The sequence below is a fragment of the Artemia sp. Qi Xiang Cuo genome, chromosome 6 (assembly GCF_049724085.1).
Source record: "Artemia sp. Qi Xiang Cuo chromosome 6, ASM4972408v1, whole genome shotgun sequence".
In the NCBI taxonomy this organism is placed as follows: domain Eukaryota; kingdom Metazoa; phylum Arthropoda; class Branchiopoda; order Anostraca; family Artemiidae; genus Artemia; species Artemia sp. Qi Xiang Cuo.
Window position 1 is genome coordinate 60011903 of NC_142799.1, and position 72089 is coordinate 60083991.

The 72089-nt window shown below is 35.9% G+C and overlaps 1 long non-coding RNA gene across 1 annotated transcript; it reads left to right on the forward strand.

The window, feature by feature from the left end:
• Positions 1–13443: 13443 nt before the first annotated feature.
• On the forward strand, positions 13444–42057 carry LOC148951470 (uncharacterized). The gene is made up of 3 exons (XR_016141913.1): positions 13444–13536; positions 39996–40135; positions 41865–42057. It is a non-coding gene; the product is annotated as an uncharacterized LOC148951470 (long non-coding RNA).
• Positions 42058–72089: the final 30032 nt, after the last annotated feature.

The window sequence follows — 72089 nt, forward strand, 5'->3', positions numbered from 1 at the left end:
AATTATAAAAGGATAAAAAGGAAAAGTAAAATAAATTACAAAATCAGGAAATGAAAAAAAGAAAATTAGACACAAAACAACAATTAAATAAAATGACAAGCCAACGGCAGACATTTCGAAGAGTATCGAACTTTTTCTTTTAAAACCCAATTAAACGTTTTGTAATAAGTCCCATTGTTTCACCAAGCTCTTTGACTTATCTGATTATTTCATTTTCTGAGAGCAGCAGAAAAAAAGATTGTAAGGTCTCATTATCATAGATAGACTTATAGACTACTTTTTAGCCAGCTAACAACAATGCGGAGTTCATTTATTCACAAGCTCAAAAATAAATTGAATATGTTCGAATGATTGATTAGGCTTCCAAATTATTGGTTCAAAAAGAACACTTGATTCTTCTCTAGTCTCCTGCCATTGTCTTCTGTATGCGGCAATCAAGCATCTATCCAGGATTTTTGTTCAGGGGAAATTTTTGTCTTGTATATATATAAAAAAAAAAAAAAAGTTGTTCTTGGCACAAAAGATGGTGGATGGTGGGATAGAAGCTGAAAGACATTTGAGTACCAAAGGAGTCAAATTTAAAATCCAGGTGAAGACGAAAAATAACAAAGAGCAAAAAAAATTGTAGAAGGTGCATCATACTCCTTTGGCCCAGATGTTAAGTTTTCCAGGTACATAATGCATAGAAATTGTGTAAAATCTAAGTCATTCCCTAATGCGCCCCTAATGCGGTTATAGCAAAAGTCCGCAAATTGAACTGTACTCGAACAATATTCCTCCTTATCCAAAACGACATCACGTATTTTATAATTGATACAAAAAAAAACCAATGGCCCATGGCTACAAAAAAAAAAAAAGGAAAAAAAGTAAACAATATAAAAAATAACTAAAAAACAATTAAAAGAATCAATTAAACAAGTCAATAAAAAGACACACGCAAACACAATCAAGAACCCCTAAGAAAATATGTACTTTCAAATCAGCAGCACATATGCTTTTTCTATGCAGTCAACGCATGCTCCTGCACTAATGGTTCAGCATCCTCAGATCTGTCGGTTATATAATTAAAGAAGTAAAGAGAACTAAAACGAATAAATGACAAAGACAGAAAATCTTACTCTTCGATGCTCAGTTGCTCTGGGATTTCCGACCATAGTCTGGCATTTCTAACTTGGGTTACTGGCTCTTAAGGATCTCTATCGACATGCATGTGCAACATTAATCGACAGAATGATGCGCGTAGCCCACAAGGAAGTTTCTTGTCAGACATACATATACAAAATGAATATTTGTTTAGTAGCAGTAAAATAGGTTCTAAAAAGAAATAAATATACAGGCGTCATCTTTTCATGAACAATGCTCTGAGCCCACTTAGATGGTGGCCAAAGCAGAAGCATCAGACTTCTGCTTGGATGGGGTGAGGGAGGAGCGTTCCCCAGTGTGTCAGTCATAGATAGGCCCGCCACAATTCAAAGGGCAGAAAATAGAGACTTAGGGACCTTTCATTCAGAGACTTAAGGATTTTCATTCGAAAAAGAGACGACCTCGGAGCCATAACTCGCTTTCAGAAAGTCTTAGGAAAGAAAAAAGTAGCGCAATTAGATACTCAGATTTCCTGGAAAAGCCTTTCCAAACATGATCATACACTACATAGATTTTGCAGATACAAATACCGTGGAGACGTTTGTATTTTAAATTTACGTTGTTCACTCTCAATCAGCCGAGAACCAGAAGTCATTATTTTCGTTGTAGCTTAGAGTACATTTTTTGCCCCTATATTCATACATATAAAGTCGAATATATGTCTGTCTGTGTGTCCTGTATACATTACTATACTCTTTACATGATCGCCAAGAAACTTTAGGAAATTATTGAGTACACTCTTGTGAAGGTTTTAGGCATAAATTCCTCCCTCCAAGGCCCTCTTAATCTTTCGATTTCTTTTCGCATAGACTGAAATTAGAGATGCCTGAACGCAAATGCTTGTGTTTAATGTACTTGATTGAGTTATTTCTGCTCTAACGAGAGCTTTAACGTAAACAGTCTTTAAAAATGCAAAGATTTATTAACAATAAACACATTTACAAGTGAGGAAGTTCTCTCGGAGGGAATATATTGTCCAAAGAAAATGGTAAACTTATAAGAGTAGGATCCTCGACGATTAAACATGGAAATATAGGAGTTATAATTTACTAGCACCTGTAACAGTTTTGCGTCTGGGGACTACATTAAAAAGTAGGAAATTTCAAAGAAACTTGAATAATTTACATAATTATCTTTTTATTTTTTATGATCAGATGATTTTTTTTAAAGAAACCTTTCAAGTCCAAATCCAGTCTACACGAAGTACGCTTATGTTAGCCTGAGGAAATCTTGACAGGTTAAATAGGCTAGCTGACTTAAAAGCAGTTAGGTCTAGCAATGACGAAATTCCACTTTTATTTACCGCCCCCTAAATTTCTAAAGTACCTAAAAAGAAAATCATGCAATACATTAGTGTAGGTGAAAAAAGTAGCAAAACTTCAGAAGCGAGATGGCGCTGGTGATTTCCCTTATTGACATAAGGGGCACTTTTCAATCTAGGTTTTCAACATTCTTTGATTTTATTACAATTGTTGATAGCATATATTCAGCTCTTCTAGCACTTTCTAGGTCATCCACTATAATTTTGGCATGACATTCTAGATTTATTAATAAGCATTCCCTTTAATATGTGCTACAGTGACTTCATAGCATTTTTTTCCATTTCTATGCTGAGATAAATCAAAAATATTTTTTTAGGAGGGGGGATACCGGAGCCAAGGATCAATCTTTTCTTTGAAGTATCAAAGACATCAAAATAAAATATACTGTAACCCTAGGTCCGTCTTATGTCTATTTATCCCTGAGAACTGCGATTCTAACATTTTCTTTAGGCCGTTTCAAAATTATGAAGTTTTTAAGACAGTATCACGTTTTCGTCAGTGTTTCCACATTGAACCGTGAAAATAAGCATTAAAAATCAGTAGATTTCAAAATTCAAGGGAACGCCACACTGCTGTTGAGCTGCTTCACTTCACATTTTCTAGTTATTAATTATCCAACAATGCTCAACAGTTAAGTTAATAATCCTAAACTTTTTTTTTTCAAATCAAATCTTTAATTTGAAAAATACGATTGTTATTTTACATGCGAGGGAAATTTTCCACATGGGAGGGGGATTTCCCAGAAATAATTTTCCCCAGCGGGAATTTTCCATTGAGGGGTAGTTTTTCCAGCAGGGCGGGGTGGATTTCCAGGAGCAAGAAATTTTTCATGAGTTTTTTTTCTTTTGAGATCACAACAAGGCACAATGGGTGAGATGGTATACAATAAAAGAACACCCAAGAGTTCTCCGAGTGGCAAACTGACAGAACCCTACCATGTGCTCGCCAAATGGATGCAGGGGAAAAATGTATTATGAGGATAATAGATTAGTCTATTTACCAATTTTGTTATATGATCAAGTGAGATGAAACCGCGTAGACAGAAAATGGACAATAGCCGAGAATTAAAATTTGATTTTGGTGTGATAATAGAAAACGGGTTTTCGGAATGTATCTAAAGATGTTTTTACTGGTCACACCACAGAAAAACACTTAAAATCAGATATTACCACAGAACAGTCGATGAAAGAAAGTTGTCTGTCTCTGAACTACGTATCAGGGGCCAGAAAGACCCTAATTCCCAATGCAGTATAAGATACGTGGTTTTTACAAGTAAGAAATGCCAAATTCATATCTTTTGCGTTTCAGAGCTAAAAGCTCCCTCAGCTTCCTGTCGGAAAACCAAAATGGCGATATATTTTCCTGGTTGTGAATTTATATTTTATTCAGTTATCCCTTTTGATTTGTTTTAGTTATAATATATGTATAACTGATTTCCAAAACATGACAATATATCCGACTATTTCCAAAGTAAGTCAGTAACTTTAAGCTGCGATTTCTCAAAGTTAATTTTTAAGAGATTTTACAAAGATTTCTGGCAGCCACTGCCAATCACAATGGAGAAAACTTGTGTCTTCTAAAACTGGATGAATTCTTTAAGACAATCACTCCAGAATTTAAGTAGCTTAGATTCCTCTTCCTTACTGAGATTTCTTGATTTAGAAAGTGATCTCAGAATAGAAGACAAGTTACAAAGGACGTTCTGTTTAACTTTTTCTGTTTGTTGTTTATGAGTTAATCAATTTGACAAGTGAAAAACTCCTCAAGTGAAACTCCATACTTAGTGAGCCCTTAATTTGACAAACAAAAAGTCAAATAAAGCTATAAGGCCTAACTGAAAAAATATATTTTGTGAAATGACTGAAGATTAGGAAAAAACTTTCTTTTCTTACAATCTTGATACTGAAAAACAACGAGGATATCCATCTACCGTAGAATCGCATCTATTATATAGTAGCATATTTGCAGAGTCAGTCCTAAAGTAAAAATTTGACAGCTATGCACAATAAAGGGCTGCTTTGTGCTGCAAATAGAAGGTCACTGCATAGAGGGACTTGGCATACTCTATGAAACCACACTTTAATTCACAGATTGCACGCTATGGTTCAAGGCCAAACAAAAAACATTTCTTTTGATTTCAGATGGGAGTTATATGCTGCTTTCAAAATTCTCTTTTTAATTTTTTTTTCCATGACAGAAATTTTTCAAAGAAAAGTAAATAGCTGCATTAAAGCAAAGACGAGCAGAAACAAAGTCAAATAACAATGCAAGCTTGAAATGGGCAGAAATCACCATCAATAAACAAACAAGGTGCAATGCAAACAGATATTAAAATCAATAGCCTAACTCAACCTTAGAACAAACAGAAATTACCACAAACAGAAGAAGGGAAAACATCCGCTAATACTTTTTGACAAAATGCAAATTTTAGGATATCCATTTTGTTCAACGTAGTTAAAAGTTCCGGAAATTAGGTCTTTTAGGATGATAACCCCCTCAGAGCCCTTAGTGCAAGGGTTGTAAGTTATGCCCTGGAGGCACATAAAGTTTTTCTTGAAAGCATTGTCATAGAAACTACAAAAGGGCTCATTCAATTGGAAATTGAAAGGGCTAGTGCCTTTTTTAATAGTTGAAAGTGATTGAATAGTGACTCTCATACCCACCTTTTCCCAAACACATCCAATCAAAATTTTGAAATATCTTTTTTGTTCAATGTAGTTGAAAGTTCTGGAAATTAGGTCTTTTAGGATGATAATCCCCTCAGAGCCCTCAGTGCAAGGGTTGTAAGTTATACCCCTGGGGGAATATAAGGTTTCTATAGAAAGCTGTTGTATATAATTTATAGAATAGATTTTAGTCTTCCTCAAATCAAATTTTTGTTTACAAGATATTCTACCTATTCATGAGGTAGAAACTTTGTAAGTTGCTGGCTGGATGCTGGTCTTCTTCATTATTCATCAAGAGAAGTAGAAACCTGGTAAAAACAAAATGGCTGTGGTATTTCAGAATCCTTGCCAAATAGTTGAAATATCTAAGAGATATGTTTCTCTAACAGAATTAATAATCGAAATTAGTATTATTTTTATTCTTAAAAAATTACTGCATACAAAACTTCAAATACTGCATCACAAAGTTCATCATTTATCTTTGAATATTTGTGCATCAAAAAAGAACTCCTTCAGGCAAACACCAGAAGTATATTAGAACTGTGGGATGTGGCTATAGTTATTGTGAATGAAAATCAACTTGTCCACTCTGTGTGGACTGAGGCCGTTTCTTTTCTAAGTCAGTATCAGGCCTACCACCAAAAATAGTCTTTCTGCGGTCACACTAGTCACAGGAATAGACAATAGCTTGCTGGAAAATGCGGCAACATAGGATATTTCATTGCAATTGTGTCTTTGGAACAGCCGTCACCGTCGTCTTCAGTTTCTTCCTATCATAGACAGTGCAATAGGACTGCCTAAGTAAAGAATGATGTGGGCACAATGTTTTTTTTTCTCCATACCCAGGCACTTTGTATTAAAGGAGTTGTCGTAGAAACTTCGAAAAGGCCTTATTTGATTGGAATTTGGAGTGGCTTGTGCCCTTTTTAATAGTCGAAAGTGATTGGAGGGTAACTAGCCCCCCCCCCCCACGCCCATTATTCCCCCCAACACATCCAATCAAAGTTTTGAGATAGCCATTTTGTTCAGCGTAGTTGATTTCCAAATATAAAATATGTTTTTGAGGAGGACACTCCCCCACAACCCTTGGGGCAAGGGTTTTAAGTTATGCCAAGGGCATACAAGAATGTTGGCACAATGTATCATTTATTATTTTTTTTCCTTTAGAGAAGGGTACTTCATATGGAAGGGGTCGTTGTAGAAACTTCAAAAGGGGCTCATTCAATTGGAAATCAAGAGTTCTAGTGCCCTTTTTGATAGTCAAAAGTAATTGGAGGGCAAATAGCATCCCCTCCTACACCCATCATTCTCCCAAACACATCCAATCAAAATTTTGAGATGGCCATTTTGTTCAGCATAGTTGATTTCCAGATAGAAAATATATTTTTGAGGAGGAAACTCCCCCACAACTTAATACAGTTATATAAATGTGTTAATACATAACACAACTTATTACAGAATAATACAGTTCATTTAAGCCTTTCCTTACATCAACAATCAAGGCAAAGGATGACCATCAAAGAAACATTGTGTTTAAGTATCTGACTAATTATACATTTTAGTCATATACTTCAAAATGTATGCACAAAGATGAAAAGGATCGATTTGAGGTGAGTATATTTGATATTACAGTTCATTTGAACCTATATTTTCAAGAATTTGTTTTTATTTTTTTCAACATTTGCCATATATACCAACAATCAAGACAAAGGATGAACATCAAAGAAACTTTGTGTTGAAGTATCTGACTAATAGCACATATAAGCCATATACTTCAAAATTTATCCACAAAGATGAATAAGGATCAATGTCAGGTAAGTATATTTGATAATACAGTTCATTTGAGTCCTTATTTACATGAAAAATGCTTTATTTTTTCTATGTTTTTCATATACAATAACAATGAAGACCAAGGAAGAGCATAAGAGGAACTTCTTGACAAGGAGTGGGAGAAGAAGCAGTGGAGGTTCAATTGGGAGTTGTTGACTCAAGAGCACTAAAGGTCCAGAGGACCTTAAAGCTCTCAAATGGATTAAGGTGAAACATAGAGCATCAAAGGAACTTTGTGTTACAATATCTGACTAATAATAGATATTAGTCATATACTTCAAAATTATACCACAAAGATGCAAAAGAAAACTTGAAAATATAGTTCATTTGAGCCTTTATTTGCAAGAAAAATATTTTTTAGATTCAAGATATATGCCAACAAAGAAGACAAAAGATGATCATCAAAGGAACATTATGTTAAAGCATCAGACCAATAATATGGATTAGTCATATATGTCAAATTTATCCATAAGGGTCTGTGTTCTTTGTACCAGCATGAAATTCAAAATTGCAGCAATTTGTGTGTTATAAAAGTGGAATGTTGCAAAATAGATCTTCTGCTTAAATGAAGTAAAACAAAATGTTTTCCAGCTTCACAACTTTGCTTCATCTAATTTGTAATGTTTTAAAGATGTGCAAATACATTTCCTAAATCATGAAAAAAAAACATTGATATGGCTTAAAATTCTAGGCTACTCAAATACCAGGAATTTCATTTTCAGAAATAAAGCCAAAGAAAAAGGGGTAAAATTCTACTTAAGCAACTTTTGACTATCTTGGAAAGAGGTTAGGTTAGGAAAATGAAACTTTCAGGGATGGGTTAACAGTCTAAAGTATGTCCTGGGGAAGGTATTTTGAAGTACCTACCTCTGCTTATTCTCCCTGTAGAGGAAACTTCAAAATATCTTCTGAGTAGAGATAAGTACTTCAAAATACCTTCCCAGGACATATTTTGGTAAAGTTCTACCAAATCATATTATTGAGTTAGAAATAAAGTGAATACACCATTTGATGCCTTTTTTTATGCTGATAACGAATATAATATTCATTTCTATCAGAAATGAATTTGTAAGGAAAATGAAACTTTCAGGGATGGGTCTACAGGCTAGAGTATGTCCTGGGAAGGTATTTTGAAGTACCTATCTCCACTCTTTCTCCCTCTAGAGGGTCCTGAGAATTCCCGACATGAAAGGTCCATACTTATTGAAGTTTTGAGAAAACAACATTTTTCCTTAATTTTCAGTTATCAGTTTCTTATTCTCTAGCTTTACTTCTGAAAATGCAATTACTGTTATTTAAGTAGAATTTTAAGCCATATCAATGCTTTTTTTTCAAAGTTTAATAAAAGTATTTACATATATTTAAAACCTTATAAATTGGAATTGAGCAAAGTTGTGAATCTGAAAACAATTTTGTTGTGCTTCATTTAAGCAGAAGATCAATTTTGCAAGGTTTCACTTTTATAACACACAGATTTTAAAAGTCATCAAAGGTCAGGACCCTCTAGAGGGAGAAGGGATGGAGGTAGATACTTCAAAATACCTTCCCAGGACATACTCTAACCTGTAGACTCATCCCTGAAAGTTTCATTTTCCTAACCTGACCCCTTTCCAAGATAAACAAAAGCAGCCAAAGTAGAATTTTACCTTTCATTTTCCTAACCTTACCCCTTTCAGACAGGTAAAAGTAACTAAAGTGGAATTTTAGACCATATTTTCAATTTATGCTGACAAATCATTGGTGAAAATTTGACCAAGAAGGCAGGGTTCTTGTTACTGCCCTCACATTGCTTCATGTTGTAGTAAAAAGGGGTGGTCCAAAAACCCAGTACTATTTTTCTGGAATGCCAAAGAAAAGGGGTCTTTCCCAAAGAGAGGTCTTTTACCCTAGGCAAATTTCAGGATCCTCTAGAGGGAGAAGGAGAGGAAATAAATACTTCAAAATATCTTCCCAGGACATATTTTAGCCTGTAGACCCATCCCTGGAAGTTTCACTTTCCAAACCTCACCCCTTTCCAAGATAGGTAAAAGTAGCCTAACTAATGTAGAATTTGGACAATATAGGCTATACCAAATCATATTATTGAGTTTCAAATAAAGTGAATACACCATTTGGTGCCTTTTTTTATGCTGATTATGAATATAATAAGCATTTCTATTGTAAATGAATTTCAGCCCCCCCCCCACTATATAGGCTATACCTAACTTAATCTAACCCTGAATTGGCATATATAGGGGGGCTGAAATTCATTTCCGATAGAAATGCTTATTATATTGGTAAAATTCTACTTTAGCTACTTTTGGCTATCTTGGGAAGGGGTTAGGTTAGGAAAATGAAACTTTCAGGGATGGGTCCACAGGCTAAAGTATGTCCTGGGAAGGTAGGCTATTTTGAAACACGTACCTCCACACCTTCTCCCTCTAGAGGGTCCTGTCCTTTGATGACCTTTAAAAATATATGTTTTATGAAAGTGCAACCTTGCAAAGTAGATCTTTTGCTTCATTGAAGTAGATCAGAATTATTTTCAGTTTCATAACTTCTCTCAATCCCAATTTATAAGGTTTCAACAATATGTAAATACATTTCCTAAATTTTGAAAAAAACCATTGATATTACTTAAAATTCTACTCAAATACCAGGAATTGCATTTCAGAACTAAAACCAGAGAAAAAGAAACTGATAAGTGAAAATTAAGGTAAAATGTTGTTTTGTCAAAATTTTAATAGGTATAGACCTGTCATAGGCAAATTTCAGGACCCCCTAAAGGGAGAAGGAGAGGAGGTAGGTACTTCAAAATACTTTTCCAGGACATACTTTAGCCTGTAGATCCATCCCTGAAAGTTTCATTTTCCTAACCTAACCCCTTTCCAAGATAGCCAAAAGTAGTTAAAGTAGAATTTAACCATTATATTTGTAATCAGCATAAAAAAAAGGCATCAAATGGTGCGTTCACTTTAGTCCTAGCCTAACTCAAGAATATGATTTGGTATATATTGACCTAGAATTTTACCGAAACGGCCCCAAATTTACCATTATTTGCACAATGGCGGAGTTACAAACAGGCCTAGCCTAAAGTAGGCTATAGCCTAGTGGAGTTCCAGGCAAACTTCATTAATAAAGCAACAATTATTCTGCATATTGTGAAGTAAGAGTTGTTTTCTAAAAATGTTTCCTTTTCAATAGCCCAAATACTAGAATTGTAATTTTTTAATTTATTGGACCCAATGTTCATGACCAATGATGGTTTGTCACCCTTGTATCATAGCCCAATCTATGCTTAAAGTGGATCTACTCACTTTTTTAGCGGTTCGTTAAATACACAGATGCACAAAAAGGTCTCTCTCAATTTCTATCTATTCTTAGAGGAAAAAATTCTTTGGCCTAGTCTTTTTAATTCAAATAATATTTTTCAATTCCATAGAAGGCCTTTAATTTTGTATAAAATAAGTAAGCAGATTCATTGACAAAAAAAATATGTGAAAATTGATTTTAATAAAAAAATAGATAATTTGTGGAGAAATTTTAATTTTTTAGGACAAAATAGTAACAAATCTAATTTATTTTCTCTGTATTTACGTATTCATTTTACTTGGGTTCAACCAACGCTTTACCAGCGGGAGCGCTGACGATGAATACACAGGCAAAACAACAGACAAAAGTATGACAATACTTCTTCTCTGTGGTTAAAAGTAAAACAAGAGAACTCAACCTGAAATACTATATATTTAAGCGATCAAGTTGAAAAAAAAAACAAGCAAAAAAAGAGTGAGTATAAACTTTAGGTTTCGGTTTAACCAATGTCAGAATTTAGAATGAGCATTGTTACTTCAATGATACAAATTAGAATGAACAGCTTTGGAACTTTGGGATCATCGAAAAAAAAACTTTTTCTGAAAAAATTCACTTCAAATACGCCTGATTAGCTTTTTAGAATCTTAAAAAGTACCAATGGAGACTGGGTTTCCTAAAAAAGTAAAAACTATGGGCAACTTGGCTTGAAAATGCCATAGTGAAGACATGGCGTCACTTCAGCAGGGAGCTGTTTACAAAAGGCCTCAAGCGCACACTAGATGGAATTGTTTTCACTATGTTGCGTTGTGTACAAAATTTTAAAGAGTCATAAACAATTTCGCTTTCGCTTCTTGGTAAAGTGAAACTGATACTCAGTGATAGCAAGTGAGGTGGAATTTCAAACGTGATCGCGGTGCTTGCACCCTTTGAAGAGGCAACTATTGAGCTTTCTTCTGAAAGATTTCCCCCATCTCGAAAGTCTTGCCTTTGTCTAAGACTTTGAGACACCACCTTGTTCAGGTAGATTTTGGTGGATTCACAGATGTGACTGATGAGCTTCGAAAGGCTTTGCTGAATAAAATGCACAGTACGTTTATAAGACTTGGTCAAGTCACACCGATCGCAATTGCCACAGATCTTGACCCGCGTTTCAAGAAAATGTATAATTCAGCTGACGATCTTCTACAAGTTGAGAGCAAAATTGCAAACGAGATAGATTTGGCCTTGCTGGCTGTTGAAACTCGATCAGAAGATACAAGTCCAACGCAGTTCTTGTGATGCAGTCATATCAGAATCAAGCCAGTTTGTGGGGTTCACATGATGAAGCTCTTATAGTCAATGCAGGACATGCTTCGATAGCAGCCGAATTGTTCTACAAACTTTCAATAGGGAGCCAATAGTTTCAAGAGAAACTTGTCCAATCAAGTGGTGGAAGTCTCGTGTTATAGGGTCCCCAAAACATCTGTATGAAGTTGGAATGAAATTCATGTCTGTGCTTGCTACCAGGGCCCCTTCTGAAAGAGTGTTTTCCAAGACCTGTCAGATAATCACTGAACGGCGGAACTGACTCTCAGGGAAAAACATTGACGTGGTGCTGTTTTCGAATAGCCAGTAGTTTATTTTTTTCTTTTCCTGAGCCCGAATAATTCCAAATCTGGGTTTTTATTATATTCGTTTATTTAATCGAGGTTTATTTTTATTGTTTGATTTTATATCATTTTAATATTGAAAAAAAAGTTATACGAAGTACTCTTTATTTACCATTTGCGTAACTGAACTTCGGCAAACCCTTGAGATAGCAAAAAACCTGATCCGAAACATCGATATCAATATATCGAAAGTAAAAACATCAATATATCAATTAATCAAAATATCGCCCAACACTAGTTACACTTACATGACGAAACACATGAGCTGAGCTCACTGTATTGCTCTTCTGATATACTAGCTTATCCGCATTCTTAGTATGATAAGAATGATAATCGGAATTAGTAGAAAAAATATCCACAAAACAAGCTGGCGAAAGACTATTCAAACATTGGTATACCAGTGTTAATAACTGGTGATCCCGTATCTGACCAACATTCAGAGTTTTAAAATGGGAATAACAAACATGTGTATCACTAAAATTAGCACATTCCCCCAAAAGATGAACTACTTTATAACACCACTTCTGGGGAAATCTATCCTCCCACTCCTCGTCCTCTGAGTCTTGTCATGTTTGATATTCCAGGTGGTTACACAACACTTTCTTCTTGTTCAAACAACTTGTCAAACAGCTATGCGCTCTGAAACAGCTAAATTACGCATTGAAAATTCTGACGGGAATTCAACTCCTCATTCCTGTTTATCCTTCACATACACTAAAAATAGCACGCTCCTTATTCCATTGTAATTTCTAAAATATACAAATTTTTTTAGCTGTTCAGAGTCATTTGTTATCTTTTGTAATTGTGCATGCGTCATAGATACTAAAACGATACAACCACTTCTGGGGTGGGGGGGGATTATGTAATTCATGCTCTTAAATGTGTTCAAAAATACAAGTGGCAATACAAGCCAAGGTCACTGGGTTTCATGCTTTTTTTTTTATTTTTTTTTGTGAATAAATTGTGTCTCCATTTAAAAAAAATATGATGTTGTTAATATATTTTTTTTTAAAAAATGGCTATAAGCGACTTTTCTAAGAATCATGACCTACCTAGATCATTTTGTTCAGTCCAAAACTTGCTCACTACACACTATTGCTCGTTTAAAGAGAGTAGATATTTTGGATGATATATACATTGCCAAATAGTTACTCTATATTGGAATCTGGATCAATATATTAAATAAGTGACTCAGGGGCGGATCCAGGATTTTTTTTAGGGGGGAGGGCGCAAAATTGGTTGATCCAATAAACTTGCGTTAGGAGGAAGTTTAATTACCGCAAACTTGCGTTAATTAAGTAAATTACACTACTTTCGACTAAGTTCGGGGGCGCGCGCCCCCCTTGCCCCCCTCGGGTTCCGCCACAGAAGTGACTACCACAAGCTAGTTACGCGTTACGTGTGTAATAAACAGTGAATTTTCCGACATCAAAACACCGTGCCGCAGCTTCTGTAGCTCAGTCTATTTTGATTATGCTAATGAAAAATGGTATAGAATTCTGAAATTATGAAAGCTGACCTTTTTTAAGATGCGACATTTTTAACGTCATGAGTTTCATTCAGCGGCATATAATTCAAACAGACCAACATGCTGCTTCTTGTTGTACTGAATTGGTGTTAGTAAGCTATATCCAGGTTTGTTTTATATGGCTCTTATTTTGGCTACTTTTCAGGTTCAGCAGATTTATTTTGGCTACTTCTCATAAGTGATTCAGTATTTGATAAAGTTTTATTTTCTTTGTGTTCAAATAAAACTTGAGTTATCTTTTGGAACTGACAGGTATATTCAAAGCCACAATAAACTTCATGAAATAACATAAGTTTTTCACATATGTCTTTGCTTTCCATGGGCGCCCATAAGCTGAATTCCAGGGGGGGGGGGCAAACTTCGTCTAATTGCTAATTTTAATGCTATATAATAGAAATCTCAGAACAAAAATATAAAAATAAGGCAGCATCATTCAGCCAGGGGGGGGGGCAAGAGCCCCCTGCCCCCCCATATGGGCGCCCATGTTGCTTTCACAAATTTTGCTGTTGTTAACATGAGCATCATTTAGCGTTTCGGAAAATCTTAGTTGATGCTACGTGATACCAGCGGAATTAGCGTGAGCTGCTGACGGTTAGTGGCGACCTTGTTTAGAAAACAGGCGCACCTGAAAGAGTGCAATCATTTTTGAAGTAACGTGAGGAAGTATACGTTTCAAATTGCTATTGATTTCTCTGCAGCACAATCTACACTTTAGTCTAAAGAGTAAAGGGTGAAAAAGGATGAGTAGCCCCTCCTACCTTAGAAATGCTTTCTGTTTATTTTAAGTTTTACCGTTGTAGTTTTTTGACGTTAAAGTTTTTTCTGTTTAAAAACATTAATGTATAGTAACAAAAGGGTACAAGAGACACTTCTAGGGCCAACTGAAGAACAGGAATAATCTTCGAAATAATTTTACACTATTTTCCTAAAAAAAAATTCCAGCTGGTCGATCCATGCTTCAGACTTCGTGCGCTGCGTGGTAGAATCACTCGAGCGGGAAATCACTTGATGAAACACGATCAAAGGATTTTCGGGAAAACTCAGTGAAAGGAAAATATGTTGACTAATATGTTGAAAATATGTTGAAAATATGAAGATTCCTAACAGAATTCTGTCAAGGTGTACACCTTTTGTGTCAGACGAGAACAATGGGTTCTAATGAACCCTCTCCCATTTGATCTTTGTAAGACAGGGGATCGGTTTCATCACAAGAGTAATATCCTGGGTCTTATTTTCAAAAAATGAAAAATGGCAAAAATATCTTAAGCTTTGAAACAAAAGTTTCAATGTTAGTTTTTCACAGTATTTTTAATCAGTACAATCATTCAAACTTACTCATCCAAAATTAAAAAAAAGATAAAAATATTTCTAGAAAGTCCAAGAGGAAAAAATGTAGAGTATATGATAGCCCTTCGAAATTAACAGCCGGTAGCCCAATTATTAGGGGTCTTACCTAAAAAAACATTCTGGATTATTTTTTCATACCAAAACTACACATAAGTTTGAAGCTAAAGTTCAAATAAAAGATCTTCGCGATGTTTAGTATCAAAAGTAGCTGCACAAGGCCGTTGTTTGCAACAGTAGAAAAATAAAGTAAAACACTTTTTTGGAAAGTACTCTATCCAAGAGGAAAATGGACGGAGTGAATGATACCCTTTCAAAACTGAAAGTTCGGTGGCACAAGCAATTTATCTCATGGGAAATATCCTGGATTTATGTTAGAAGCTTTAAATACGTTAAGGTTTGAAACAAAAGTTCAAATACAAGCTCTGCATGGTATTTTGCACCACTATAAATCTTTAAAAAAAAAAATATTATAAAACATAAAAAAAATCTGACAAATAAGGTAAAATAATGTTTTGGAAAGCACTCTATTCAAGAGGAAAGTACACACAGTACATGATAGCCTTTCAAAATTGAAGGGTCGGTAGCACAATTAATAGCCATGTCTGTAAGTGGGATGGCGGAACACAGAAGATTAAAGGCTGTCATCTATGACTTGAGGTGCAGTTGCATAAAGCCTTTAATTTACTTACCGGCACCTATCTGCTAAGCCTCACCAAATTACATAATTGTGAGGGTTGGTTACAATGAAGCTGAACGACTGAACGACATGCGAAAGAATTGTCTTCCCAGATTTTGTGCGTTTGGATACAGACCTGTCACGGTATCTTGCTGAAATCTCATTAACCTTGTGATTATCTTGATATAGTATTTTCTAATGAATGGCAGCTACCAAAAACAAACTAACATTAACAAGGGTGTTTAATTGACTGTATTTTCATGGTTGATGCCTATTTTGTAGTAAATAAAAAAAGTTTTTTTTTAACTGAAAGTAAGGAGCGACATTAAAATTTAAAACGAACAAAAATTATTCCATATATGAAAGGGGCTGTCCCCTCCTCAACGCCTCGCTCTTTACGCTAATGTTCTATATTGTTTAAAAAATATATTTGTGAGACAGAGTCAAACTTTAGCGTAAAGAGCGAGGTGTTGAGGAAGGGACAACCCCTTTCATATACAGAATAATTTCTGTTCGTTTTAAGTTTTAATGTCGCTCATTACTTTCAGTTAAAAAACTTTTTTTTTTAATAAATTTCTGAACATTTTTGAATTAATGCAGCTTTGATTTGGGCCCACCATACATGAATAATTAATTGAAATTTGCATTAATTTTACCTTTTTTATGATTCTTCGTAAGACACAACAGATGCAACACATTCGATACGATCGAATTTTGTTCAAATCTCAAGCCCCAGGATCACAAAGACCGTTCAATTAGAATAGATTGCTCTTTTGAAAGCACTAAAAAAATTTTAGCGTAAAGAGCGAGGTATTGACTAGGGGTGAACCTACTCATATACGGAATAATTTCTGTTCGTTTTAAGTTTTAATGTTGTTCCTTACTTTCAGTTGAAAAAAAACTTGTTTTTTTATATTTAATTTCTGAACATTTTTTAAAGTAATGCTGGGAAATCCGGCACCCCTTTATAGAAATGTCCCTTCCCCCATGAAAACATCCTCCCCGGAAACATCCTCCCACTTAACCCCCTCCTCCGACCCCCCCCCCTACCAGAAAAAATCCCTCCTGAAAACGTCTGTATACTTCCGTATAAGCAATACTATACGTAAAAATAGGCAAAGTTCATAACTTGCAATCCTTCCCCCGGGAACTGTGGGGGATGAAGTCATCCTCAAAGATATATTTATTAAATTTTCAACTATGCTGAACAAAATGGCTATCTCAAAATTTTTATCAGGTGACTTCGGGAAAAAAATGAGCATGGGAGAGGGCCTAGTTGCTCTCAAATATTTTTGGTCACTTTAAAAGGGCACTAGAACTTTTAATTTCCGTTTGAATGAATCTTCTCACGATATTCTAGGACCACTGGACCGGTACGATCACCTCTGCAAAAAAAAAAAAAAAACACAAATAAACAAACAACCGTGATATTTATTCTGGCAAAAAATACAAAATTCCACATTTTTGTAGATAGGAGCTTGAAACCTCTACAGTAGGGTTTTCTGATACACTTAATCCGATGGTATTATTTTCATTAAGATTTATGTCGTATATTAAAGTTAAAGTTATTCCTCTTTGTTTTTTATGTCGTATAGTTTCTCTAAATTTCCCTTAGTGTTTTTACTATTAATTTGTGTAGTTAAAATATTTCACTTAAATATTAGACTGGGAGTGTCAAGGCCGTATCCAGGGGAGGGGGTGGGTGGGTTTATCCGGTTTGACCCCCCCCCCCCCGAAATTTTTTTTTTTGACCGAGTCGAAAATAAGTCGAAAATTAGTGAAACCTAGGTAAAAATCAGTATAATTATTCGAAAACTGAGCCAAAAATTAGTAGAATCCCCCCCCGAAAAAGTCAAAAATTAGTAAACCCCCCCCCCGAAAAAAATCCGGGATCCACCCCTGGGGAGTGTACATCATGACACTAGTTTATGTAGCTATTGACATTGCTATGTTTAGCCTTCATATTTATTTGACGAGAGCGTACTCTCGGCCATTTGAGCTTGTGAGTAGTTGTTTAAACTACAACATTTATTCATTTCCCCAAATTAGTAGCGAATAGAAGATGTATATATGATCCGTGTTCTTCGTTAATTTTAAAATTTTGCTTATGCCGCAGAAGGAGGAGATAGAGATGACGAAAACTTGGTTTTGAAAACCTAGTTTAGAGCTATAGTGACACAGTAGATTCATCTGTGCCTGGAGGTGCATTGCCCAGGGTTCGATCCCAGTTGTGGTAGGGCTAATTTTTTTTTGTATTTTTTTTTGTAAAAAAAAAATTGTAGTAAATCTTGTCTTCGTCAATTATGTTTGCCTACCCAAATCTAAAAATCAAAGTAATATCCTGGGTCTTATTTTCAAAAAATGGCAAAAATATCTTAAGCTTTGAAACAAAAACATATACATAAATTTTATACATCAGTACAATCATTCAAACTCATCAAACTCATCAAACTCATCAAAAATTAAATAAAAGACAATAATAAAAGACAAAATTAGACAATAGACAACGATTGATTGGTTCAGTAATCCCGTTATTTCCAGTAATACCTGAAACAGAAGAAAAAATTCAGTTAAATCCGTAAAAAGCTTACACTGACTCGTGATTTTGATTAATTGAAATTTAGCAGAATAAATTTGAGTGTCTTCAAAAGAAAGCCCAAAATGTGGATGTTTGCCACATGCCCACCTTCTCACTGAAAGGTTGGGAATGGGTAAGGGGGTTGAGTTTTAAAAGTGCCTTGCGCCCGATCTAGTCCTCCTTCATTATCATTATATCCTTATTCAAACAAGATACATTATGTGTAATCAAATTCAGATACATGTGTACCATGAGTAAGATGTGATGTAATTGAAATACCAAAATAAAGTTCCTTTCTAAAGATAATTCCGATTCCTTATAATTAAGCTAAATCTAGTCGCAAAAATGAAAAGTCCTTAATCAGCAAAAAGATAAATTGCATTTCTAGCTTCAGTCAGACAACGGCACTAGTCGTTCGAATTTCGCTAAGATAATTGTAGCAAAAAAAATGCAATGCATAAAATTTCCAAGGAAGTTTAAAAGGCAAAAAACTGTGTGAACTCCTGAATCATCTGAAAAATCTTTAAGAGATTATTGGACAAGGATTCCTGTCCTGGGGGCACGTGAGCCAATGGCAGGCAGTCCCTAGAGCGCAGGACGAAAGAACTGAGTTTGGTAGTGGGGTAATTGTGTTTTTTTAATTTTAATATGTATTCAGACTTAAGACGATTAGTACCGCAAATAATCTCGGTCACCATTATTGTCATTGAAGTGACCCGTTGCTGTACAACTAAGCATGTAAGTTTAATAAATCTATTGTCTTTTTATATGTGTTTGTTTCTATTGTATGTCTGAGTCTAGTCCGATAATAGGTAATTAGTTCGCCAGTCTCCAAGGTAAATGCTCCCAAAGGAATCTGATCTCCAGATAGCTCAAGAAAGAAGAAGCCACATTGGTATGTCTACATATTCAATTTTCGCTCGTTGATTGAGAGCGGTGCTAGCCTAGCTGGCACACTCTCCAGTGCTATAAGTGGCGCTATAGGAGAAATCCCTATCGTCACGAACAAACCTTTTCTATTACCACAAATAATCCTTCAATGGTACAATTGGCGCGGTCTGTAGTTGGAGGAAAACTGCGAACTAGTTAAGCTGTTTAAACTTTGTAATTCAAATTTAAATTTGGAGAGACACAGAAATATAATAAAATTTATTAGGCATATAACCGCTAGGCTACGATAGTAAACCCCTTATATATAATAGTATATAATTGCCTACCCCAAAATAGTTTAATTAAAATTTTAATTTTGTATAAACGAAAAAAAAAAAAAAAAACATGGACGATCTAAATGAATTAAAATTAGTGCAAAAGTTAGTCGCAAAAAAAATATAGATTGCAAAATCTATCCCGGAATACAATGGTAAATCAGATATTGACGAATTCAATATCCAATTGACCCAGTTTGTACAATTAACAAAAACAGAAGTTGGAGAGTTAAGAAACATGCTCCTACTACGATTAAGAGGCCAGGCCTTAACCTTTCTAAAACAGGTCGAGCATACCAGATGAAATAACGCCAACTTGCCAATAAATACGGTAGATGGCTTATTAAAAGCATTCAAAGAGAGATTTATAGAAACTAGTTCAATAAATAAATTAAAACATGGAGCAGTGAACTTTGATTTTTCACAAAATATAAGGGAAAATCTGGATAATATACGCATTTCTGTAGAAGCAAAATATGGAAGTGGTTCTGGGCAACTGTATGAAAAAGTCATAATAAATACCTTTTTGCAAGGGCTACCCCCAAAACTATATAGAGTAGTAATATCCAAAAATATTCAGACGTTGGACCTTGCAGTCCAAGAGGTAGAACGACTAATTGAAGTTGATAAAATGGTTGCTAATCATAGTAATGCAAAAATAAACAGCCTAGGCGACTCAAACGCGAACCTAATCTTCAAGGGCGATCAGACATCCCCCAATTTCTTTTCAAGGGATAACTCCCCAGTAGCACAAAGAAACAAAACGCCAGAACCCGCTAGGCAGAAAACAGTACGTTTTCAGCCCTTCAACCCTACAATAATAAGGTGCTATAACTGCAATCGTGTCGGCCACATAGCAAGAGAGTGCCACTACGTCACCAATCCCATACCAAGAAATGCTGTTGGTAATACGCAAAATTATGGCAACCATTTGTTCGGAAGAACAAATTTTAGCACCGATCGTGCAAAAGGCCATAACCAAGGGGGATTGCGCTAACCAGTACCTTATAATGCGTACCAACCAAATTTGGACAGCCCTTTCCCCAACAGGCAAATTAATTACCGGTTTGAAAACCCAAATACTCGCCAAGGCCAATATAATGCGATAATGCAATATAAAAATAATGAAAATTTGCCGATGAGAAATGAAAATTTTACAAGCCAACAGCACTGGCAAACAGCGCCAGCAAACGGCACTGACACGAGACCTCCTCGTTACCATAATAAGACATGGCTAAGACAGGTAGAAGTAAATCATTTAAACAAGCCTACAGAGCCTAATACGTCTGAATATGTACAATAGGCACCGAGAAATGAAATATATTCTCAGGGAAACACTTCAGGCCCCTCAGAAACATAAATTGGACCCAGAGGGTGCCAGGGATATTTAATAGGTCCAAAACAATGCTAGTGCCTTCTTGTAGTGATATTATTAACAAGTTACCTATATTTAATGATTTTTGTGTAGAAAACGTTTACTTTACGGCCTTAGTTGACAGTGGTGCTACTGTAAATATCATAAACTCTTGCGTATTTAATACGTTGCCTCTGCACATTAGGTGACAAAAGAACTCTAATAATCCCAATTTAACAAGTATTACAGGCCATAAATTAAATGCAAAAGGGTCAATTTGCCTAAACGTAAAAAGAGACAGCAAAACCTTCATGACAAATTTTATTATATGTGATAATCACCCATATGAAGCTATTATAGGGGCAGATTTTTTAAGGTCCAATAAGATACTATTAGACGTAACCAACGAGAAGCTAGTAAACCCAGCCAAGGTGGGGGATGAAATTTCTATCTTACGAAATCGTAACAGAGGTTACGAAGATAACATAACAGTAAACAAAATGTCTAGTGGTATAATGTCGAAGTATTTTGAAACTCATGTCTCGCAAAGGCAGGGCATAATTGTAAATTTGCTCAATTATCCTGAGAAATATCGCAGAAATAAAGTAAATTTAAATAATAACAATATTGAATCTGCGAAAATAAAAATAGGAGATATGCGACAGTACAGATCAAATGAAATTAAGAAAATAGTGGAATTGTGGAAAAACATAGTAAAACCCAACGTGAAGACACAAGATGCCGCAATGGCGCAGCATAGCGCCAGCATGAATCTAATAAACAATGAAAAAGAAGAAAAATACTACGGATTTTCGATAATGAAAACAAAAGTCCCTCCCAAAACGATGCAAAAAATTCAAATATCACAAATGATCGAGCCAATAATTAGAAAATCAGAAATATGGTTTGCAACACCATCTGAAATACCCAAAAATCTGTTATGCGAGGAGCAGATTATATCTTATAACAAAGGGAAAGGTTTTATTTGGGTAACCAATAACCATGGAAACGATACAATTACAATTAAAAAGGGGACTTGTTTAGTCCAAATCGAGGTTTTAACGGAAAATGATTTAAATACATGGGAAAATTCTAAACGAAACCTAGTTAACGGTATTAAAACTTCAAATAACGAATATCCTTTGACTAAATCGCAATTTTTAAACAAATTTAAAATGGATCATATTACGGATATGGAACTTAAGCAAAAATTATGCGAATTATTATGGAATTTTAAGGATGTATTTTATGCATCTGAAGTTTATATCTGGCTTATTCCATTTTATCAGAATTAAATTTTAATGACTGGTAATCCCGTAGCAAAACAGCCATATCGTGTGCCATATAAGCACAAAGAGTGGTTACAAAATAAAATCCATGAATTAGAAAGAAATGAAATTATACGCCCAAGTATAAGTCCATATAGCGCACCATTGATCTTATTACCAAAAAAGAATGGAGATCTTAGACCCGTTGCAGATTATAGGGCTCTCAAAAAACAAGTAGTTAGCGATAAATTTCCTCTACCAGGAATAGACGAAATTCTTAACTCAATTTCAAGCAAAAACAAAATGTTTACTTCTTTGGATCTTACCCAAGGCTACCACCAAGTGAAAATAGCCGAAAAGGATGTCCATAAAACTTCATTTTCAGCATCCGAATATGGATCATACGAATACTTAAGGGTACCATTTGGGCTTAAAACAAGTTCAAGCGCGTTTTGTAGACCCATATTGCACCTGTTGAGAGGATTAAGGAATATAATTCATTTTGTTGATGATATTATATGCGTGGGGGAAAACACTGAGAAACACTTGGCAACTTTAGCTAAGGTGTTCGAGAAGTTCAGGCAAGGAAATTTAAAATGCCTGCCTGAGAAAGTAAATTTATTTCAATCCAAAATTAAATTTTTAGTAGTAGTAGTAACACAGGGAAAGATATCCCCAGACCCTGATAAAATAAAATGTGTTGAAAACCTCAAGCCCCACAGAACTATGAAAGAATTAAGGGGAATTTTAGGACTTACTGGCTACTTTAGAAAATTCGTACGCAATTATGCCCAAATTGCAAAACCCATCACGGAATTAACTAAAGGGAACTCCCATAATGTTACCTAGTCCCAGATAGCTCAAATTTCCCTAGACCGACTCAAAAAGGTACTCACTTCTAAACCAATTTTATCGCTCCCTGATTTCGAAAACGCAAAATTCATCGTTACCACTGATGCTAGCTCAAAGGGCATAGGCTCTATCCTTTCGCAAACAATCCCAGTAGAAAACCCTAACCCTCTACAGGGAACACCTCAACAAATAGAAAAAATTATATGCTATTCAAGTAAAACTTTATCAAAGGGCGAAAGCAGTTATTCTGCCACAAACTTAGAATTATTATCTATTATCTACCACCTGGACAAATTTAGGCATTATTTAATTGGTAGAAAATTTATATTACGATCAGACCTTACAAGCTTGCAGTACCTGCGCACATTTAAAAACCCAACGGGAATTCTAGCTAAATGGATTATGAAAATCCAAGACCTAGATTATGAATTTGAACATTTAAAGGGAAAACAAAACGCAGCTTGCGACTTTTTGAGTAGATATCCAGAAAATTATCAGTCGGAAGATGAAAAAAATGAAGTTAATGCTATCAATGCTAAAAGCAAACATGGATGTAAGAAAAACAAAGCCAAAGACGCAGTAAAAGAAAATAAGATTAACTATTGTCCCCTGTCTTTGGAAAATATAAAGAGAAAGCAAAAAAAGGACGAAATGTGTGTAGCACTAATTGATTATTTTGCGAATGATGATTCGTTACATGATAAATTCAAAACTATAATAAAAGAGATAGATAATTTTTAATATGACATTGATGAAGAAATACTGTGTAGAATTGTGACTGCTGAGACAAATAGAAACCAAACCTCGATAATACCTTTATTACCACAAAACTTGATAGGGCCTGCATTTGAATATTTTCATTCGGACACAGGTGGACATTTAGGAATTATGAAAACGTTCCATAACTTAAAACAATACTTTTACGTACAATCGGCACTGACAAAACTTAAAGAATTTGTAAGTACATGAGAAGCATTTAATTTGAGAAAAATACCCCCAGCTTATCCAAATCCCCCACTGGGAAGGGTCCCAGTAGCAAAGTACCCCTTCGAGATCATCTCATTTGACCTGTACGGGACAAGAGGAGGCTTACCTGTTTCTAGCAGAGGCAATACTTGTATTCTTGCGGTCGTAGATCATTTTTCCTTATGTACTTGTGCAAAAACATTGAAAAATAAAGGTGATTGTGACAAAAGTAATGATTTATAGAACTATGATGTAAGTTGTTTCATCACTAACAATACCTTTAATGAACATGTGATCAACTTTATCGAGGCGTTTAAACTAGAACATAGGATAGTCATGCACCGCTGGGAAATGTTAACAGCACCGTCCGACCCCTCAGCCCATGGCACAATCGACACCCTGCATCCAAGAGACTCGAGCTATCTAAGTGTTTATACAAAAGATAATAGGAGTGACTGGGATAAATTCTTACCTTATTTAACCAACGTAATCAACACTGCTTATTCCGAAACAACCAGATACAATCCATTTTATTTACTTTTTGGTCTATATTTTATAATCCCTTTTGATTATATTATTTAATCTCGGCAATTTTATAATGACTCAGAAGATTACAGACAATAATTCATGTATATAATGGGGAAAAACTATAAAACAGTTAGGCAAGAGCTGGATAAATGTAAGTTAAAACAAGAACTAAGAAACCGACCCACAGTTATGGAAACTATAGATTTCAAGTTATAAGACTTCGTTTACTTACGAAAAGGGGCGAAAACGGAAGGAAAAAAACTTTCAAACAAATATCCTGGTCCGTACAGAATAGTCAAAAAGTACGATAATGAATATACCTTTAAAATGGAGAACCCCGAAAGTGGAAAAACTTACAAGGCGCATGTTAGCCGAATAAAAAGAGCCAAATTTCCAGAGATATGGATATCACATCCCTCTTCTACTGATTCGTCAGATTCGAAAAATGAGCCCCCCAGGTCAAGATTGGCAGAGCTAAAACCCTTTAATTTCAAATAAGATTATTTTGAAAATGACAGTGATGGACAAAACTTTGAAGAATTTTTAGCAATGGAAAATCTAGTTGTTCCTGAGAAAAAATCCCTAATACCAGGATTTTTTCCTGAAATAAAAACGCCAAAAAGTCCAAAACGCTATTCATCGGTGAGCACAGGAGATTTAGATTATACAATATCTCCAAAAACCCAATTCCTCCCCGATAGAATCTCGACCCCATGTCCCCCCAAAAAATTTCCAGACGATATGGTTTCCCCTGCAACACCAATAGAAAGGCCCCTGTCTTTACATGAAGAATTAAACAGAGCTGTAGAAACCCCCGGCATTGCTGTAAAGAAAACTCCTCCCAAAGCTTTAACTAAAACAAACCTGCGAGAAGCCATGGATTTCATAAATTTTCCCATTAAAACGAGTCAAAGTACATTGCCCGGGAATAAAACTCCAACGGATGACCAGCAAGGTCAATATCATGATATAACCGTGTCCAAGGTCAAACCTAAACACGACTGGACGTGGACTTCACGGAGGGAATCCCTATTGCAAAGAATGCCCCATCCCCCTGAAGACATGGCCTTCAAACACTGGAGGAACCCCGCAAAAACTATTGATTCCTCCCAAAGCTCTCAAGAATCTTTCAAATCCCCCGAGTTGAGAACTCAAGGCGAGGACTTAGAGAATAAACCTTCTACTTCCAGAGGAGCAGAAATTTACGAAGGAATGGCAGGTGATACCACAAAAAGTGCCACCTCTAAAAGTTCCAATCCAGATTCGTCGGAAACCAGTTCCGAAGAGTCTGATGGTGAATCAGACCAAATAGTAGCTAAAGAAATAGGGAAATCAAAGCCGACCTCAGCAGCCGCACACGGGAAACAAACGAAATTAAAAGGCCAAGAATTTTTTAAAAAACAATACAAAAAATTTGACCTTTTTTCGATACACAACCCGAAAAAGAAAAAACCACAAGAACCCGCGGATATAATAACGACACAGTCAGGTAGAACGGATAAAAAACCTGACAGATGGAAATAGACCTAATAAATTTAAGTACAAATTTCAAAGATAATAAATTTAACAACTATAATAAATTTAACAGTTTGAATTTAGAGTTAACCACGTTAGGAGTTGAATAAATTTTAGATGTTTTATTTTTGTTAGTGTTATTTGTATGCCCTTTCAAAAGATAATAGAAAGGTTGGAACAGAAAATAACCAAGGGTAGGAAGCTAGTGGTCTACCGAAAAAGACAAGTGGTGTTGGACCACGTATTGTGGGAAGCCCGGGGAGGAATTCAAGACCCATGATTGATTTTGTATTTTTTGTGTGTGTAAATGAACGTAGGACGGAATATTTCTCAGTCCTTCAAGTGTAAGAAATTAGTATTTTTATGCCAATCAGGGCCAGTCAAAACAATACTTAAAGGTTGAATAGAAACTTCTATGAGCTAGTTAAGTTTTCGTTTTTGAATCAGAATGCTTTGAAAGAGAAACAGAGAGTTTACTTTCTTATAGCTCCGAGGCAAAAAAAAAAAAAAGTGTTTTAATTTCATTATATTATATCTATGACGTATGCTGTCCTACAGCTGTGTTAAACATTAGTTTCAAAGAGAAACAAAGGCATTTATGTCTTTAGCTCCTTGGCGAAAAAATTTAATTTCATTAGTTTATATCTATGACGTATACAATAACAGAGAGATCACCCTTCTATAGTTCTGTGACAAAAAAGTTCTTTAATTTCATTGGTTTATCTATGACATATCTTGTGCTCTTATTTCTGTCACATATTTTCGCAAGTCAGTCCCGTTATATCTTACCAACAATAACTCAGGTTCCTCTAGTATTTTACATTAAAAATCGACCCATATCCTAGCCAAGATGAATATTATCAGAAAAAAAAAAAAAAATTATTAGTACAGAAGCGTCTAATTATATGAAATATTTTATCTTATTGCAGATTATAATTATCTTAGGCCTACCAGTGTAATTAAGCGCCGCAAGTTTGCTTATTCATGTGTTTCTTACTCGAGAAATATAATGTTTCTTACTCGAGTAATATATGTACCAATAGCCAACTATTGGTAACTATAACTAAACAACCTATTGGTACGTTTATATGTAGAATTTCACGGTGGATGTGAAATTATACCTCAATAATAATACATAAAATTTTAAAACCATTTAATCAGTTAAGATATATGGATTGAAACCCTGTGAATGTCCAATGGCGACTAAGTAAAACCCACAAGGAATTCCCTATTAATGTGAAGGTGTTTCTCGCTTGACGGATTCTAATAAGACTTTAATATAATATTTATTTATTTAGTGCTGAAGGATTTGCTCAAAAAATAGCCTTCTAAAAAGATATTGATGTCAGTTCTTCATTATGCTTATATTCTTTGCCAAACATTAACTGGAATCTACGGAGACAAGCTTGGAAATCCTGCATCTAATGACCTTATTCGAAAAGCGAATATGAGGCACCAATGTTGACTTGCAATTACGGAAAAATCCTGAGACTAAGAACCTCTGCAGTTCAGCCGTTAAACCCGGAGCCACATGAAAACGTCTAAGCCAAGAAATAGGGAAGACATCAGAAAACTAGTGGGTATAGAGGTCTCCACTAGTCCTTGTTATGTCTTATTCCCTCATTGTAGTATCGTTTGCGTAAAACCGTGTGGTTATGACGCTGCAACATGCGTTTCTTATACAGCACGGACTTGCGTGAACAATGCAGGCATGAAAAATACTGTAAAAGTAGACCTCAAACTTAATAATGTAGGGTAAATTATGTTTATTTAATATCGATATTTTCGTTCTCAAAACAAATTTGAAGAAATTTCTGTTTTACATTTTCATTGTGAGTACTAATATTAGTGTATTTATTTAATTCTGTCTCATAGCTAAGAAATTATAACCCAGTTAATTCGTGAATTATTGTATGTGTACTTTCTTAAAAGAACATGTGATTCTGCCGCGTTGTTTTTATTACAGGAAAGTAAATAGACGCTTTGGTCATTGAGTATTACAATAAGCTGCCAAGTACAGATACGACCCAGTAGCATCTATTTTTATCATATCTCAACTAGCGAAGAGTACTTACCATGACCCCAGGCAACTTTCATCCCAACTTCGTCTACGAAAACAACAGTTACCTTCGACCGTCGTTTCTTCGACTACGAACCATATTACGTATCAGGTAACACTATATTTGAACCTCAGTATCAAGTGCCTTAACGAACTATACAATCGCATAAACGCTGAGAAACCCATCGGCCAGTACAAGATATAAATACGTAGATATCGCTGTTGATACTCACTATGTACCCCAGAATAATTTGACAGTATAGTGATGATATTTGAAGCTAAACGATATTAAACGATATTTAAAGTTAAATGATACTTAAAGACATTTGAAGATATTTGAAGACGAAATTAAAGACAATTTGAAGTTTAATTCTGAGAACTCCATCGATCATCACATGATAAACGATATTTGAAGTTAAAAGATAATTAAAGACAATTGAAGATATTTGAAGACGAAATTAAAGACAATTTGAAGTTTAATTCTGAGAACTCCATCGATCAGCACACGATAAACGATATTTGAAGTTAAATGACACTTAAAGACATTTGAAGATATTTGAAACTGAAGTTAAAGACAATTTGAACTTTAACTCTGAGAACACAATCGAGCAGTACAAGATAAACAATATTTAACGATATTTGAAGTTAAATGATAGTTGAAGATATTTGAAGTTGAATTTAAAGACAATATATTAAGAGAGTCACTATAGTACGACGACAACCCGTTTCAAAAGGCACAAATGAACAATTTTACGCGAGAATACATTCTCTATGTGCCTCAAAAAATCTTAAAAATGATATGCTGAGAAGAAAAACCAACAACACCTGTAGTGGGAAGCATTATTTCCCAGTTGACTATCAGAACGATATTTAACGGTCATTTCCAAGTTGACTATTAGGGAAAACTTACAGTGTAAAGACAACTAGACTCAAACTGTTCCATGAAGAAACCATAACGTAAGTGCTTCGAAATTTTTGCCAGGACAAAAGAAGTGAAGGACAGTAATTTACAACAGAAGGGTGTAGTACACTAAGGACACGAAAGGTGATGAATAGATGTGAAGTTACATGTGTTACTTCCTAACAGCTTTGACAATGAAAAAAATCTCAATAGTGAAAGTGTTTTAATGTCATCAGTGAATATGTTGAACCAAATATTGTATGTTATAAATCATTTATGTATGTACCGCAAGTAGAATTAGGTGTAATATTATTATGTTATTCATTTAACGTTGTGTATATAGTATGTAATACGTAATAGACAGCAAAAAAAAAAAACTAATGTAAAAGTAGAATAGTCACAACCTTATTGGGAAAGTAAAAGTAATCAGTGTTAGATATAGAAAAAGAAAAAAAAAATTTTTTAATATAGTATCTAACCTATAACCAAAAATAATCTAAGTACGGTAGACGAATTTTAGATAGGGATGTAGAATAAAACAAGAAAAATAATTGAAAAATTTTAAAACTCCTAATGGGCAGTAACTAATGACGGGGTGTCATTATTTCATGGGAAGGGTGATATGTACCATGAGTAAGATGTGATGTAATTGAAATACCAAAATAAAGTTCCTTTCTAAAGATAATTCCTATTCCTTATAATTAAGCTAAATCTAGTCGCAAAAATTAAAAGTCCTTAATCAGCAAAAAGAGAAATTGCATTTCTAGCTTCAGTCAGACAACGGCGCTAGTCGTTCGAATTTCGCTAAGATAATTGTAGCCAAAAAAATGCAATGCATAAAATTTCCAAGGAAGTTTAAAAGGCAAAAAACTGTGTGAACTCCTGAATCATCTGAAAAATCTTTAAGAGATTATTGGACGAGGATTCACGTCCTGGGGGCACGTGAGCCAATGGCAGGCAGTCCCTAGAGCGCAGGACGAAAGAACTGCGTTTGGTAGTGGGGTAATTGTGTTTTTTTAATTTTAATATGTAGTCAGACTTAAAACGATTAGTACCGCAAATAATCTCGGTCACCATTATTGTCATTGAAGTGAACCATTGTTGTACAACTAAGCATGTAAGTTCAATAAATCTATTGTCTTTTTATATGTGTTTGTTTCTCTTATATGTCTGAGTCTAGTCCGATAATAGGTAATTAGTTCGCCAGTCTCCAAGGTAAATGCTCACAAAGGAATCTGATCTCCAGATAGCTCAAGACGGGGGAAGCCACATTTGTATGTCTACATATTCAATTTTCTCTCATTAATTGAGAGCGGCGCCAGCCTAGTTGACACAATCTCCAGCGCTATAAGTGGCACTATAGGAGAAATCTCTATCGCCACGAGCAAACCTTTTCTATTACCACAAATATTTCTTCAATGGTACACATGTGGCCATAGCAGAGGTTTGATGGTCTCGAGTAGCATCTGTGAAGATCAAAATCTGACAGTAGTATTCAAAGGCAGGTCTAGAGCAAACTCTTGGAGGAGGGGCAATGTGACAAGGGCACCAATAACTGACCAAATTGACAAGTTTATTTAAAAAAATTTTTAAACAAGAGAAAAAACCAAATGAGGGCACCAGAAAAATCTTGATGAAGGGCGCGGTCCCAAAGCCCCCCTGGATATGCCCCTGGTAGTATTTGAGACACTAAATCATTCAAAGTTTTGACCTTATTTATATCTTTTTGGACTTCCAAACTTTTACAAGGACGTTTTCCTATTGTACTTTCTACGTCTTCCGTACAGGATGTCATTAATAAGACAGGCCTGTGATGAGAAAATACGAAGGAAGTGAGTGCTGAAGTTTCTGTATTTCTAGGAGCTTATTTCAAGAATGACCTGCAAGAATTAACCTTCATTTGAAATAGAGGCAAAATATTCATCTGCCGTTTTTTCACTCTTCTATAACAATTCCTCAGTGTTTTACCTTTCGTTGTTTGTATTATGGAAAGTTAGTGTGGTCTTTGTCGTTATTTGGTAACTCATATTATGGAAATTCAACTGGAAGGTTCCTTAGTCGTCCCTATGAATTTGAAGCTAGATTCACCGTGCAGGGGTATCGTGAAATACTTCAGCAAACTTCAGTCGCGCTTGGGATTTGGTTCTTCGGCATTTGTCAAATGGTGTAGCTGTCGACTCATAAGCACTTTCAAAATGGGTTGTTTAAAGAAGTTATATTTTTTATTTCTTATCAATGATAAATTCCTTAAAGGTGACTTTGAAATAAAAACTAACGCGTCTTAAAAATTTTATCTTTTACAAATTTTATTTAAAAAAATATTTAAAAAAAGTATTTTAAGCATTTAAAAAAATACTTTCAATATTAAAACTCCCAGAATACTTTAAATAATGGACCATCTATTTAAGCTCATACTTGATTGCTTTGCTCCAAAACATAAACTCTAACCAAATCTGTGTTGTTTGGCCTATTTAAAAAAAATTGGCATTTATAGGGTAAGACTCTGTTATTTTGTCTCAAAGCATAACCACTGCTATCTGTTTACGATTTAGTTGATGGTAAGAACAATTTGATTCTCTCTATTACCGAGTTAAAGATATATAAAAACTTGGGTATATTATGGAATTTGAACAACTACATTCCATTGATATCTATAATTATCGCATAGCAATCTGCATGAAGATAAACTTTCCTACCTAAAATGCATTTGAAACTAATAAAAGGTTGACCATACAAGCAATTTTACACAAAATATTTTCCACTGAAGATTAGAATGCTTTACGATTCTTGCTTACAAGTCACTTACTCTGACAAAAGAGAAATCCTCAAGAAATAAAACTCAATGCTTTGACTGTAAAATTCAAAAGTCTGAAGCTCCATGTTTTTGACACGTACTTGCAAAAAAAGAGAAGGATAGTGTGCCTCTAGAAATGTCAATACTCATGTTTCTTTTCCCCAACGTACTTTCCCACAAATTTCAAGCCACTCTTTCCACTGATAAAGTCGGCGTTGCGGGTGGTTTTGGAGGGGCCACATGACCTTTTCATGCTTCCAATCATAGACACCGAAAATTATATTTATGATTTGGCTTCACTCAAGGTGCGACATGTCCAAGTTTTTTTTTTTTTTTAAAGCTGGCTGGTAGATGGACTGAGGTGCTAGAATATCGCAACCACTTTGCTCGTCAATCATGGAGAATTAATTATTGCGTAATTCTGGCTCAAGGAATGTTTAACATGCCTGCCTTTGTGCTAAGAAGTTCGGGGATATTTGAGGTGCTTTTCAACCATTCTGATTGTCTAATAATACCCATTGAGAATGTCTGTGTTATATTAGTTTAAGCAAGGTACAACATGCGGACTATTCTATTGGCTGGGACAGGGGTAGATAAAAGTTAGAGTGACCATCGGCCCACCTTGTGCATTCTATCGTTCAGGTTCAAATTCCCCACCTGATTTCACTTCAACCATTTTAAAATATTCATTTAAACAAAAATCTAATTAAAGTAAAGAACAAAGTTTAAACTTAAAACGAACAGAAGTTACTGCTTCATAATTTATGCAACATATATCTGAAAAACTGTTCCTAATAAACTCATTTGCAATATTAGCCCTAAATTTTTAGAATTATGAAAAGCTGGCATTTTACTGAACTATGCTTGTTTGAGTTTTTTAGAGATTTGAGATTGTACAAGTAAAAGGTATTAATGTCATGGCCAGTACAGGATAATTGATAGTTTTATGTTATGGGCTAGTTTTTGAGTTTCCGCAGGCTGCTTAAGAATTGTTTCTGCTCCTCGCCCCGTTTTGTTACGTCAGTTTTGTGTTTTCGGTAAAGGGCTAGTTTTTCAGGATTCTACAAATACAGGGGCATATCACGAGCCAGCTTGTTTGAAACATATTTCAGATAAATGTTGATTCAAATACCAAGCGGTAACTTCTGTTGGTTTTAAGTTTCAGCCTCGCTTTTTACTTTCATCAGAAAGGCTTTATTTATTTTAAAGTTAATATTTGTTCCTTGGAAATACAGAAAATAGTAACTTTTTATTCGAATAGACCAATAAATATTTGTTTCATTTCGCATCTCGATCAAACTTTACTAAAAAAAAAAAAAAAAAAAAAAAATCTGTGATTGTGTCATATATAGTCCAAGGGGTATATTATATTTGGGATCTTTGAGGAATTTTAAATAAGAACGTCAATTGTTTATAAAATATTTTAGTTACCTAAAGGACATGAATTTAAGGTATGTTAATTTAAGTTAATACAACCTACAGAAATTCAGGCTCGTATTTTTTACGGAAACATTAAACTTAATGGGTTTTATATATTTGGAATTATAGGCAGCGCAATAGCGCTGCCTAAGTAAAGAGCGATGTGGACACAATGTACAATTTTTTTTTTTTTTTTTTGTATCTTCTGACCAAGGCACTTTGTACAGAAGAAGTGGTCGTAGAAACTTCGAAGGGTGCTTATCCGATTGGAAATTGAACTTCTAGTGTCCTTTCAGAGATTCAAAAGTGATTAGAGGGTAACCACCCTCCCCCTCAAAGCTCATCATTTTCCCAAACATGTCTGATGAAATTTTTGAGATGGTTCAACATAGTTGAAAGGTCCAGTAATTATGTCTTTGGGGATGACAACTCCCACCTCCCCGCCCACACACCTCCGGGTAAGGGTTGTAAGTTATACCCCAGGGGCAGATAAGGTTTATATGGAAGGGATGGTCAAATAAACTTCGGGGGGGGGCTCATTATGTTGGAAATACGAAGTTCTGGTTCCCCTTTTAAGAGTCAAAAGTGATCGGAGGGCTAGTAGCCCCTCCTCTACGTCTTTTTTCACTAAATATATCCATAAGAAATTTTGAGATAGCCATTTTGTTCTAAATAGTCCAAAGATCATACAGCAAGGTCTTTGGGATTGAAACAATCCCCCAGAGCACTCGATCAAGGATTTTTAAGGTATGTCCTGGGGGCATATACAGTTTTTATGGAATGGGTGGTGGTATAAACTTCTGATGGTAATCATTTTATTGGAAACTGAAAGTTCTAGTTTTCTTTTAAGTGTTAAAAGTAATTAAGGGCAAATAGCCTCGCAAATAGCCTCCCCCCTCCCGACGCCCGCTTTTCCCGAAACGCGTCTGATCGGAATTGTGATTAAACCATTTGTTTGAAATAGTTGAAAGAAAACATATAACAATGCCTCCAGGGTTACCCCCCCCCCTCAGAGCCCTCAGTAAAGGATTTTAAGATATGTCCTGGGGGAATATAAGGTTTTATGGAATGGGTGGCCGTATAAACTTCAAATGGGGCTCACTTGATTGTAAATTAAAAGTTATAGAGCCCTTTTTAAGAGTCAGAAGCAATTCAAGGGCAACCAGCCCTCCTCCACACCCATCCATTCCCCCCAAAAAAATCCAATCAAAAATTTTTTAGATTTTTTTTCTTTAACATTATTGAAAGCTTTGGGGATGTCAACCCCTTACAGCCCTCAGTGCAAGGGATGTAAGTTAGGCAATTCGTTCATTGCTAACATATAGTATGTGTTATTGAGAAAGGCCTGCGTGCTTGACCTTTGCTTTCCACAAAGACTAAGGGCATTCAGGGGAGCCTTTCAGAGAATGTTGAATTAAATCAAACTACGTTATGTGTATACGGGTAGTCAAAAGGGCGTAACTCAGTAATGACGGAATATATTAATTTGGAACTTTCGGGAGATGATAAGGGAGATGATCATAAAGGCAAAATATGTATGCTAACACAACTGCTATAACTACCGTCAATACTACTGTTACGAACTACTACTACCACAGTACGACATTTACAATATTGAGGGGAAATTTAACCAAAAAGGCAATTGACCAAAAAAGGAAATATTTGAACGCTACTACTACTACTACAACTACCACCACTGCAACTACTACTACTAATACTGCTACCAGGATATTGAAATGAGCATCTGAAGAAACACTAAGGGTAAAGTTGGACTAAATCAAAACATTCTCTGTGCAAAACATACAGATTGCTGACACATGCGTCTCAGCAATATTTTTGGAACGGCATGCTACATCGAGATGAAATTGCTATTAATTCTGCTGCTACTACTGTTGCTACTACTACTAATATAATGCTATTACAACTACAACTGCTCTTACTACTACCTCTACAATTATTATACTATCGCTATTAAGGCTACGCGTATGAAGATAAAAATTTGACTAAATACTAAGGGAGACATATTACAGGCCTAGGAGCCTTTGGGGGATTAAATAAAAAAACAATTTTTTTAAACTGAAAGTAAGGAGCGACATTAAAACTTAAAACGAACAAAAATTCTTCCGTATATGAAAGGGACTGTCCCCTCCTCAACGCCTCGCTATTTACGCTTAAGTGTTTTATTGTTTTAAAAAATAAAGTTGTGAGACAGAGTCAAACTTTAGCGTAAAGAGCGATGCGTTGAGGAGGGGACAGTCCCTTTCATATACGGAATAATTTCTGTTCGTTTTGAGTTTTAATATCGCTCCTTACTTTCAGTTTAAAAAACTTGTTTTTTTATTTAATTTTTGAAGGTTTTTGAATAAATGCAGGTTTTGATCTTGGCTCACCGTACATGAATAATTAAAACAAAATTTTCATATTAATTTACTTTTATTTAGTTAAATGGCTTTCTCGAAACTTGTTTAATTTTATTTACGAACGTTTTTATTAGTAATAAATATACGTAACTTACGAATTAACTTACGTAACGACCTTCTATATTCATATATTTTTAATTTGTTTATTAGGGGGTTCGCCCTCTAGTCAATACCTTGCTCTTTAAGCGAAAGTTTAATTTTGTTCCAATTCTTTAAAAATGACCACTTAATCACAAAGGCCGTTAATTAGAATAAATAGCTCTTATGCAAGTACTAAAAAATGTTTGGCTTAAAGAGCGAGGTATTGACTACGGGGTGAACCCAATCATATATGTAATATTTTCTGTTCGTTTAAAGTTTCGATGTTGCTGCTATTGCAGTTGAAATACTTGTTTTTTTTATATTAAATATCTGATCTTTTTTTAAATAATGCTGGGAAGTCTGGCGCCCCCTTCATAGCAATGTCCCTTCCCCCATGACAACTTCCTTCATGGACAGATCCTTCCACAGAACACCCGACCCCCCCCCCCCACTACCAGGAAAAGTCTCCCCTGAAAACGTCTGTATACTTCCAAATAACCAATACTATATGTTAACATTGGGTAAAGTTCATAACTTTCAGCCCTCCCCCAGGAACTTTGGGGGATTAAGTAATCCTAAAAGACATACTTATTATATTGTCGGACATGCTGAACAAAATGGCTATCTCAAAATTTTGATCAGGTGATTTTGGGAAAAAATGAGCGTGGGAGGGGGCCTAGTTGCCATCCATTTTTTTTGGTCACTTAAAAAGGGCACTTGAACTTTTAATTTCTATTCCAATGAGCCCTCCTACGATATTCTAGGACAACTGGGTCGATACGATCACCCCTGGGAAAAAAACAAACAAACAAATAAACACGCACCCGTGATCTTTCTTGTGGCAAAAAATGCAAAATTCCACATTTTTGTATATTGGAGCTTGAAACCTCTACAGTAGGGTTCTCTGATATGCTGAATGTGATGGTATGATTTTCATTAAGTTTCTATAACTTTTAAGGGATCTTTCCCCCTTTTTTCAAAAATCAGCCAAATTTTCTCAGGCACTTAACTTCTGATGATTAGAGTTAAACTTGATGTAAGTTATATATTTGAAATCAGCATTCAAATCTGATTTTTTTTCTCTATGTATTGGTATCAAAATACTGTTTTTTAGAGTTTCGGTTATCCTTGAGCCGGGTCGCTCCTTACTTACAGTTCGTTACCGCGAACTGTTTGATTAGCACAATGTATTGTCTTGTATGATTAATTGATTATGAATAAATCTTATCTTATCTTAGAATTTGAACTAAATAAAAATACAATATGTGGATGCAGATTGTCAAAAGGGTTTATCTCAAGAATGGATTGGAGTTTTCAGAGAATGCTTAAAGGGGAAGATGACAAAAAAATAATATGTGAATACTACTGCTAACACTACTACCACTGCTAGTTTTAATGCTATTACTACTGCTACTACTACTAAACAAATCAACTACTACCTCAATTTCAACTACGTGTAAGGCTGAGAGTATTAAGATGAAATTTACGGCAAAAGGGGGTCAAAAGGGCACATCAGCAATATTTTTGAAACGGCTTACCGCATCAAGGTGAAAGTTCTGGGATATCATGAGGGAAATGCTCAACTGACCAAAAGGCAATGTGTACGTGCTACTACTGTCATTAATACTGCTGCTATTTCTCTTACTACTACTAATACAACACTATTGCTGCTGCTACTTCTCCTACTACAACCACTACTACTATGATACTAGTACTATTACGGCTAATTCTATGAAGAAGAAAATTTGAGAAAATATTGAGCGGAAATTTGAACTAAATCAAAAGAAACTATGTGCACGCAGATTGTGAAAAGAGCGTATCTGAAGAATCAATTTGGGTATTAAGTAGGATCTTTCAGAGAATGCTTAAAGGGGAAGATCAATTGACCAAAAGGCAATATGTGCACACTACTGCTAATTGTACCATTACTGCTTCATTTACTATTACTACTACAACTACTACTACTTCAGCTACTACTTCTATTGCAACTACTTGTAAGGCTAAGAGTATTAAGATGAAAATTTCAAGAAGTTTGTGAATTTACAGGTTATCAGAAGTACATCTCGGCAATGTCATAGCATAGCAACTGCTGAGTGCATTAAGTGAAAAACTCCTGAGCTTGATGAGCCTGACCAAAAGGCAATATGTTAATACGGCTGTTGCTGCTAGCAGGAACGGATCCAGGATTTTTAGAAGGGGGAGGGGCGCAAAATCGGTTGATCCGATAAACTTGCGTTAGGAGTGGGTTTAATCAGCGCAAAATTGCGTTAATTAAGTAAATTACACTCTTTGAGACCACGTTAGGGGGACACCCTCTTCGCCCCCTGTATTTGCCACTGTCTGCTAGTACTAGTGCTATTACTATTAATACTACTAATAGTACTACTGATAGTAATACTACTGCTGTGACTACTATTACAACAATGCCTAAGGGTATGAAAGTAAAATTTCCAGAAAATTTTGAGGGGGAAGGTAAACTTAATGAAAACACGCCATCTGTATGCAGGTTGTTCAAAGGGTGTATCAGCAATATCTTAGGAGCAGTTTGGTGTCTGAAGTTGAAACTAAAAGGGGTTGCTGTGGGGGATTTTGAACTAACCAAAAGAAAAAATTTGCATTCTATTGCGGTTACTTCTACTTTAATTACTACCACTAACACTACTGCTATTATTATTACTACTTCTACTACTAGAAACATGATTTCCCTCGCAGTTGGCGCAATTCGGGCTTCAGTGCAAGGATTATCACGTGTGTTACAAGGTCCAGCAGCGCACCGTGAACACTTTTGATTAGTCGATGGGAGTGGGCAATTTCCAACAATGTGGTTCGGTGATTGACAACGGTATCATCTAGGAGGTAACCTCTGAAAACGTCTAATTTTAAAAAGCTCGTATTCCAAACACAAACCCTCGTCTATAGCTATATTTAAGGCAGCATCGTTTAGAAATTCAAAGCGGAAGGATCCGCAACTTACAATTTGAGCTGCATCAACGAGACTGGGAATCATGTTAAAAAGGTGCTATTTTTGCTCAACAACAGAAACGTTATTCATAAGATCAATCACTGTTGTATCAAGAGAAAGAGTGGTTGGGGTTCGCTAACTAGTTATAGTGACAGAAAGAGATACGGCGAAAAATGTCTCCCAGCAATGAATTGTTAACCTTTTCTTAGCAGGATCAGATCTCACACTTTCGGTGCCATCATGACCATCCAGGGTATCAAGGTTCTCTTTGCGCTCAATAGGATCTTTGAGGTCAGTAGGTGGGTTTTTTATATCTTTTTTTTATATCAAAAGTTCTAGCGTCTATTTTAAGTGACAAAAAGAATGGAGGGCAACTGGCTCCCCTCCCAGGCCCCTTTTCCCCAATGTCATCCGGCCAAAATTTCGAGATAGCCATTTTGTTCAGCATAGTTGGAAAATACAATAACTATGCCTCTGGGAATTACATGACCCTCACAGCTTCTGGGGAAAGGGCGGTAATTTGTAAAATTTGCCCATTATTTATATAATTTACATATTGTTATTGGTTTGAATACAGACATTTGTTTTTTTTTTGGGGGGGGGGGGCTGCAGGAGGGGGTATTTTCCACGTGAACCATTGTTCGTGAGGAGGAAAGTTTCCAGGGGAAACTTGTCAGAATTCATATACGAAATTTTCTCGGTTTGTCTTACTTTCTCTTTGGTGACTCAATTTTACATGTAGAAATGTGCAGGGGAAAATGTCTGGGGGAAATTTTCCGCGTATTGAAATAGTCTGGGGTGAAATTTTTAGGGGGAGCGGGAATTTATGCGGGAGAAACTTTCTATTGGGGTATTTCTGGAAAAAAATTCCACAGAGGGGGAGAGGGAGAATTTGCAGAAGAATTTGAAAAACGATCAGAAATTAAATAAAAACAAGTCTTTTTTTTATCAATGTAGACTAAAGAAAATTTTCCTGGCGTAATTGTCCGCAGGAAATTTTCCGTGGGAATTTAAAGGGTTGATGGAATTATCTGGGGTAAAATCTCCGGGGAAAGGGGAATTTTATGCGGGAGGAAATCTTAATGCAGGATTTTTTTCTTGTGGGGAGAAAACGGTCTGAAATTCAATTAAAAGAAGTTTTTTTAACTGGAAGTAAGCAGCAGAATTTTGTAAGTTTCCATAATTTTAAAATTTACTTACCATCAAAGGCTGAGTCAAAATTTCAAAATAAACTGAATTTCAAAGTATAACAAAAATAATACTATCAACAGTATTTTGTATGTAGCCTAGGGTTGTATCTTAAAGGTTTTTTTATTATAAAATAATACGTTGGCCCAATTTTAAAAATTGGCTGAGGTGCAATTGGAATTGTACGAGAATGACATGTTCCTTTCTATTTATGGCATACTCATTCCTCTCCTATAAGATAAGACCTCCAGTAATTGAATAGAGGTGATTAAAATGGCACGTGTAAGCAGAAGATGGAATGTGTAGAAGGAAGCAATAGGACATCCAGAAGGGTGGTTGGGATGCATTTTTCCCGTCCATGTAAAATCAAGTTCTATTTTGGTTTGAAGGACCTTAGAGATAGCAGTAAAATATTACATTACCTTCAGAAAATTTCTTTTTATTTATTTTCAGAGTTGCGTCTAATTTCTCTACGTCCCAGTCCTCTAGTTTATGGCTCAACTAGAATGTCAGTTAATGTTAACTGAATGTCAGTTGATGTTGAAAGTTGAGGAGCTAAATGAAGGAATGTTTACATCAAGGCTTGTCGAAAGGTAAGCTGGATGAAAAATTGGTACTTTTCATGGCGATTAGACTAACTTCTCCAGACATAAATAGCACATTTGCCCCAATTAATTATTCAATAAAACAATTCCTTCAGGATGTTCTATCTTTTGCTTATATGTGCATATGCATGCTGATTCAGAATTTAATTAGATACAAATGGCCAAGCCTATAGTCAAAGTTATTATATATATGGAAAGCTGCGCTTTCATTCTATCTGAAACTTATGAAAATATAAACAACTTGAAGAGGAAAGTAAGAGCCATGTCTATTTATCTTAAATGTGCATATGCCTGCTTATTACTACACGAATGGCTAAATCTTTTGTCAAAGTTAGTATATCTGTAAAAAGCCACGCTTTACTTCTATCTGAAACCTGACCAGCATTAAAAACTTGAAGTAATTAGTAAGAAAAACTCCCTTTATGTACCTTAGAGAAAAAAAGAAACCTGAATTTTACGATCAAATTTGACACTGGTTACGATTAGTTCGAATTTGACACTTATGGTCCACTTTCTAATTTTGACCGCTCCAGTGCCATTTTTTCGCTAATAAAGATTCAAAATAGCGATACTTATACATTCCATTTCTAGAATGAACATGGTACTTGCAGATCACGTTCGCCAACCCGAAGTAGAAGATATGCTCGGAAGAACGCTAGGCAAACCTACACTGAAACTATATTGAGATAAAACCCACCCCTATGTAATCAACTCTGTGGCAAATAAGTATATTCTCGAAAATCAAACTTCTTGATTTCGGTTTACATAAAAACGTTTTAATGCACTTGGTCATATTTAAGTTTTTTTTCTCAGATTTAGCCGCTGACATTTGCGACGAAAAGAATTATTAAGTTTGTATAGCTAGAACGCTAAATGGCAAGTAAAACAGAATTTTCCTTTATTGGCTATCTCTTCGTGGACACTTACCATCTTACACTCCCCCCCCCCCCAAACAGTCACTTGTATCCAAATTTTAATACTCAAATACATGGAACCATCCTTTAATCTAGCACCTTCCTTTCAATTTTCTTCTCTTGCTTCTATGCAGGGTTGTCACGATCGTCAGCTGGTAAAGTGCTACAATTTCTCAAATTTGTGTGCTACACAGCTATTTTCGATGTTACTGTAAAAAAAAAATTGCGTGTGTTGCTGCTCTTGCCGCGAAAGGCACATGATCCGTTTAAATGTGGTTTGATTAGTTTTTATGTAATTGTTTTTAAATCTTTTAGTTTAAATGAATAAAAATTAATTCTGCGCTGATGGGAGCGCTGAATGGGAAAATGCATGCGCACACACAAATGCCATATCTAAATACATTTAGATTATTGTCATGCATAAAAAAGGCTGTGAGACATATCCTGTATTTGCATTTTATGTGTCTATTTTTTCAATTTGGTGATATAAGAGAAAAAGTTCAATTTAGTATGTGCTATAGGGCTACACATGGTGAAATAGTGCTAAAATGGCAATTTCGTGCTACAGGCGGCAGCCCTGCTTCTATGATATCATCATTCCTTGTTTTCTTCTCTATCTGTTCTTTTTCCTGATTGTTACAGCAATGACCAAATACAGCCTACATTTGTTGAAAGTAATATGTGTCGTCAGCTCCAACCGCCGATGCTACTGGTGATGTCAGTGACGTATAATTAAAGAGTAGGGACCGCTTTAGATTCATTGGAAATTATTTGAAAAGGAGAATTGGTTCATTTTTTTTCAGGGATTTCTGGAATTGGTGTTGCAAGTCTTCTCAGCGTCTACCCCTTCAATTTAAGAAATAAAAGCGTTCAGAAGCACAAGGAAGAGAGTTAATAAAAGACAATTAACTTGGAAATCAGCTTGTTTTTTTTATATTATATTTTAAAATGTATTGAAGGTTTCATTGTTTTTTTGTAGAAGTTTACTTAAATTAATTTTTTATTTAACAGACAACATTAATCGACCCCATAACCAATTTATCGACAAATAGAAAGATGAAAAGTTATCTCATTGTCAACGCCTGGACATAATTCTTTTGATCGGGAGAGGTAGATTCATATAACGAAGAACGTGTCTATTAATAAAAATGAATGTTTATCTTTATTAGTGTTTAGGGAACAAGGGTCCTGACCACACAATGAGCACTTTAATGAACCCATGTTATATGCCCTTTTGAGATACGCTTATTTTTTTTTCATTTTAAATTAAAAAAAACTAGCATTTCAACAAAATTGGAATTTACGAAATAAAAATAAAACACGACAGTAAATTGACTTATGTAGGGCATCAAACTCAAAATGAGCTGGTATTACTATGAATGAAGAAATGATAGCTAAAACGAACATAAATTACAAAGAAATATAAAGTCAAATTTGAAACCAACAAAAAGTGCCAGAAATAAGAGTGGTGGCGTAGCGTCCCAGAAGTATCCCAAAATGCTAATGTCATTTGCGCGTTACTTGAGTTTTAGGCTCATCTTTTATTTTAAATTAATTAAAAAAACTTTTTACAAAAAAAATTTTTCAAAGAAAAGTAAAGAACTCCATTAAACAAAAAATGAGCAAAAATAAAATCAAATAATCTACCAAGCTCGAAACTACCACAAATCAGCATCGATAAATAAATGAAATCAAAAGTGAACAGAAATTACAATAAATAACCTAGTCAAACTCAAAATGAGCAGAAATTAACACAATTTGGGCGCAAAATCCCTATGTCTTCCCAAGGCGAGAACAAAATTTGCACTTTACTGAAAAAATATAAATATTTTTACTATAACATTAATAAATCAAATAATTTTAATATTTTGATTACTAAATATCAGTATATGTATATTAAACTGACAATGCACATTCATTTGTTTCGAGTTTTGAGATTGGTAGATTATTTGATTTTATTTTTGCTAATTTTTTGTTTAATGGAGTTCTTTACTTTTCTTTGGAAAAATTATTTTGTGGAAAAAGTTTTTTTTAATTAATTTTCGTTCGTTTTGTATTGACATAGTCTTTTCAGGGAAAAAGAAAATAACACCAAATCTTTTCGTTTATTAAGACTTTATAGTTTGGCCTGCTATTTATATGCTGGAAAAACAATTGCAGCATTTTTTAACAACATACACCATTTTAAAAATCTAGATACAAAAATTACTGTTTAACTTAGTTTCATACCTCTTCTAGTTGACCTGAAATGGAAAACTTGATACCATTCGCAAAAAATCTGTTTACTTTCTTTGATAGATTGGATACACTTACACTATTTTGATTTGATTAAATGTTAAGAGCAGAAGTAGCTTCGAAAGTTTGAAAATAATACCCTCAGTCGTTCTTGGGATACTGCTGATATGCCTTACTGGGAATTAGCATTATAACTGTGCATTTTTATTTAATATTATGGAAACATTAATTTTTTAAATATTTTGGGCCAAGGGGTGGGTGAGAGTGGAAGGGAGATTAGTCGCCCTCCTATCACATTCGACTATTAAAAAGGGCATCAACCCTTTCTATTTTCAGTCGAATGAGCCCCTTTCGAAGTTCCCACGACAACTCCTTCGATACGAAGTGCCCTGGTCAAAACAGCAACAACAACAAAAATATTACTAATCACTTTCGACTATTAAAAAGGGCACTAGCTTTTGAATTTCGAATCGAATTACCCTTTTGTGAAGTTTCTACGAAAACATCTTCTATAGAAACCTTATATGCGCCCAGGGAAAACTTAAAACCCTTGCCCTGAGAGTTGTGGAGGAGTGTCCTTCTCAAAAACATGTTTTCTATCTGGAAATCAACTAGCGTACGCTGAACAAAATGGTTATCTCAAAATTCTGATTGGATGTGTTTCGGGGAATGATGAGCGTGGGGTGCTAGCTGCCCTCCAATCACTTTCAACTATTAAAAAGGGCACTAGTCCTTTGAACTCCCAATCAAATGAGCCTGTTTTGAAGTTTCTACGACAACGCCTTCTATAAAAACCTTATATGCCCCCAGGGCAAAATTTAAAACCTTTGCCCTGAGGGTTGTGGGGAAGCATGGGCGCCAATAAGCTGAATTCCAGGAGGGGGGGCAAACTTCGTCTAATTGCTACTTTTAATGCTATATAATAGAAATCTCAGAACAAAAATATAAAAATAAGGCAGTATCATTCAACCGGGGGGGGAGGCAAGAGCCCCCCCCTGCCCCCCCCCTCCTATGGGCACCCATGTGAGGGAGTGTCCTCCTCAAAACATATTTTCTATCTGGAAATCAACTACGCTAAACAAAATGAGAATCTCATAATTTTGATTGTATGTATTTGGGGGAATAAAAGGCGTAGGAAGGGAGCTAGTTGCCCTCCAATCGCTTTCGACTATTAAAAAGGGCAAACGCGCTTTGAATTTCGGATAACTTATGAAAATGCCGAAGTGAAAATGAATCTCTATGATTGGTTCTTTACTTTTCGAATAAGATAGGTAGCGGTATTGATAATTGATATAAAATTTCGCTCTGTTGACATTCTAATGACGATTTTTTATGCCATATCTTCAAATCGAACTAGTACTAAGCTTGATTTATCGGTAGTGTTAATAACTAAGATGGAAATGCTTGCAGAACTCATGCAGGTAACAGACCACGAGGTAGCGGATCAAAGAAGGACGAATTTCACAGATTTTTTGGCACTTTTTTCACAGGCTTTGAAAATTCATAGTGGCAACCCTGTATACTGGCTAGTTTTCTAGAGGGATACTAAAAGTGTCCATTTTTGGCTGATTTGGACACTTTTGTCCAGTTTGGTAACCCTGCTTTTCTCTAGTGATGTTTTGAATTGATAATTTGAGTTTTCAAACAAGGTTTATTTGACCGACAATATCTGATCATGGGTAGCAGATGCCATCCAACAAAAATTTTACTCCCATATAGATTATTTTCCTTTTGTCGTTAATTTTAAAATTTTGTATCTTTGACTGACATTGAGATTAATGTGAATTTAATCTGATTAATGAAAACTATAGGTGTCTTGAACAGTCTTGGAATGTATAAACAACATCAAATTAAATTGAATTGTCGTTAATTTTGTCTGGTATAATGACAACAAACGACCTCCCCCACTTCTTGACTTTTTCCTGTAAAAAAAGGTTATACATACTAAAATCACTTTAAAAGAAGCAGGATATATCACCCTCCCCCGCATCACAAACCTCACTTGATCTTCTCCGAGTTGCCTTTCTGTATAAAATTTACGTATAACAATTTTGTTCAATAGAGTCAGGTTCAAGTTCCTGCTTGAGAGGTTAACGCAGGTGCGTCAATTTGAGGGGGGCAGGTAATCATTAGCAGTTGAATAAACATTAGCAGAAGATATTGTAAAATACCCTTTTTGGTATTCTTATTGAAGAAAATTGCCCGCCCCCCCTAGCGGGTGGCAATGCATTTTTTCCCTTTCTTGCATTTTAAGGAACAGACGCCCCTGGGTTCTCGTGTGCCACATATCAGACTAAATGCAAACTTTATACTAAAGATAGTTATTATATATTGGAAAGGAGCAGATTCTAAAAGAGGATAAAACGGCAATGACGCCTATTGTTGTCTAAAAATGTTAAAATTTGATCTTAGAATTTTATTTTGTAATATAAGATTCATATTGTTAATCAACAACCTCAAAAACATTAAATACCAAGTGCCCAAAACGCTGTCAAATCATACGGATTAAAAATTCTTGAACGACTCTTATTTCGAAACTATATCATTTACACCTTCTGTCCATGATAAATGATCTATGAAGATATACAAATTTATCCATGAAGCCCCTGTTTTAAATGGCCTATTTGCACAATTTGGGTCCTTGTTTCTTGGGCTGGACGCATCATATAATGCCCCAACTTGCCTCTTGGAATAAAGGCCAACTTCGGAGATTCCATCCAACTTTGGCGAAAATTCAACAGTATTTTTAAATGTACCCTCAACTTGTTAGATCAATAAAGACTATTCCCTGACTGGTCCCTGAACTATCCCATGTCGGAAGAGGCGTAAAATTACTAAATATATAAAGTTGGAATTTTCGGGTCTTCAAAAATGAGAAATGAAACAAGATTTGACTGTACCTTTGAAGTACCAAATATGTTCAGTATACATATGGAGGGAGAGACCAAGGAGCTAATGAGAGAGTTGTATATGATATGTAAAATAAATATAACACAACATACCTGAAAAAATTTCCTAGGGTTCGAAAATGACAAGAACGAAACGAGTACCCAAAACATGTAAAAACCTTCAGGGACGAAACATATCTTCAGTAAACCAATATGTTCTATGTCCATAACATCCATCATTTGTCTAACTTAAAAAAAACATAATTACATTTAATTGCAATCCATGTCTGTACTTGAACGAATGCATTAGATATAACTTACAAAGTGCCTAAGGTTTATCTTTTCCCGGGCTAATTTATTTAGAAATATTTTTAAAGAAATGTGGTAAGAGAGAGTTAATTTAGAGTAGAACGCAAATAGAACATTCTTTATAAGAAATTCTAGAAATAATTTAAAAGCTTTTACCACAAAACTAGTATCTCAAAGAAAATTAAAGAGCTTGTTAAGCAAAAAATAAGCAGAACTAAAGCCAAATGATCTTCAAAGCGTAAAAAAACAATAAGTCATCATCAATGAATAAATGAAACTCAAAACATGGTTACTGGGTCATTTTAAAGCTATTGCTCATATCTTCGCGATTTTTATCAATTATACCAGACAAAATTAACGACAATTCAATTTAATTTGATGTTGTTTATACATTCCAAGACTGTTCAAGACACCTATAGTTTTCATTAAATTCAGATGAAATTCAGATTAATCTCAATGTCAGTCAAAGATACAAAATTTTAAAATTAACGACAAAAGGAAAATAATCTATATGGGAGTAAAATTTTTGTTGGATGGCATCTGCTACCCATGATCAGATATTGTCGGTCAAACAAACCTTGTTTGAAAACTCAAATTACCAATTCAAAACATCACTAGAGAAAAGCAGGGTTACCAAACTGGACAAAAGTGTCCAAATCAGTCAAAAATGGACACTTTTAGTATCTCTCTAGCAAACTAGCCAATATACAGGGTTGCCACTATGAATTTTCAGAGCCTGTGAAAAAAGTGCCAAAAAATCTGTGAAATTCGTCCTTCTTTGTTCCACTACCTCGTGGTCTGTTACCTGCATGAGTTCTGCAAGCATTTCCATCTTAGTTATTAACACTACCGATAAATCAAGCTTAGTACTAGTTCGATTTGAAGATATGGCATAAAAAATCGTCATTAGAATGTCAACAGAGCGAAATTTTATATCAATTATCAATACCGCTACCTATCTTATTCGAAAAGTAAAGAACCAATCATAGAGATTCATTTTCACTTCGGCATTCTTATAAGTTTTGCGAAAAAGATGCGAGTCGTTGATATTCGGTAGCTATTAAGGATTTTTGGTTGCGACAAGGTCCAAACGGCTGTAGCAACGAAATGTCTATTTTGACCTAAATGGTTTTAAAGTTCAACAAAATACGTCAATCTCCTTAACCAATCAGTCAACTGGTTGGTCAAGGGGTTAAAGTCATTTAACAAGTCCTTTATCTTGTCGTTTTCTGAACATTTAGAAGTAGCCCGAAGAAAAAATGACGTTTTCGAGAACTAAAAAAGTGAGAAGACAAGGCCGATTGAAATAAATTCACTTGAGTTATGCTCGGTAGAAACTGGCGACAACCATTAGACAAAAAACCATAGCTGAAAGTATAGAATATAAAACAGAAACATTCGCTAGTGGATATAAATAAAATTGAGCCGTAACACATCTTTTCTGCAAAACTCCTTTCTTTCTATGACAGCAGTATAATAACAACCTTGTGCTTACTTGTACTTGTTGCACGTTCAAGCCGTATCCAGACCCATCGTGGCGCCCAGCAGATGACGAAACGTCTCCTTCCGTAGGTTTGTCTTGAGAGTGTTAGGCTCCACCATTTCAAGTCACTGGCGATCCCAGCGACGGCCGTATTTTCAGAATCCTCCGATTGGCTCCAAATCAGACTTAACTATTGCTAGTCACGTCTTTTTTAAGCCTCCTGCCCTCTTCTTCCATGCCGGTACTGGCAGACATTTGAGACATATTTTGCTTATATGGTCATCTGGTCTGCGCATTGTGTGGCCAAACCATCTCAGTCTCCTGTGCTTAACAATGTCAGAGACAAGTGGGCGATCCCTACATCTTCTCCTTACTTCTTCATTCGAGATTCTATCTGAGAGGCGGATACCCAGGACATAGCGCAGGCATTTGAGGTTGAATATATTCAAGCTCAACGCTTCGGCTACTTCGAGTGACCACGTTTCACATCCATAGAGAAGGACAGAAAACCATAGCTTCATACACTCGGAGCTTTGTGCGTGGCGATATTTTGATCTGCTTCCATGCTTCCTTAGTTGAAGAAAGACGCTACAGTCTGACAATATGCGGCTCTGCATTTATTCTGAAGATCTGTCGGCAAGGTTTACCATCACTCCAAGGTATTTGAACGACTGGACGTCCTCTATCTGATTACCATTTAGGGCAACAGGGGCTTCATCCATCCCATCTGTTCGCATGGATTTTGTTTTGGTAGGCTTATTTGGAAACCAGTCGAGAGTTCCTTGACTGCCATGTCATTTATCATATTCTGGGCTTCTGGAACAGATTCAGCAAGCATGTCCACATCGTCAGCATAATCAAGATCTGTGATGGAGAAGGACGGGCTAACTGCAACGCCTTTATACTTGTCCAGGACCCTGAGGATCTAATCGATGACGAAGTTGAACAAATATGGTGAAAGGACACAGCCTTGACGTACACCTTCCTCGATCAGGACCATATCTGAAAGATGGCCATCGACTCTTACCTAGGCCTTTGTTCCAGCATAGTATGCCTTGAACAGATTGATGATCTTCTCAAGCACACCGTCCTCTCTCATTGTTTCCCATATTGCATCACGATGGAGCGAATCAAGCGCGGTAATGAAGTCTATGAAGATTTGGATTGTTTCCTGCTGGTGTTTAAACCGGTGTTCAAGGAGTTGTCACAGGCTAAAAATCTGGTCACAGAAACCCATGTCCAGCCTGAATCCTTCTTGGTTGAGTCCTGTTCGTCTGTTTCGGGTGTCTATTAATCTATTTAAAGGTATCACTGCGAACGACTTGGCAGCAATGGGGATAAGGGAAATACCATGGTAGATTTTGCAGTCCATTAGGTCTCCTTTTTCGAAGATAGGGAGAATTATTGAGGTCATACAGTCATCTGAGATGTATTCATTGTCCCAGCCTTCAGTTATCACGCTATGCAGTTTATTCATCACCACCTTAGGGAGAGCTTTCAGTAGCTCAGCAGGAATCCCAGCTATTCTTGGGCTTTTATCGTTTATCAAAGCTTGGATCGCCTTAATTACTTCATCCCTGGAAGGTGGGTCCGCGCATACATTTCATAAGCCTAGTTGTGTGGGGGGTTCTGCTGTGGAGTAAGTGGTTGCTTTCGATTGCTATTGTCTTTTGGTTTCGATAGCTCTTGGAAGTGAGCACGACATCTTTTGATATGCTCCTCGCTGCTTGTGAGTATTTTCCCCTCCTTCACCTTAAGCAGAGGATGGTAGTTTGTTTCTTCTTCCCAGTGCATTCTCCAAGTATCTGATAGAGTTTTCGTGTATCGTCCCGTTATGCTGCTCTTTCCATATCACTGGGAACATTAGACCAGTAGGCTTTTTGTCAGCTCTTCCTGATTTGTGACATTCTTGTCGTAGCACTTTGTATGTGGGGGATTTCTTGTTGGTCATTTCTTTTTTCTTGGCAGAGTTTGAGTGTCTTTTCTGAGATCCATTTCTTGGTATTACGCTTGACAAACCCAAGTATAATTGAGGCAGCTTCATTGATGCGGTCCTTGAGTTTGCTCCATTTCTTCTCAATCTTTATCTTGGGGCAGTTGGGGCACTGATCAGTCGGGGCTGCCTCCTCGGTGTCATCTTGAAGGACGACGAATTAGTTTGAGCGTTCAAGGACAAACGCTTCTCGGTATTCATCTACTTTCAGCTTCAACATGTCTATTTTCTGGTTCGGCATAGTAGTCTTCCTTGAGCTAAGTCTGTACTTTAGCCTTGTCTTCAGCAAGAAGTGATCAGATCCATTTTGCGATTCCGTTTTAGCACCTCTGCGCACTCTCGAGTCCAACACTATAGATTTCCATCATCGGGATGCAAGGATATAATCTATTTGGGCTTTTACTCTTCCATCACGAAATTTCCGTGTATACGTATGACACGACTTGTGCCTAAACCAGGTGTTAGCCACAGCGAGATTGTTCTGCATTGCGAACAGCAGAAGCCTGTTTCCATTTGTGCATCGGTCTCCGAGGCCTTGCTTGCCAATCGCCTGTTCCAAGCTATTCAGCTTTCTTTCAATTCCGGCATTGAAGTCATCTCCAGTTAGAAGAATATCTTTCCAGGGAATCTTATCAATGACTGTCTGCAAGTCACTGAAAAACTGGTCTTCTTGGTGTTAAGTGGCATCTGTTATTGGGGCGCAAACGCTAAGGATAGTCAGATTGTTCGTGCGACCTTTAATTCTTGTCCGTACGTTCTCTCAGACACAGGCTCATATTCGATGAGCCCAGTGATTGCTTTGGAGGACAATAGGATACCTACTCCTGCCCGGCCAGATCCATCTAATTGTCCAAGTTAAAAAAGAGACCACCTTTCCAGCCGAAAATCCAAGGGCCAAGATGTTATGTCTATTTAGTCTCGTGTCAGAAACACACAGATTATCAAAGTTATAACGATAATATTCATCAGCTACAAAATATTGTGTTAATACACATTTAATCTAGCTCAGGATACAGGGGCTAATAATCAGGCATTGTCTTTTTGATAAGACGGTAGCCAGCCTACTTTTTAACGAGAACGCCATTCTTGTCGCATTGCATAATACCGGGAATGCCGTAGCCAAACTTTTAATAATCAAATTTGTCATCATTATTAAGCGTTTCTTGGGCATAAGGTACATCACAAGGTCTCCAGTCTTGCGGTCACCCAAAGCGCGTTGGCCATCACCTTGCTCAGCGTGGAACTCGGTGATGTTTAAACCCCTTCACCACTTTGAGGTGCGCTAGCGGACTTCTTATGCAGCCTTGGGACGGAGAGTCGAGCCTCATTGTCTGGATGCCCACCACCGCCGTGGAAATTTCTAGGCTTAGCTACCCCTTTGCTCCCACTTAGAATCAGTAACGGGCTTCAGAAGGCTTATAATATCAGCCATATGCACACGGCTATACGCCAATGGGATTTACCCGGAACGTGCCAGCAGGGAATGGCCATTCACTTCTTCTTTCCAGCCTTCTCAGTGGCCTTGGTGATTTTGCCACCTACAGTAGGTAGGTCCTTGAAGTTGACCGACTTGATGACAAACGTCAACCGTAGGATAGAAGAAGAAGATGGATTTGATAGTTCTAGCATACCACATTGGTTAAGACTTTAGGTCCTATTTGCTTGATAAATGGTGCTTGCGCAGGGCACAAAAACATCTACGAAAAATCCCAAAGGCGTTACCAAAGCTTAAAAGTAAAGTACAAATTAAAAAAAAAAGGTAAAAAAAAGAAAATAAAGACATTTGATTTGGAAAAATGTCCAAAAAGTGTCCTTTATTTCAAAAAGCTGCCTTTTTTAATCCAGTAGTGTCCCGGTGTCCTTCAGAGTGAAAAAGTGTCGAAAAGAATCTAAAAGTGTCCATATGGCATCCCAGGAGAAAAGCTTTAAAAGATGTTACCAAACGTATACATTGTTGTCATTATAACCATGGCTGCTGATGAAAATGATTGATTACTGAAACCACGTTCAGTTCTTCCTCTTCATATTCTTCCTCTTCAGAGGCAACACAATAAAGCTCCGCGTCTATTGAAAAATTGCATGCCTAGCCCATTTTCTTACCCTGGTAAATCGTCAACAAAAAGTATGTATCAAATTTTAAATATCCTTCCACTGGATCTTTCCCTTCTTTCCATTCTGTACTTTATATGATTAAACTTGTTCAAGGTCTTTTGCCAGAGTATTTCAAACTCAATCAAAAGATACTACGCGCATCAGTATATTACGCGGAGCCTACCGAGGGATTATACCAAAGTCCTTCCTGCTTGTTTATGCATAGCACACCAGTTAGTCCCTCGTATCGCACCAATATACGTACCATCCAACACTGGAGAGCAGTGTGTGAACGGAGAAGAAGATTTGTTGAATCATGTTGAAGAAGTAGCGGAGAAATAAAACGGAAGTGCTTCGATGTCGGTCTCGGGGGCCGCATTCTACTCCAATAGGGAACCAACGGTGGACAAGCCCAAAAATCACGATCACACTGCTACCTATTTTTAAGGATCAAGCGCATTCAGTAGCGGTGATACTTCACACTATGAATTTGGTTAAGACAATTGTCACGTATCTTAAAATCAGGTCAGACTCCAGTTTTGACAGCTGATCAGCCGCTCTATGCGCAGATGAAACTAATACAATGGAACTTTCCAGAAGTACATCCGAAAGATTTGTTTATCGTAATTTTGGGGGGCTGCACATAGAAATAAATATCCTGAAAGGGCTAGGAGACAAGATGAAAGAATCTGAATGGGACGAGCTTCACGTCCAAGCTGATGGTACAAGAACAGGAAGAGCAGATGCCATTCTTAAAGGGTCACATGTTACTAGGTCCTGTTGAGCTCACGAGGTTACTGCTTCACTCCTTCATATCCTTAGGCGCGGAGCATATGATGAGTATGCTGCTGAGAAGGAAGAGAGCGAAAATGAGGTGCTATCTTTTGATGAATGGTGTGAATCAAAAAAAGAACTCAGCTCTCAGTTTAGTTACTTGTCAACTGTACTTGATATTGAAATGATTTTGTTGATGTTCGTACGATCCATCCACAGGCAGATTTTATGCCTTATATCGATGTTCTGCCGTGAATCTTAGCTGCCGTGAATCTTAGCTCCGGACCACAAGAACTGCGCCAGATGGCTGTCAGTGCACGTTCGAGACATGATTGTCCTCAGTACCCAAAACTCAGCAGTATTTTGTGAGTTTATTAAAGGAAACTTCACGGTTCGAAAGACAAAACATACATTTTCTTCCATGGCAATGGATCAAGCGCAGTTTGATTTAACTCACTGAAAACCCAGATGCCATTCTTCGATGGATCATATCATGAGGACACACCAAAATTACAGATGCGATTCATTTGTCGTGTTCAAGACTTTCTTCAAGTCATTGAAGGAAGAAGAAATCCATTTGCTGAATCAAAAAACAACCTTCTTACACTTGAAACGAGAAAGGTTATGGCCAGTAACGCAGTACACAGCGACAGGAACGCATACAAAAATGGACTCGACCAATATAAGAAGTTTACTGAAGAGTGACTGACAACACGCTCCACGCCAGTCGCAGATGTTATTAAAAATAATAACCTGCTACTATTCACAAGTGCGACAGCCAAGAAACTGTCAAAGACGAAACAAGAGATTTTTTGTCTGAAAAACAGTTGTTCTTTGTTTGTTATTCTACTTCTAATCTACTCATGTTTTGGGCTGGCCTACTTTTTTTGGACCATGCCGAGTGGAAGCACTTCTTAAATTTTTTCATATTTAACGTTTTAGGCCCCCCCAAAAAACAAAAAAAAAAAACACTTATTTTGGATTACCCTTGTATATATATTGAGAAAAAGGATAAAGACGATGAGAAGCGTTGCTTCAATTTGAACATCAAAAGTCGTGTCACTTGAAATCTGGAAAATAATGAAATAAAAATTATATAGTCCCTGAAAATCCAGAATAAGATGAAGAAACAAAAAAGAGAGAGAGAAAAAAGTAAAAAAGTTGAAAAAGAGTTGGGGGGCCACCGGCCCCACTTATGCTTTTTCATATAAAATCACTTGAAAAATAGCTTTCGAGAAGTATGTTGAACACCATGAAACACACTCTGTTCGTGCTGTTTGTCAGAAGGACGCATCATTAGTGTTTAAGGAACAAATGATTGTAGTATTTTAAACATTTCAAGGGAGGTTTACCCACCCCCAAGGCCCCGGGGTAAGTATTTTAAATTATGTAATTTCTAGTTTTCCACATACAGAATATATCATTGATTTTATATTGTGCTTGTGGTCAAAAAGGCTAAAGTATTAAGGTAAAACTGGCGGGAATGTTGAGGGGCATTTTTTTTTCCCAGAGGCACTTCGTATGGAAGGGGTCGTCGTAGAAACTTCAAACGGGGCTCATTCGATTAAAAATCGAGAGTTCTAGTGCCCTTTTTAATAGTCGAAAATGATTGGAGGGCAACTATCCCCCCCCACCTAACATTCCTCCAAACACATCTAATCCAATTTTGATATATCCATTTTGTTCAGCGTAGTTGATTTACAGATAGAATATATATTTTGAGGAGGACTCTCCCCAACAACCCTCAGGACAAGGGTTTTCAGTTATGCCCTGGGGGCATATAAGGTTTTTATAGAAGGAATTGTCGTAGAAACTTCAAAACAGGCTAATTCGATTGGAAATTAAACGGCTAGTGCCCTTTTTAATAGTCAAAAGTGATTGGAGTGTAGCTAGTCCCCCCCCCCAACGCCCATCATTTCCCCAAACACAACCAATCAAAATTTTGAGATAGTCATTTTGTTCAGCGTAGTTGACTTGCAGATAAAAATATATTTTTGAGGAGGACACTCCCCCAAAACCTTCAGGGCAAGGGTTTTAAGTTATGCCTTGGGGGCATATAAGGTTTTTATGGAAGGTGTTGTCGTAGAAACTTCGAAAAAGGCTCATTCGATTAGAAATTCAAAAAGCTAGCGCCCTTTTTAATAGTCGAAAGTGATTGGAGAGCAATTAGCCCCCCCCCCACGCCCATTATTCGCCCAAACGGATCCAATCAAAATTTTGAGATAGCCATTTCGTTCAGCGTAGTTGATTTCCGGATAAAAATTATTTTTTGAGGAGGACATTCTCCCACAACCCACAGGGCAAGGGTTTTAAGTTATGGCCTGGGGGCATATAAGTTTTTTATACGAAGTGTTGTCGTAGAAACTTCAAAAAAGGCTCATTCGATTGGAAATTCAAAGGAATAGTTCTATTTTTAATAGTCAAAAGTGATTGGAGGGCAACTAGCCTCCCCCTCACACTCATCATTCCCCCGAACACATCCAATCAAAAGATTGAGATAGCCATTTTGTTCAGCGTAGTTGATTTTCAGATAGAAAACATATTTTTGAGGAGGAAAATCCCCCACAACCCTCATGGCAAGGGTTTTAAGTCATGCCCAGGGAGCATATAAGGTTTTTATAGAAGGCGTTGTCATAGAAACTTCAAAAAAGGTTCATTCGATTGGACATTCAAAGGGATAGTGCCCTTTATAATAGTCGAAAGTGATTGACTATTAAAAAGTGATCGACGAAAGTGAGGGCAACTAGCCCCCCCCCCCCTCCCAAGCACATTATTTCCCCAAACACACGCAATAAAAATTTTGAGATAGCTAGTTTGTTCAGCGTAGTTGATTTCCAGAGAGAAAATATGTTTTTGAGGGGGACAATCCCCCACAACCCTAAGGCAAGGGTGTTAAGTTATACCCGGGGGGCATATAAGGTTTTTATAGAAGACTTTGCCGTATAAACTTCAAAAAAGGCTCATTCGATTGGAAATTCAAAGGGAGAGTAGTAGTAAGGCAATAAGGAATCCGAGTAGTGATTGCGTAATTTGTCTTATCTCTAGCATGTACAAGAATATGCAGTACAGTTTCACATGCACATCGCAAAAAGCGACCAATCCTTTTATACCTATAAAGTGGTCAAACACGTATTCAAACTATAGTCAGGATTGTATAAGACAATCAGACTGGTTATTGTTATATATTTCAAACTTACATGGAATTTCACAAGAATATGCAGTACAGTTTCACGTGGACATTTTAAAAAGCTGGCAAACCTATAAAGTGGTCAAACCTGTTTTAAGAGTATAATTCAACCTTACAAGAATATGCAGTGTAGTTTCACGTGCACATTCCAAAAAGCTGGCAAACCTATAAAGTGGTGAAACACGTTTTGAGAGTATAATTGTTTTTTTAACCAAAAACTAGAAATTGTCAAATGTCGCATTTAGGAAGGATTTTGTAAGAAAAGCTGTCTATCACCCATGCACTGTTCTATTTCTTTGAAGAGTGTGCTATCAAGAGTGGTTTCTGATTTTTTTGGAAAATTGTCTTCAGCCAAGAATAGTTTGATATGAATGTGTCCGTAGATAGCATTTGCGAATTGGATCGTATGAAGGTGGAGAAAAAAAGAGTTTAGCATTTGCAAATTGGACTATAAAAACGATATTAATTGAATAATAGGAAAAAACAGAGCTAGATAGCATTTGCAAATGGGATCGTATGAAGGTGGAGAAAAAAAGGGGTATAGCATTTGCGAATTAGTGATTATCAGTTAAGGTAACCCCGTATGAAGGTGGAGAAAAAAAGGGTTTAGCATTTGCGAATTGGACTATACGAACGATATTAATTGAACAATAGGGAAAAAACAGAGCTTGATAGCATTTGCGAATTGGATCGTATTAAGGTGGAGAAAAAAGGGTATAGTATTTGCGAATTGGTGATTATCAGTTAAGGTAACACCTCAGGGTTGTCAACTCATAGATTATTTATTATAAACTTGGAACATTATCAATCTATGGAAATGGTTAACGATGATAAAATGGTCTTATGACTTGACCTAGCTTTACTTCTTCGATGTGTACTGTATAATACAAAGTGGTGCTTGAACAGTGTTGTCAATTTAAAATTGAGTTTAACGTTATACTATAATAAAAAGTTGATACTAACAGAGATGTAGATTGCAAGAAGAGAATTTTAATAACGGATAGCTTTACTTCTTAAATGTGTTTTGTATAATACACAAGGGGTGGGGTGATGATAGAAGGATCTCTTAGAGTAGTTTTAGTGTGATAGTGGGGAGCGAGTAGCTAGCGAAAAAACCCGTGTGGATGACTTGAAATAAAAGTTTTTAACAAGAAATCTCTGAAAAATATTTTTGGGGGGATGGGTTGATGGCAGAGGGATCTCTTAGAGTTGTTATAGTGTGATAGTGGGGGCAAGTTTCAAGTGAAAAAACCCCTGTGGATAACTTGAAATAAATTTTTTTAACAAGATGTCTCTGAAAAAATATTTTTTGGGGGATGGGTTGATGGCAGAAGGATTTCTTAGAGTAGTTATAGTGTGATAGTGGGGGATGATTTGCTAGCGAAAAACCCATGTGGATGACTTGAAATATAAAATTTTAACAAGAAATATCTGCAAAAATACTTTTGGGGGGATGGGTTGATGGCAGAAGGATCTCTTAGAGTAGTTAGAGTGTGATAGTGGGGGGCAATTTGCTAGCGTAAAACCCCGTGTGGATAACTTGAAATAAAATATTTTAACGAGAAATCTCTGAAAAAATATTTTTGGGGGGATGGGTTGATGGCAGAAGGATCTCTTAGAGAAGTTATAGTGTGATAGAGGAGGGCGAGTTGGTAGCGAAAAACCCGTGGGGATGGAAGACTTGAAATAAAAAATTTTAACAAGAAATCTCTGAAAAAATATTTTTGGGGGGATGGGTTGATGGCAGAAGGATCTCTTACAGTAGTTATAGTGTGATAGATGGGGGCGAGTTGCTAGTGAAAAAATCCCTTTGGATGACTTGAAATAAAAATTTTTAACAAGAAATCTCTGAAAAAATATTTTTGGTGGGATGGATTGATACCAGAAGTATCTCTTAGAGTAGTTATAGTGCAATAGTGGGGGGCGAGTTGCTAGCGAAAAACCCGTGTGGATGACTTGAAATAAAATTTTTCAACAAGAAATCTCTGAAAAAATATTTTTTGGGGGATGGGTTTATTGCAGAAGGATCTCTTAGAGTAGTTTTAGTGTGATAGTGGGGGGGGGGCAAGTTACTAACGAAAAAACCTGTGTGGATGACTTGAAATAAATTTTTTTAACAAAAAATCTCTGAAGAAATATTTTTTGGGGGATGGGTTGATGGCAGAAGGATCTCTTAGAGTAGTTATAGTGTGATAGTGGGGGGGGGGAGTTGCAAGCGAAAAAATTGTGTGGATGACTTGAAATAAATTTTTTTAACTAAAATTCTCTGAAAAAATATTTTTTGGGGGATGAATTGATGGCAAAAGGATCTCTTAGAGTACTAAGTGTGATATTGGGGGTGAGCTGCTAGTGAAAAACCCGTGCGGGTGACTTGAAATACAAAATTTTAACAAGAAATCTCTGAATTTTTTTTTTGGGGGGGGGGAAGGGGGTGGGTTGATGGCAGAAGGATGTCTTAGCGTAGTTATAGTGTCATAATGGGGGGCGAATTGCTAGTGAAATTCCCAAATGAAACCCAGTTTTGACCGTAAACTATAGTTTTTTGTAAGAAAATTATGGAAAATACAATTCTCTGGTTCAAATGTGAAACTTAAGTCTATTTTTGGATCAAAAATAAAACTATTTCCGTAAAATCTGAGCTAATAAGTTTTTTTTACCGTAAACTCTTGTTTTTGTAAGAACATTATAGAAAATACAATTCTTTGGCTCATAGGTGAAACTTAAGTCCAGTTATGGATCGAAAAATAAACTATTTCTGTAGAATCTGAGCTAATAAGGGTTTTTGACCGTAAACTCTAGCTTTCCTGTAAGAAAATTATGGAAAATACAAATCTCTGATTCATGTGTGAAACTTAGGTCTATTTTTGGATCGAAAAATAAAACTATTTCCGTAAAATCCAAGGCAATAAGTGTTTTTGACCTTAAACTCTAGTTTTCTGTAAGGAAATTATGGAAAATACAATTCTCTGGTTCAAATGAGAAATTCAAGTCCATTTTTTGGATCGAAAAATAAAACTATTTCCGTAAAATCTGAGCTAATATGGGTTTTTGACCATAAATTCTAGTTTTTTTGTAAGAAAATTATGGAAAATACAATTCTCTAGTTCAAATGTGAAACTTAAGTCCAGTTTCGGATGCTCATAATGATGAGGACTGATGGTTCTATTTCAATATTTTTTTCATAAAAACAAACTATTTTTTTAAAACATCGAAATTATTCAAGTTTATTTATTTTTTTTGTATGTATCTTAAAATGACAAAATATGCTTACGGCTCTAACAATTGTCCTCTATGATTGCTCAGAGACACGATGTGGCTTTCCCACTGGTATTCTATATGCGGTTATCGACACTACCTAGTCTATTGCAATGTATTAAATCAGTATTTTTTACGCAGTGGAACGATAAACACATAAGTCATATCTTTGAAAAAAAGTGAAGATGGAGCATTTTACTAAAGTGTGTTCACATGACAATGTTATTGTAGCATTGAATGCCGACAAGGAGAAGTATTTAAACTATGAAACAAGTACAAGTGGTAGCACTATTGGAAAGTATGCATGCATTATCATGACTGTAAGGAATTAAATTTCTTTAGAGTACCGAAAAAATTCAACTCTTGTGGTGGTGGATATGCGAGATTGAGATCCCCAGAGATGATTGCACTCAAAGAGAATGCCAACATAAAAATAATTTTTGATGATAGAGGACAACTCCTTGCTACTGTTGCAGGAAACATATTACCTTCTGATACATCCCATCATCAGCTTTTGGGTATTAGCATTCAACGGAAGGTCAAAAAAAGAAAGGCATACTCTTCTACTAGTATTGTAAACCGTATCTTGTCTGTGTATCGAAACTGTTACCTGTGTAAAAATAATGTCATAATAGACAGTGAAATTGACAGAAAAATAAAAAGGGCATTGGCAGAAAATATCACTATGGATAAAGAGATGAATCGATGAAAAACAAAGCACCAGCAAACGTTACCATCATTGATCAAACAGTCAATGAGGCAAATAATACCAAAGATGAAAAGCATATTGACCCTGTTGATGACACACCAGTAAAAATTGTGTATGACTCAAAATGGAATAATGATTATTCTACTGATTACGAACTAAGAGAAGACAATACCCAAAATAAAAAGAGAGAACATGGTGAACTATTTTATAGAACAGATTCAAAATGTCCAAAGTTGATCATTGATATTAATAATGTATCATAATATATTTTTGTACTAATATTCTACATAGCAATATTTCATTAAAAATATATTATGCATTACATTGTTATGTGTTCATTATTTTTAGAGTAAGCTAGCATATCAAACGTTTAGAATGTCTATTAAAACATCGGAGATGTAAGAAAAGGAATTTGCATACATTTATTGTCAGACACATGGGATAACATTGACAAAATATAGGTATCAGAATGAATAAAATCATTATCAACATCCGTTGTTGGATATGTTATTATGTCATTATGAAAAATTGTAAGTAAGTAAGTAAGTAATAAACTCTTTCTTGAATTCACCTCTTGGATACACAATACAGAAATTTAATTCAGGAAATTATGAAAAAAAATGAACAAAATCTTTATTAACATTCATTATCGATTGAAGTCGCCTCCTAGATAGACAATACAAAAAATTCACAAAATCTAAGTATAAGAGTGATTAAATTTTATATCAAAATCCATCTCTCGGATACATAGGAAAAAGTTGACAAAATCTAAGTGTTTGAGTGAATAAATTTTATTTATCAACACCTTTTGACAGATACATCGGATAAAATTGACAAAATCTAAGTATCAGAGTGAATATTTTTTTTTATCAACATTCTTTGTCAGATTCATTAAATAAAATTGACGAAATCTAAATTTCAGAATGAATAAATGCTTTAACAACATCCTTTATCGGATGTGTTGGATAAAATTGACAAAATCTAAGCATCAGAGTGACTAAATTCTATATCAGCATCCTTCTCTCGGATACATAGGATAAAATATTGGATAAAATTGACATCAACATCTTTTATCAGTTACATCAATTATAATTGACAAAATCTAAATATCAGAGTGAATAAATGCTTTTTTAATATCCTTTTTCGGATATGCTGCATAAAATATGCAAAGTCGACATAGCTTAATTTCATTTTTTAAGGTTAATTTAGACGAGGTTACGTGCGCGCATGTAATCGCGACTAAATTAACCTTAAAAAAAGAAATAAAGCTATGTCGCCTTTGCATATTTTGTTCAACACATCCGACAAAGGAAGCTGAGAAAGCATTTATTCAGTCTGATATTTAGATTTTGTTAATTATAATTTATGTAACTGATAAAAGATGGTGATAAAAAATAAATCATTCACTCTGATACTTAGATTTTGCCAATTTCATCCCATGTACCCGAGAAAGGGATGCTGATATATTATTTAATCAACCTGATGCTTAGATTTTGCTAATTTTCTTCCCATGTACCTGAGAAAGGGATGTTGATATAGGATTTAGTCAATCTGATGCTTAGATTTTCTCAATTTTATCCGATATTTTATCCATTGTATCCGAAAAAAGGATGCTGATATAGAATTTAGTCACTCTGATACTTAGATTTTGTCAATTTTATCCTACATATCCGATAAAGGATGCTGTTAAAGCATTTATTCATTCTGAAATTTAGATTTTGTCAATTTTATTTGATTTATCTGACAAAGGATGTTGGTAAAAACAAATTTATTCACTCTGACACTTAAATTCTATCAATTTTATCCGATATATCTGTCAAAAGATGTTGATAAATAAAATTTATTCACTCTAAAACTTAGATTTTGTCAACTTTTTCCTATGTATCCGAGAAATGGATGTTTATATAGAATTTAATCACTCTTATACTTAGATTTTGTGAAATTGCTGTATTGTCTGTCTAGGAGGCGACTTCAATCGATAATGAATGTTAATAAAGAATTTGTTCAATTTTTTTCATAATTTCCTAAATTAAATTTCTGTATTTTGTATCCAAGAGGTGAATTCAAGAAAGAGTTTAAAACTTACTTACTTACTTACAATTTTTTCATAATGACATAATGACATATCTAACAACGGATGTTGATAATGAATTTATTCATTCTGATACCAAGATTTTGTCAATGTTATCCCATGTGTCTGACAATAGATGTAAGCAAATTCCTTTTCTTACATCTCCGATATTTTAACAGACATTCTAAACGTTTGATATGCTAGTTTACTCTAAAAATAATGAACACAGAACAATGTAATGCATAATATAGTTCTAATGAAATAATCCTATATAGAATATTAATACAAAAATATATTACGATGCATTATTAATATCAATGATCAACTTTGGACATTTTGAATCTCTTCCATAAAATAGTTCACCCTGTTTTCTCTTGATATTGTAGCTATTGTCTTCTCTTAGTTCGTAATCAGTAGAATAATCATTCTTCCATTTTGAGTCATACACAATTTTTACGAGTAGATAAGGATAAGACCTTTAAACCATGGATGTTAAAAATGCTAATAGTCTAGTAAATCTACAAAAATCTTGGACAAAATTGCAATATAAAAGACTTTTATATCGTCTTGTAGAGAAAAATTCTCTACATCATGTTAAAAGTCACCAGAAATCCCTTTGGAAGAACAGGGTAAAAAAAGGGGGACAGGGGGGGATTGAAAAAATTCAGGGGCAGATTTATTGTGCGCTTGAATTTCCAGTCTCCTCTTTTTCTGCGTTGTTAACTCAAAGACAGAATGTTATATTGTTTTATTAATGGACTTGGTTCAATTTGCCCCTTTAGTGGGGAAGAGGGAGGGGGAAAACAGTATCCTTGAGACTTTTGCGATATGGATGGTCAAAATGTTGCCCCTAAGATTTTTTGACTCGATGATTCCAATCATGTACGTATTAATTTCTGTTTGTTTTAAGTTTTGGTGTTGCTCCTTACTTTCAGTTGAAAAACTATTCTTTTATTTAATTTCTTATGTTTTTTAAATAATGCTGGAAATCCAACGCCTCCTTCAAAGCAATCTCCCTTCCTCTGCAGAAAGCTCCTCCCACGTAAAACCCGACCCCCTCCCCAACTACCAGAAAAAATTGCCCTGAAAACTTTTGTGTACTTTTCAATAACCAATATTATATGTAAACATTAGACATAGTTCATGACTTGCAAACCGTCCCACGAATACCAGAACGATCTAACTTCAGTTATCGGATCTAGGCTTCGGTCTACAATAGTGCAAGAAGTTAAGCACGCCAAATACTTTGCTGTTCTTGTCGACGAGACAAAAGATAATTCGAAGAAAGAACAGCCCGCCATTCTTCAGAGGTACTTCGAAGAGGGAAAAGTACGAGAAAGACTAATTGGATGCTACCATATGAAAAGCCTGGCTGCTGAGAGTTTAGCCAGCTTCATTCACGACACAGTAGCGAAACTTGGTATCGACTGGAACTATTGTGTTGCTCAGTGCTACGATGGAGCAAGCGTGATGAGCAGGCTCTTCTCGGGTGTTCAAGCACCACAAGCAATATACATTCATTGACATGCGCATAGACTAAATTTGTTCATTGCAAACTGCGTTGAAGGTGTTGGGACTGTTGGCTCATTTTTTTCGTTAGTCCAAAATCTGTACACGTTCATTTCCAACAGCAACACCAGCCATCAGATTTTTGTCGAGTCCAAAAAGGCTACTCAACTTCCAGTCCTGGAATTAGAAAGAAGTGCTGAGACATGATGGTCATACTGGTAAAGATCAATATCGAAGATAAGACTCCGATATGAATGTGTTCTGGCTGTACTCTCTGCAGTCAGCGAGGGAGCTGATAATGAAGCTCGAGCAGAAGCAGCTGGGCTCCAGAGAAAAATGGAATCTTTCACAGTTATATTCTAGTTGCTCTATATGGAAGCAATTCTGGGGACAACAAACTCCCTTTCTGAGCAGCTTCAGGCGGTTGATCTGATAATATCTAGGTCCCGCACCTTGATTCAAGCAACAAAAAAGGAAATAGCTGAACTGCGCTCTGACACTTCATTTGTATCGCTTTTGGAGAAGGCAAAAGAGTTTGCTGAAGGTCTTGAAATTGAAGTACCTGACGTGAATGGACCCGCGAACGGATCCTCTTCTGCGGGTCAGAAGGGACGACCTAGAAGAACCCAAAAAATTATCTAACACCTGAAAGAATTCATGACCACTTCAACGTTAGGAAAAAACTTTGTTGAATCTGACAATAGAGCTCCAACTCTAGCGGAAGAACTGAAATGAGAATACCTGGAGACTATAGATCGTCTGATTGCGGAATTCAACAGACGGTTTATAGATAACCTTCCAGTGCTCAGTACACTCGAAGCTCTGGACCCCAGCTCTACCAAGTTCATGGATGCAGGGCTCCTCAAGCAATTCTCTGAACTTTATTTTGAAATGGACATTGACCAGATTCTTCTTGAGGCCCAAGCTGGTATTGCCAAGCGGTTTTTGCTCGAGGAGGAGGCAAAGCCAAAGAACTTCATGGACGTCATCGATAATATCGAGACACTTCCAGTGGCCTATTCAGAAATTATTAAAGTTCTTCATATTGCTGCCATACTTCCTGTCACGACAGCCAGCAATGAACGCTTGTTTTCTGGGCCGGAAATAGTGTAGAACTATCTGCGCTAGACCACAGGAGACGATTGTCTTAGTCACCTGCTTTTGATCCTTGCAGGGAAGGATTTAGTTAACGACTTTGCACAGATGAAAAATGACGGTTCCCCTTGTTGCCTTGAGTGTTCACTGATCTGTTTCAAAATTTGTTGTATTTTTTTATTTTGTATATATACTTGATCGAGCAAAGTTTTGCATCGTTATAGCCGGAGCGTGACTCTGACTTGAACTAAAGTATTTACTGTAAGCAGCGAACTGAAGAATTTGGCTACAGAATATACTTTAGTCAAAGCGTGAGTTTCTACAGAGGTTCGGCTTTCGTCAAGTTATAGGTTCGGAAAAGTGGAAGATTCCCAAACGGCTCTTTTTTTAACATCGCACATACCGTTTCCGCTTTCTTCAGATATCTGGCCTTTTCCGAACCTATGGCATTAGAGCGAAAGAAGGGAGGCATAGCAATTGAGACAATTTCTTTAAATTTTACGGTTACTCCCACGGAAGGCAGTTTTTTTTTCGGATAAAGCTAGAGGCAACTTTTATATATATATATATATATATATATATATATATATATATATATATATATATATATATATATATATATATATATATATATATATATATATACAAGCCTGCTTCGAGGCTCATGTCGATTGCTTGTCCACCCTAAAGTTTGGCTGAAATGGCACCTCTGAGGAGCAACATCAAAACTTAAAACCAACAGATATTATTACGCATATATTGGGCCCACCCCTAGTCAATACATCGCTCTTCAAGCCAAAGAATTTTTAGTACTTTCACAAGAGCTATTTATTCTAATTAATGGTCTTTGTAATTAAGGGGTCATTTTTAAAGAATTGGAACAAAATTCAAAATTTTTCGTAAATAACAAGGTACTGACTAAGGGGCGGACCCCCTGACATACGTATTAAAATATATGAATATAGAAGTTCGTAACGTAAGTTAATTCGTATGTTACGCATATTTAATACTAATAAAAACATTCGTAAATAAAATTAAACAGCTTTCGAGAAAGACATATAACCAAATAAAAGTAAAATGAATATTCATGTTTGGAGAGCCAAGATAAACTGCATCAATTCAAAACGTTCAAAACTTAAATAAAAAAAACAACTTTTATTAGCTGAAAGTAAGGAGCGACATTAAAACTTAATAAAAAAACAGAAATTATTCCGTATATGAATGGGACTGTCCCCTCCTTAACGCCTCGCTCTTTACGCTAAAGTTTTTTATTGTTTGAAAAAAAGTTCTGAGAAAGAGTCTAACTTTAGTATAAAGAGCGAGGCGCTGAGGAGTGGACAGCCCCTTTCATATAAGGAATAATTTCTGTTCGTTTTAAGTTTTAATGTCGTTGGTTACTTTCAGTTAAAACAAACTTTCTTTTTTTTATTTAATAACTACTCAAACCCAGAACATAATTTACATTAGTAGAGATGCCTCAGGAGGTCCCACGGGGCCCTACTGCTGCCACCTATAACTTTTTTACATAGTTTATGGATGGTTATGTGTGTTGATTATTTGATGTTTTTATGGATTTTGTCAGTGAGAATGGAAAAACAGGAACTTTGTCACTTCCTTCTTGTTGTTGTTCAAGCCAGATGTTATGAGTTTCCGGGAAACAGTATTTGTTATTATTGTTCAAGCCAAATGTTGTGAGTTTCCATGGTAACAATATTTGTTGTTGTTTTGGGCACGCGATAGAGTCATTAGGGAGAACACGTGGTTAATGGGGTCAATGTTATTGTTGTTGTTTTGGGTACGCTCTCAGCGAATGCCAAGGTCAATGTTGTTGTTGTTGTTGTTTTGGGCACGCTCGAGCCAAATGTTATGAGTTTCCATGGTAACAGTTAGATCCCCCTTCTCAGCCAATCAGAGGACTTTGTTTACATATTAGCGGCGGAGGGAGTATAAGGAAAGGATTTTTGCTATAGTTTTATCAATCTGTGAATAGAATTCACTATGTTTTTAGTGAGCAGTGTAATAACATGAGTGAACAAGTTGAGTTAGAAATATCCTTTTATTGCAACTGTTCTATTTGTAAGGGGCATTTTCATGATTTTGAGCATTCACACGAACCTACTGAATGTTTAGACTGCATAGAGGCAGAGACAGATGAGAAGAATCTGGAGGAAACGAGAAGATAAATTATACGTGACATGGAGAGAAATTTATATCGATTGCAAGTAAGCTCAGATAAAAGAAGGATTGATATGTTAGAAAAGGAGGACCAAAAGAAGAGACTAGTAAAAGAGGGCTTTCTCTATAGTGGTTCACGACAGTTACCTATACACCGATGAAGAAATCTAAAAGTGTAGATTTAAAGACATTGCTGTATACATACATTTTATTAATAAACAAATTCACAAACATTTTTTAAGCACTTTACTCTTAGGGCACTGAAATCAATATTAAATACACTTGTAAGTATATTTTCCACTAGAAAGTCGTTCAGACGTGGATTGTCACCATAAATGTGGAGAAACTGCTTGTAAGTATAGCCACGACATCGGAACACAAAATATAGCAGTGCATGGAAGCCACAGCTTTTAGTCGTTAGATCCTGCACCGTCTTCCGATTTTGAATAATAGTTTTACTACTGCTTTAAAGATAATTGCTGATGTGAGGTATTTAGAATTTAGAGGGTAGGCCGAGAGGACAGGAAAGATTATTATTTCTTATTATTTGATAGATGCACAACCAATGATTCGTCAGAATTGACGATAGATTGCTAATAACAATAGTCAAGGTATTGTTTGCACTTTGAATTTTTCCTAGACAGTCTGCGGGCCGACAAAAAGATTTGTACTGGGACATGTAGGGGTCCATATTAAATACATTGATTATTTGACTGGTGTTCATGGCGCCAAGTCTAGTAGAACACTGCCTTCGGGAGTGATTTCCTAATAGGTTTCATATTGATTTAGTGAGATCAGGGCAATACTCTCAGCCAATGGGTTGGCAAATGTACACTCTAAACGCACAGTCCCCGTACGTACTATACTCATATCCTGTGTACCAGACAATTCAAATACAATGATACCACGTTTTTTAACCAACATACCTTCAGCTATACCATTTTAAAAGCACCGCAAATCAGGACAAGGTGTTTGCATTTTCATGTAATACAATAATCGTTGGGATTCATCGAAGGATAGATTTAGGAGTGAAATACCAAGTAATGTACACAATATGTAGGAAATTCCAAACATTTCGAATTTGTGTGGACATTTGGTCCAGGATCCTTTTGCACTGGCGCTCTTTACAAATGCCAAAGCCAATTTTGAGGGGATTTCGCCATTGATAAAGGATGAATCGGTGAAGGTTTTTGACCCCATTGCAATATGACGTTGATTGGTGATTGTATGAGGAACAAGTAGTTTAATATTGTTGCCATTGGCTCTCAGTTTTTCCACTGCCAAAGCAACAGAACTCATAACCTGCTGTTTGCGTACATGAAGTAGTGCTGAGGTGAGGGAGCGCCTTACATCGGGATTGCGGCAAGTTCCTTTCTCAATATGAAATCGTAGGGTGCAAGCGATAGTTTTATATCCACTTTAACATGGGGTGGCAGCCATTGGGGTATATTCAATATTTCATTATATATTTTTCCAGCTATATGTAATTCACTAGTTGTGGCATTTTTAAGCACATCTGTAGTATCAGTATTAGTAATATATTCATATCCATTGGAGGTGCCTCTCAAGTCTTTGTATGACTTGGGTGTCATCAGCATGAATTGGATATAACTTGCATAATTGGAGAGATTGTTGCTTGTGCTCACCAGCGTGCCATTGATGTAGACACTAATTTGACGAAATAAATTATGTAGTATACAATTTTCATAGGATATCCCCTCGACCCGAATTGGCATTGTATTATCGGATTTCCGGACTTTCATTTGTAAATCTATAAATGTCGAAGATATGTCCATAAAGTAGTCTTCATTGGAATAAATTTGAAAGTGGATATTATCGGAGAGGGGTTGTAGCGGATAGAATTGTTCATAGTATCCATACTTGACACTCACATCAACATTTTCAGCATTGAATAGATTCAATGAGGCGGTGATTGAAGGTTGAGAATCCTTATGCGGCAGGTAGGACATCTTAAGAGAAGAAATCAAGTTTCGATTTAACAATTTTCTTCCTGGGGCTTCTGGTTACACTACGTGTCGGCTTTTTCCTTCTTTTCTTTGACAAAAGGGATGTATTTCGTTTCCGACCTGAGTAGAGACTGATGAGTGATGCATTGTTTCTTGACATTTTTAAACCTTTACCAATCTGTTTTTATTTCTCGCCAAGGGTTCGCGCACTGGACCTAAGATTTTCCGTAGCACTTTTCTTAAAATCCTTGCCAGAGCCCCAATCGTAGAGTGTAGAGGCTGCAAAATCTGTTGCAGCCAGTACAAAATATTTTCTAGCCAGTGGTAGTGAAGAGCGAAACAGCTTAGCAAACGAGCTACCAAGACCATAGCTAGACATTGACGAGCGACCCTTGTAATAATCCATTCCATTGCCCTGTTGTCTTGGGCCAAGAGTATTAACATAGCAGTCAATATCAGGACAAGTGAATACCACTTTTTTATTAGACATCTTGTTGTTGAACGATGGGACGAAAATGGCATGTAATCACAGTCAAACCCTGTGAAATCGCTATTGGATTACCCAAGTCATTACTAAGTTTAAACTTACAGGAGTCGAAATAGGACGTGTTTACGGTGCTATACTGACGAGGTTTTATCTTGTAGTGATGATTGTTCCAACGTTTGTTTTTTCGTTAACGAGCCTTTAGGAGGGGAACAGTTGAATTGCAGACAAGAGATGTTTTCACGAATTAAACGTGGAGAAATATACAAGTGTCTGTGGAGAAGGCAGGCGGGTAGTCAGCAAAAATGAAATTAGTGTTTCCGGCACTTTTACCATTGATTATATTGAGCTTAAAGCGAAGAACATCCTTTAGGTTATCATTGAGAATAACCTTTTCACTGGCAATAGGTGAACTAATGTAGATCTTGCCCTCCTCCTTTGAATAGTTGAAATGAAAAGCTCCCTTTTTACGGGCAGAAACTTTTTTACTGATAGAACGACATAAATCATTCATACAATTGAGTTCCTCGTAGGGTAATTCAATATATAGATATGCAACCAATTGATTTTTTGAATTTGTTCTTGATCCCCTGGTGCAGGTGGCCAATCATAGGGTCTAATTTTTATTTCATATTTACGATCTTTTCTCAGGATGTCATAAGTATTTTTGAGAATACAATCGACAAGAGCCACTTCATACTTTCCGTCAAATTTGATGGTGGGGGAGAGTTTTGTCCAAAAATCACTTGTTTTATTCAAGTCATTGTAGAGAGGATCAGAAACTTTGGACTTGAAAGTCACATAGAAATCATTGGGCATTGTTAATATCTTCAGCACTGACCCAAGAATCAAAATCCGAGTTGTATCCTAGCCAGCGAACAAGTAACTGTTTCTTGCCCCTACGAGTACGACTCTTTAATATCTTTTCAATTTGATAAATTTTACTAGTGTTTCTAACTTTTTGCAGTTCATATTCATAAAAGCCACCGAGAATCTATTCATTTTTGGTGACTCATAGTACATTAGTTATGGGTATAGTATCTAGAATTTCGGACGCTTTAAAAAGTTTGGTGCTCCATAAATAATTCCCCTTTTCAAAAATATTGGTAGTTCTATTAATTCGAACAGTATCACCAACATTGAACTTCTTCTTCTTTTTCTTCTCATTGCCATTGGAGTATTGCTTTAGAAAAGCATCAAATGTATTCTCACTGTAGTGAGCATTCCGAGGGCTAGAGTTGGACAGAGATCGATGTGGTCGATGGTTGTATATCTGCATGATTTTATCTAAATCGTGAATAAAATCGGATGTATTTTTCAATGTGCAATATCTTGAAATTAATAGAAGACTAGTTCTTATTAACCGTTTGACCAGGGCAGATTTTATTTAACTATCACTGTGAGAAAGTGGCGGATTATATTTAAAAAGAAATTATTGCATAAGTTTCTTAGCGAATTCACTAACGCGATACGGTTAAATTATTATCTACGACTCCTGCTCAAGAATACTTTTAATGGCCCGAGCGACTTCAACAGCTCTCTTTGATCGCAATGGACTGGCATAGGCATAGTGACTAAAAATACTGATTGCCACTAGAATATATTTGTAGGGTGTATTGTAATGCCGTTGAACATCGTCTAGAGTTAAAAAGTCCATTTATATTATATGCAGAGGGTAAAAGGCTTTAGTTTGTCGATCTTGTTTACAGTGAAGTATCTGATCCCGATGTAGCGTGTAACTCGGCTCATTTTCTAAAGAATCTTTTTCATTTTTCAATGTGGTGCCGGACACAACTTTTGAATGAGTTTTTGGAGAACTTCAACTCCCAGCTTCACCAACATTTTTATACACACCTTTAAAAACTTCATCACTTTTGAACACAAACACGTAGCGTAATGTCCACTCCCATTTTGCACACTGGTGAATGAACCAATTCATCTTTGCTTTTGACTAGCAGTCACAGGTGTTGTGAAATCTGTGGTGCTAGTATCTTCAACTATTGAGTTTTCCTCTTTTTTAAAAGTTGGTGTTGCATGAATATACTCTCTTAGTTTCTTTAAAATTTCCCTATTGCCCATAAGACTTTTGGGAAATTTTGATACACTTAGAAAGACTTATAGATTATCGTCAAAGGATAAGAGTCCTTTACGATTCGTCACCATATCACAAATTAAATCAACTAGATTATAACGTTTTCCCCAAATTATAATTCGTTTCCTTGTGCTGTCGAATTGAACTTGATCACCAGTTTACATCACGAGATATGATAATGCTCTTTTACTATGTTCTTGATACGTCAGGAGAAATAGGTTCTCAATTTTCGATACAATCGAATTCAATTCCTTCTCCATTGATTATGCAGAATTTGTAGATGCTTCTTGTTTAGAGGGATTGGTGACGGCGGGTCTCTCACGATAAGCTCTATGTTTGTCCACACATCGCAAAGCATCTTGGACTAAAAGTAGTTTTTTGTCATCGGCAATATTCTCATCATTAATGAATTTGCTTAGAGTGTCTTCAAAATGTTCGATAGGCGAAAGGACAAGTTCTATTGGAGTCAATTTATAGGGTTTTGCCATTCTCTAGAGAAATGTGTTTACAATTATTACAACTATCGGTAGTAAAAGCTTGAAAAAACTACCGCCCGCTTGAAGGCGAAGTGCTCTTTTAAATTTGTTTCCCTTGTTTTTAAAATCCAATACACGTACAGTGGAACGATGTTGGTTTGTATGTTGTCTAACACCTTCTGGCAGTTGAAGACTTCCCTAAGTTAAATTTAAACAAAGTTCGGATATTAGATTA